This window comes from Protopterus annectens, chromosome 8.part0, assembly GCF_019279795.1.
Source record: "Protopterus annectens isolate FY-2018-M chromosome 8.part0, PAN1.0, whole genome shotgun sequence".
Classification (NCBI taxonomy): Eukaryota; Metazoa; Chordata; order Ceratodontiformes; family Protopteridae; genus Protopterus; species Protopterus annectens.
Window position 1 is genome coordinate 1,943,239,669 of NC_056741.1, and position 72,089 is coordinate 1,943,311,757.

A 72,089-nucleotide genomic window follows, 5' to 3' on the forward strand; every position below is an offset into this window, starting at 1 on the left:
TCCCACTGTACTCATCCCTCATTAGACCCATTATAGAGTACAACGCCCCATTTGGTATGTACCTCACAAGACATCTGCTGCAACTGGAAAGGCCACAGAAATACCTCACTAAAATAATCACAGACTTAAAGCAGATGCCCAATGCTGACCGTCTAAAAAACTCCAGCTATACTCTGTCACATATCGCCTACTCAGAGGCGATCTCTGCTTAACATACAAGGCCATGTCAAACCCAGTGCTGTTGGACATGCTACACTTAAACAAATCCCAATCCCTCAGAGCCACATGCTCTAGGGATCTAAACCTGATCATCACAATGAACAAAACATGCTGGAGGGATAGGTTCCTGACCCAGAGACTCCCCATACTCTGGAATAGACTGCCCATACATGTCAAGCTGAGCACCTCTTTGGCCATCTTCAAAAGGAACCTTAACGATTGGATGGGAGATAGGAAATTCACTCCAGGGATCACGTCAGTCGCCCTGCTAGTCAAGGGACCAGGGAAGTAAATATTCTGGGAAGAAATAGCCAGGGAATTGTTATGGCTAGGCTTGTATAGGCCCTAGGGCCGATAGCCTAGTACCAACCTATGAAAATGGTTTGAAGTATTTCATGTACTTGAAATCATGTATGAAGCTACTATTAGTCATCTAAAAAGACTTTTCACTCTGCTTTTGATCTACTTGAAGATATTGTTATGGAAAGTGGAACCCAGTTTACATCAGAAGAATTTCATTGCTTTATTAATCACACTGAAGAATCCAGTCTGCTAGGATGCTATGGCATCCTACAACAAATGGATTAGCAGATAAATTTATGCATACCTTAAAGATAGGTGAGAAGAAATTGTCAAATACCATCTTGGAAAGTGAAGACACACATTCTTGTTTCCTGTTACAATATAGACACCTGTAGAATTGTTCTTAAGAAGATATATCTGAACCATATTACACTAGATATAGAACTGTCCTCAATAAACATCACTTGCAGAAGTCCTAGTATAATAAAGATGGAAGAGACAGTTGTTTCATTGAAGAAGTTGCAGGATTTCCCTGAGATACCACTAGGGCCTATGGATATCCAAGGTGTACTACATGTGGTGCTGCGGTAGCTTGTCGCCTCACAGTAAGACGTTGTCCCGTTCGATTCTCAGCTGGAGCATCTTCTGTGGAAACATGCGTGAATGGGCGTACCTTCATTGAAAGTTGTGCGTTAGGGCTGGCAACTCAGCACGTAAAAATCAACTGCCAATCATTAGTGGACCGGAGTTCCGCTGTGGCGACCCCTAACCGGGAAAAGCCGAAAGACACAACAACAACAACAACAACTACATGCATTGTAGATAACGCAGGTGCAGTATCTTGCAGAGTGCTAAGGACTAACTCAGCTATTTCCTGTAGGGGATATTGTGACCACTGTGAGTGACTCAGGCCTGTATAAATAGCCTTTATGGAAACTGTTATGTGATGCAATGTGAATCCCAGTTGTGTTGATTGGGGTACTGACTGTATTATGCTGGATGGTGATTGTAAGTCAGGTTTCAGTCCTGACTTGTTCCCTGATTCCACACAAGAGACTATTGTTCAGACTTGAATATAAAGACATACGTTTGGAACATTTCTCCCCAGGCCTCCGCTGTAAATTGGCTTATTCCAAGGCAGACTTTCCCAGTAAAGAAATAATAAATAAACAAATAAATAAATAATGACCTGATGTGCTAATGCAACAAGATCTACATAAGCTGACAGAACCACAGATGGTAAGAAAGGCAAAGGTTATGAGCTTTCACAGGAGTGTGATTAAAAGTGTTTCCATACAATTTTCTTATATAAGGTCACTGCAGTACCATTTTATTTAATGGACTGAAGCTAAAAGTGCAGATGGTAAAGTGTACTTACGAGTTTACATAGGTCTGTAACAGTGTCCCCACTCACACCTACATAAAGGGACTACACATGCCCAGCAGTTCAGTCATTGATTGGTCTGAGCTGCTAATAAAGTGACTTCAACACTGTTATAGTCTTTGTTCAAGTTTCTTCAGTGAATTTAACAGTGGGGCATCCTAGCTTTTAGGAAATTAGTTGGTAGTGAAGTATTTGTTTAACTTCTTTCATGTACTGAATTAAATTGTCACAGCACTATTTTTAGCAAGTTCAGTTTTTAGTAGGGGCACCATCTTTGTGGAGTATTAATTGCGTTCTTATGTGTTTTCACCATCTGCTTTGTGTTTTTTTCCCACTTCACTAACACGATAGTAGATTATAGTAGACAGATTTTGGCAGCCCTCTACCTTTGTGATTTAGAACACTGGCCTGTGCTACAACCTCAATACAAATGAAGTTTATGCTAGCAATGTAATTGCTGCTTCATTTCTTGGTAGAGTGACAGCAGCTTTATTTAGAGGATGGGCAAACTGTACATTAAACCCTGAATGGAGAACGAACATTATCCATCAGTGTGTTAATGTACAGGTAATGCCCACTGAAAAACAAGTCCAACACTTCACTGAAGCATATTAATCTGCCATGGAGCTTGGACTTTAAGGAAGCTAACAGCTGCCATTATTTTGTGCTGCTAAGCAGCACTTTTGCTGTAAAATGAAAACAAACATAAAATAAAAAAAAATAGATGTGTGTGTGTGTGTGTGTGTGTGTGTGTGTGTGTGCGTGTGCGCGCGCGCGTGTGTGTGCGCGCATGTGTGTGTGCGTGCATGTGTGTGTGTGCGTGCGTGCATGTGTGTGTGTGTGTGTGCACGTGCGCGCGCGTGTGTGTGTGCGCGTGCATGCGTGTGTGTGTGTGTGTGTGTGTGTGTGCATGCATATGTGTGTGTGTGTGTGTGTGTGTGTGTGCGCGCGAGTGTAACATGCATGAAAGTGAAAGCGAGATTGATCGAGCCATTATTTTACTCTCACTAAGCAGCACTTTTGCTATTTAGTGAGTACAAAATTAAAAGAAACATTAAAAAAAAAGAAAGAAAAGTGGGTGTATGTGTGATTACATTTCTGTCTGTGTGTGAGTGATTGCATTCTTGTGTATATGAGAGAGGGACAGAGAGGGAGATCAAGCATTGGTGGCAGCAGCTGTTAAAATAAAGCTTTATGCATACCTCTCAACCTGTTAGCTCAAGAAATATGGATAAAGCCTAAAATAAAGGGGAGAAAAGCTCAAAATAGGAACAGATTTTAAACACTGCTGTTATAAAATTAGAACCTATAAAATTAGAAAGTCACTAGACTAAAAGGATTTGTTTTAATATGCATTGAAGGAAATAAAGTTAAACTCAAATGTGTGTCATTATTTAATGACTTCAGTCCCCAATGATTTGACAGCAAGCCCTAAATTTTCTTTGTAACAGACCAAAAAATAAGGTAAAAATCTGGACATTCTTTGAAAATCTTATATTTAGATGTAAAATACTTTCAAAACTATTTACATATACCACTGCAACTTTGAAACATTAGGTGGATGAATTATTTTACATCAAAAATACAAAAAAATATAATATAGTAATAAAAAATAAGTAAACCAAAAGACGTTTACAAACAGACCATTCTCTAAGCACAATAATGCTCTCCAGGATGTGTGTTACTGTGTACATAATGCCCTTCTGGGGGGGGTGCTCAGAATACCCCTGGGCGTGCATTATTTACACAGTAACATACCCTGTTAGGCATTATTGCTTGCATAACATTCTACTAATTCCAGGCAAGAAAAAAAATAATAGCCAACAAAGAAAGCAGAACTCACTTGTACCAAGCTGCTACAGTTGAAAAAAAAACTACTGACTATAACTGAGATTTGAAAATGATACAGATTTAGAAAATGGCATTGTTATCATCATTTTCTGACCAGAGAGTTTACATGTTAACTATGATTAAACTACCAATAGGAGATTGGCTATTAAATGGTCAAAAGTTTAAGGCTACAAACCACCAATAGACTTCCTGCTGTAATTCTGTGTTTGATTCGTATATTTTTTTCTTGCATATTCTGCAGCAGTAAGCACGTCACTAAACCAGACCTGTGCTCCTGGGGCACTTCTGAAAAGAGGAACTGGTTAACAAATTAGTAACATATATGGTGCTATCATAGCTTCCTTTTATTGTTCTTTGAAGCTGTCACTTAAAGAAGTTTTCGTAATTATCTGGGTTACACGTGAAAGGGAGTCCATGGGACCTGACAGGCTTATCTAGTCAGTAAAGTTAAACAAATGAATGTGCATCAGAAGTTAACAGGAGTGAAATATGCAACATTGAAAATATGGAAAAAGAAAAAAAATGATAAAACTAAGATGTCTTCAGCATAGTTGTGAAAAGGTACAACTTTTTTCTCTAATTTACAAAAAAACATACTGTAGCAGTTTTATTTATGCATACTACTTAGCCTCCATTAACCAAATGAGATCCACCAGATTCAAATGCTTGCTTATGTGGTATTTCTCTAAGGACATTTGTCTGGCCAGCTAATTTCCAATGGGTCGTGCTGTATGAGTGTGGAGAAATATAAACCTGAAAGCATTGTTTAATCCATGTTTACAATCAAGCCCTGGATAAAAGTAGCTTTATATTTTCCCTAAACTTTATGCATTCTTGCTGCTGTTGTCAGAAGTTTTTTTTTTCTGCATAATCTGTTCTTTTTGTTAACTAGTCCCATCTAAGGGTCCCCAGTAATCTTGAAATATGAGGCCATTTTTATTGTGTAGAGACAGCCTAAAGAACAAACAAAAATGAACCAATGTTTCAAGGTTACTGGGGGCTTCAGATGGGGTGGGATAACAAAAAGAACAGATTATATAAAAAAAGCCCTCTGAAAACAGCAGTATGCATAAAGCTAAGAGAAAATCTGAATCCACTTTTATCCAAGGGGTGTTAATAACACAGATTAAACATTATGTCCAAGGTTATATTTCATTCCCATGATCTTCACATGCATATATGACCCACTGGAAATTAATTGGTCAGACAAATGTCCCTGGCCTAATGAATGCTGCATAAGCAAGCCTTTGAATCTGGTGGGTCTCATCTGGTTAATGAAAGCTGCAACAAATAGTGAGAACTAATGCTTAACAAAATTTTCTTTCTTAAGCATTGTGTAACTTAGCTTCTTATTGCATAGTTATATAAATCAAGTTCATACATTGCCAAGATGAATAAGAGGAAATAGAATTGAGATGTTTTCAACAAACTGACTCTGATGGCAAGATCACATGATTCATAATGCATTGCAACTTTAGATTCTGTAAAAAGTACATGCACTATTTTTACATAACTGTATATGTGACATCCTCTTTAATTTAAAGAAGTATATAATGTGTGTTAAAATTTATTTACAGTAATTCAAAGGACACTATCACTGTACTATGAAAGTCATGTGAAATATAGAGTTGTCATCGTCATCTTCTTCATCATTATCATCAGTTTCCTTTTTCCCATTTTTATATGATCAGGGTGTCAATGTGACTAGATCACCTAGACCCAATGTTTACACTGTCGAGTGGTTACAACCATTTCATATTTCAAGACTCATTAGTGTGAGTTCTGGAATAGCGAGACTGAATGACTGAAAATACAGACCTTTATATAACCAACAAAAAGGACACACTGAAAATGTAAAAAGGAAAATGTAAACGTTCAGTGTGCAAGGCTTCAATAAAGGCTGTCCCTCCTCGAATACTAATAATTCCAATAAGCCGACAGAGTCGCTCAATAGTCTATAATATTCAGTTTAATAGTTAAAACTCAGCCACATGTAAAACGCTGGTACAAAAGGTTAAAAACAAAGGTTGTGAAGATTAAGCGCTTTCGTCTCCTTACAGGAGACTTCATCAGAATCCAAGTTAATTATCCATAATCCAATTTAAATACATGCTCCTTTTACCCTATTGGTTAAGCCTAAATAGGATTATGGATAATTAACTTGGATTCTGATGAAGTCTCCTATAAGGAGATGAAAGCGCTTAATCTGCACAACCTTTGTTTTTAACCTTTTGTACCAGCATTTTACATGTGGCTGAGTTTTAACTATTAAACTGAACATTATCGACTATTGAGCGACTCTGTGGGCTTACTGGAATTATTAGTGTTCGAGGAGGGACAGCCTTTATTGGAGCCTTGCACACTGAACAGACCTACATATGCTAAGTCGGAGACTGATATTTGTCAGAATACTCCTTTTTTCTCCAAGGTTTGTTGATCACAGAGTTGGTATATATAAGTTCATGGGGGTGTAGGGGCTTGCCCCTAGCATTAAAAAGAGCAGAGGGCTTACCCTTTACAGAAAACAACTTTGAAGAAAAATGATGGTGTTCAACATTCACTGTTCTCCTGTATTTTCAGTCTTTCTTTCTTAAGGCTTACATTTATGAGTCTCTGAATCACAATGGGGAACCTGTATATACAGCAGAAGTATTTCACATAAAAAGGGAAATTTGCTATCATTCCAATACCTATACATTCACTTATGCACTGTATCTGACTGGTTTCTTTACCGGTCTTCCAAACACAGAATATTTACAAATGGCAGTTCGGCAAAAATTGTCGCTTTTCTGACAAAACATGCCACAGTTAGCAAGGCTGGATTCAAAAGGAAAGATGAGTTTTATCAGGATGAATGTTAGACTCACTAGCAGAGTTTAATCGGAATTACTCTTAGTAGAATGAACTAACTTTCTCTCTCACTAATAACCATTTGAATGTCCAAGACTTATAACTGCAAGTCCCTTAGCATAACTGAATGTGTGAAACTGGAGAAAGTATTACCAATTCCAAGACCACTGTGTTTCTGAATTTGCCTTTTGTCCAAGGTGCAGCAATCTTGAAATTACTATATATAAGTACTGGGAAGGGATGCTGCACCCCTTCCCAGTACTTATATATACTATTATATAGTATACATGTAACAGTATATGTAATTTTCCCATTACAATAATTTAAAACAAGGAGTTTTTATATTCACTCTTCTCCTTTTAAGTCCCTGTTTTTTTTCTCAGTGCTTGGACTTGAATTTATGGGTGCTTGAATTCACAATGCAGAGATTACTTCACCTTGGGTTTTGAAATTATAGTGCAGAGCCTACTTCAGCTTCTCACACTTTGGATTAAGCAACAAATCCTCCTTTTTGCTATCCAGTCACAGTCTGATCTCAAGTCACCTAAGTTGATCTTGAATCTGGTAGTTTCACAAATGCTTTCTCTTCCTTCTATAGATTTCCACATTAGGCCTTTGCACCAAACAAGATTCTTCTATTTCTGTGTTTATTACACGTTTAAACTTACAAACGTAGACATTTAAACTTGCCTAGAGTGATAAATTGCATTGCTTTTTATGCTATGTTATTAATTTTATCATTGTATTCCATGGAGGCTTTCTCACCACGCCTACAATGAAAATGTGTTTTATGCCTAGTTCAGCTACCACTGTAAACAAATGCAAAAAAAAAAAAAAAGACTTTAGAAACACTGTAGATTTGATCACCCTTCCTTGGACTTGACTCTTAATTCTAAAAGTATCATGACTCATACGTTCATAGGTTCATACTAGGCTATCTGCCCTAGGGCATTTATAAGCCTAGCCAGAGTGTGTTTGGCTTTCGCCACCCATTTTAAATTAATTTTGCTATGCCCTTTTTCGAGGTTAGTATACTGTGCCTCTGTCTAACAGTGACACAGAAGTGATACCCGGGGTAAACCTACTATCTCCCATCCACTCATCAAGATTCCTCTTGAAGAGAGTCAATGAGGAACTCTGCCTAACCTGGACTGGGATTTTATTCCAGAGTGAAGGGAGCCTCTGGGTTATGAATCTGTCCCTCCAGCATGTCCTATTTATTTCAGTGCTGAGGTTCAAGTCTCCCAAGCGTGTAGCTTGATGGGATTTGGATTTTCTGAGGTGCAGCATGTCCATTAATTCCGGGTTGGACATGGCTTTATACGTCAGTCACAGATCGCCTCTGAGCAGGTGGAGTTACTTTAACCGGGCAGTATATGGTATCTGTTTGAGCCCTATGATCCTCTTGGTGAGGTACTTTTGGGGTCTTTCCAGTTGCTGCAGGTGTCTGGTAAGGTACATCCCGAAAGGGGCATTGTACTCAATTATGGGCCTGATGAGGGATGAGTAAAGAGGCATGATGACCTCCCCAATCTAGATGTGAATCCCTTCATGATTAGGTGGGCTATATAAAATGTTTTTCTAACCACTTTGGCCACGTGGTTGTCAAATGAGAGATTGCTATCAACTTGGGTCCCCAGGTCCCTAATTACTTCTTCTGTACTTAATGGATTACCACCTATGTGGTAATTTGTGGGCACTTTGGTTTTGCCAAAGGGGATGACTATACACTTTTTGGCGTTTAGCTTGAGGCCATGGCTCTGGCACCAGTTGTCTGTTTCTATGAGGCCCTTTTGGAGGATGCTTGTGTCAGCTGGAGAGTCGATTATGGCGCCCAGTTTGCAGTCATCTGCGAACTTAGTCAGCCACAGTCCTTCTGTGTTGGCCTGTACCTCCGAGAAATATATACCGAACAAGAGAGGTCCCAGGACTGAGCCTTGTGGGATGCCACTTGTAACTGGTTTGGAGTCTGACATGGCTCCAGCAATTCTAACCATGTGGGTTCTATCCTTGAGCCAGTTTGCAACCCATCTAGTGACATAGGGGTTTATATTTAAGCTGGTGAGCTTATCTATAATGCCCGAGTGGGGTATTGTATCGAAGGCTTTTGCAAGGTCCAGGTAGGCTGTGTGGACCACCTTCCCCTCGTCAATGGCCTTGGTGACTGTTTCAAAGAAATCAACCAGGTTTAAGAGGCAGGATCTGCCCTTAACAAAGCCAAACTGGGTAGGATCCAGTGTCTGTAGGTCCCCAATATCTTTATTTATGAGGTCCATGATGATCCTTTCCATAGCTTTGCAGACCAAGCTAGTCAGGCTTATGGGGCGATAGTTTCCAGGATCCATTGAGGCACCACCTTTGTGGAGAGGGACCACTGTTGCTGTACGCCACTCTTTGGGTACATATCCTGTAGTAAGGCTGAGATTGAACAGTAGTTTTATGTTTGGGTTTAGCTCTTCTTGGAGTTCATGTAGGATGCAGCCCGGGATACCGTCTGGTCCCATTGATGCTGTGTTTTTTGCTTTGGAGAGGGCAGCTCTTACCTGAGCATCTGAGATGTCAGGGGGGCAGCACTCTGCTGGGATAAATATTTGCCCTTTTGGTGGGGAGGGGAGAAGTTTGCGCTGAACCTGTCAGCTAGGATGTTGGCAATGTCTGTGGGTTCGGTGTATTTTTTGTCATTTTGGACTAATTCTGAGCATATCTGGGAATTCCCACCCAGGTTCCTAACATAACTAAAGAAAGCCTTGTGATTATCCTTAGTGTCCTGTGCAATTTTTCTCTCGAAGCTGGCCTTAGACGATTTTATGAGTGCCCGTAGTTTTTTGCTAATACTGATCAGAGATGTCTTCCTTTTTTGGGATTTTGCTCTATCATGTAGTAGCTTCCTCCTTCTATTGTATAGTTTGTTTATGGCTGGGGTCTACCAGACAGGACGTCTGCCTTTGGAGGATTGGGTCTTGGTTTTATTTGGGATTGCATGATCCATGCATTCCTGAAGGTGTTCGTAGAATGCGTTTATAAAGGATTCTGCGGTCTGGGACGTATTTTTCACAGGCCCAAGGGTTTTGAAGGATTCCACCTTGGTTTTGAGGAGTGTGAAATTTGCTCTAGAGAAGTTTTTCACTGTGGTTTTCAGGGCAGGGGGTGGAGTCGGGATGTGAATATCCAGTGAGATTAGTTTATGGTCTGATCTTACCAGTGAGGGATACACTTCTGGTCTGGAGCATAGAGTCCCCATGTTGGTGATGATCAGGTCCAGTATGTTTTCCCCTCTTGTGGGAGTGGTAACAAGTTGTTCCATAGCATTTGAGTTTATAAATTCTAGGAACCTTTGGGCTAGGGTGTTGGAGCTAGAGTAATGCTTCCAGTCTATGTTTGGGTAGTTGAAGTCGCCCAATATAATGGTGTTTGGAGAGACCATCAAATTTTCCAGTGTTCTCAGGAAGGTCAAGTGGGGCTCCTGAGTTTGGGAGGGTGGTCTGTAGCAGGCTATAAACTGGAAGGCAGTTTTACCCACTGTTAGTTGCACATGGATAGTCTCTGATGCTTCGTGCTTTGCCACCAACCTGGAGGTGTGGGTATCTTTGACGAATATTGATACTCCCCCTCCTTTTGTAGTACGGTCCAAGTTTTGGGGCCAAAAAGCATGGTATGAGGTATAACCTGGTAGTGCTGGGGTGCTCTCGGGAGCCTTGAACCAGGTTTCTGTTACTGCACAGATATCGATGTTCTCCATGCTAAGGAGAGTTTCGAGTGCATGCATCTTGAGGTTTAGACTTCTGGCATTGAGTAGCATTACTCTTAGTTTCTTATCCCTTGTGATACTTATGGAGGTGGGTTTGTCTTTTGAGCCTTGCCTAAAAAGGCACTATGGGAGTAGCAAGAGCCTTTGCCAATATCCGAAAGCCCAGGGGTGACAGGTGCAAGCCGTCCCTAGCGAAGCATCGTGGCTTGTCAAGCATGTCATCCCAGGCTGACAGGCATTGGATCCCCTTTGAATGACACCAATACTTAAGCCAATTGTTGAAATTGATCATCTTGTCTTCATATTGTGGCATCATTCTTGGTGAGGGTAAGATGCTACTCAAGGTCAGGGTCATACCGGCCTGGGCCACATGCTCAGAGATCTCCTCTATGTCTCTTTTCATGTAGTCCAGGGAGGTACGTCTCAAGTCATTCACACCAGCATGGACAATGACTGAGTCATATTTGTACTTGCCTTGGAGTGACCTGAGTGCTTGTGTTATGTGGCGGATCCTAGCACCCGACAGGCAGCTCACCATGACCTTCTCCTTGTTCAGCCTGGTGAGCGGGACGTCAGTGTGCCTGACGATAGAGTCACCTATTACAAGTGTATCAGGTGTGTTGTTTAGTCTTAAGGGCTGTGACTGTTTGGCACACTGGCTTTGTGAGCTATGTGTTGCACGTGTTTTGTTTTGGGGTAGCAGCTGCTTGGGTGTCTGCTTTGGAGGTCTCTGCTGCTTAGGCAGATTTTTATTTAGAGCCTCCGAGTATGTTTTTGTGTGTTTATGTGTTTGGTTTGCTGTCGTGGTAGGTCTATGTGAGACTGGAATTGTAGTGAGTGTGGTTTCCTTCTCCTCCTGACTGGTTTCACCAGTACTGAGTTGAGAGAGCTTAGCCTCCAGTATAGCTATATGGTTGCATCTCTCACATGTGTTGGAATTTGTTGGGAGGAGGAGAGGGTTGTCTGTGTACATGAGGCAGTTGTAACATTGCCTCAAGATTCCCAGAAACACCAGCTGGACCGGAGAGGAGATTGACAACTGACCTTTGGACATGCTAGAATAGTACTGGGAATTCCTTTATAATTGAAAAAAAAGGGCCAATGGGGAACGAGGTACTCAAGGGGAGTTTGTGAGGGTGTAGTGCTTTTAATACTTTAGTGCTGACTTATATAATTGCTTTAGTGAGCAGGTGCCAGGTAACTTAAATGCAATGTGTTTCAGGTAACTTAAATGCAAAAATGACAAACAGTAACTTTCTTTCAAGTGAAACAAGGAAATAAGTACAGTAAGCAATGCAGATATCACTAGGGATCCACAGAAGCACTGAAAAGCCGCATTTTAGGTGGAATTAACGTTTCAGGGAAATAACAAGCAAACAAATAAGCAGCATACAAATAAAGCTAGATTCAGCAGGCCTGGATCTAGTCTATGCTACAGCAAACAAGGTGTACCAATTTCAGTAAGAAACAGTTCAAATATGCAGGCACTATAAGCCTTTAACCAGAAATTCCCAGCTCAGAAGGGCAGAGTCCAGCCTCTTCTCCCACAAGAGTGCAGACCACGAACCTTCTTAATGTAAAATAACTGGCCTGAAGCCCAAGTGCTTAAACCAGAACTAATACACTTTTAGAATAACAGACACTGAGCCCTCAGTCAGCAGTTCACAACTTAGAAGGATGTAAGCTACCTGTCCTGCCACCACAGTGCAGGCCACAAACCTTCCTAATGTAAAACAACTGGTTTGAAGCCCAAGTGCTTAATCCAAAAGACTTAGAATGATAGCTACACTTTAATCAAGTTACTACCAAGCAGTAATAAATACAATTGAATACTTTAAAGAATGCCTGGATTAGTGCTCAAGTTATACAACAAAGCTAGATTCAGCAGGCCTGGATCTAGTCTATGCTACAGCAAACAAGGTGTACCAATTTAATTCTCACATTTTCAATTGTTGTAAAATTGAAAGAGCCTTCACTGTTTTTCAGAGTAAGATTTCTGTTACAATGTCTGTCTTGCTATAATTCATTATCTGCCTATCATCAAATATTAGTTGAAAAGATGAGGTAAATAGCTTGGATTTGAGAAGATGACCCATCAGTAGCTGAAACTAAATTTTTGGCTGCAGCTGTATATTCCTGCACTCAAGAATAGATAAATAAGTCATATTACTCAGTGTTCACATTTCTGAAGAACATTTTTCACTATCTACACCATATGTTTCACTTGCCAATTACTCTGGGGATGTCTAGGACTCAATATAATGCACTTAAATTTTCATTGCTTCTCAAAATTATAAATTTTCTGTCCCACAGACCAAAGACAATTACCTGACACCACCTCTTCAAGGATTTCACGCCTGCAGAGACTAATTTTATTACAGTAACAACACACTGGTGTAAATTCAGTAAAGTCTACACAGTCTACTAATACCGTGTGTGTGTGTCATGGAGTGACTCACACATGGTAGCATACTTTTTTGTATTCAGTAAGAGGCTCCACATGCCATGTAGAGCCGTGTACACGCGGTAAACATTGTGGCATGCTAATTACAGCATAAGGGGCTGAAATGTATGCTAATCAACCAATTCAAAATGGAGGAGCTATTCAACAAGCTATAAAGCAATTGTGTAGACTCAGTGTAGGTTTTCCAGAACCTATTGGAATAAGCCATGGAAGATACTGTACACGGAAACAATGTTATGGCTGCAATTGCTCTTATACATGTGCATGTGCAATAGGCACAAATCTATGCTGCTGCTGCAGCTGCAAATAGACCTAAGCCAAGAAGGAGAAGGGTATTTAGACCCCTTTTAACTTACCATAGTCTGCATGATGTGGAAATTGTAGAGTGCAACCTCTGTCATCCACAACTGAGAGCAAGGAGAAACCAAGGGGAACCAATACCTGTGGAGACTAAGGTATATGTAGCACTTAGAATATTAGCTACGGGAACCTTTCAGAGTTCAACATGACATATGCTGGGAATATCACAGGCATCAGCATCCAGGATCCTACATCAATTCCTGAATGCTGTGCTGCAATATGCCACTGATTACATACAGCTTCCCCTTACACCCACAGAAATATCAGGATAACTACACAATTGCAAGAGCAAAACTCTTGAAACCCAACTTTTGATTTGGAAACACACAAATAGTACTTGGATCCCTGACCCCAAAATAACAGGAAAATGACAGTTTGTACAATCCAAGGAATAGCACATAATCCACTTGTTATAAATGCTTTTCATACAATTTATTTACAAAATGTGTACACATTGACAACACAAATGTCAATTGTATACGATTGCTAGGCACCTGCCACTGTACCCAGCACTCTCCTGATGGTGTCTATGGGCCATCTAAGAAGCATAACACCCCTGTTTCATTGGCAATATAATACTTTACATTGCCATGGAATAAGATAGAAAAGACTGTAAGGTAACCAGTTTTAACAGTAGCACTTGTAATGACAGTTATTAAGGCTGCCTATCTGTGAAAGTCAATGCATGGCAAAAATGCCTGTGCCAAGAGTGAAGTATAGGAAGTACGTACAGATAACAGTTTAATCTCTTAATGTGTGTGTATGTGTGTATATATATATATATATATATATATATATATATATATATATATATATATGTATATGTATAAATATATATATAAACAGTTTTCTTTGTAACGTGAAAAAATCTAGCATGTACCTGAAAAATACAAGTATACCTTAGCAACATCAGAAGTCTTCTGTGCAGATATATCTAAAAGAATCTCTATTCTCTCGGTTCTACAAATACACAAATCCTCACACCTTCAAGTTCCCTAGCTACATGATTACCTTGTTATGGTGTAAGCTCATATATCTAAGCATAGTGAAGATGTAAATGAGGCATGAACTCATTAGAATCGCTAAATCCCAAACTTTTGGATTTGTGTAGCGGATGCATAGTGTAGGCACTACTTCAGAGTTTGTTGCTAACTGATTGCAATTTTGAATGATTAGTGAGAGGGAGAAGGAAAACACAACAATCCAGACTCCCTACCTGCAGTGGATGTGTCAGCCAGGATACACTTACAAAGTGTAGAAGTAATTGTAGCAAGCTTTGAAATGGAAGTGAACAGCACACATTTCTCATTTTCAGTGCACTAATAGCCAAACTCTACTTCCTTTAATGAAAAATGTATTTCACTGTCATGTAACACTGTTATACATTTTAAGGACAATGATAGAAAATGCCCTACAGACTACATGTGAGAGTACAGCACACTTAAAAGAAGAATGAGCACAATATAAAGAGAAGACAGAGCTCCACTTGTGCAAACAATACTCATAAATAGTCATGTTATCATTCATTAACCTAAATATGTAAGCAACATGTGTACAAACAACTGAAAGTGTACAAGTACTATATGTCTTTATAATACAGTGGTGGAAATGGGACTTGCTTATATGCACAATGATTTTCATTCCTGCTGCAAAGCTGTTTCTGTGAAAAGGAAAAATAAGACATCCTTCCTGTGTTTTGTTTGTTCAGCATTCTGACTGTTTCAATCCAGAGTTGTGAAAAAATATGTAATGCATGTTAAAATGTATTTTTTTCTTTTACTTTTTTATAATATTAATATTTGAGCTGTGTGTGCTTAACACACAGAGTGAAAAGGATAACTATATTAAAATTTAATGTTAAGTTACTTGTATGATAAAGACTGCATAAATTACAGCTGTGACTCAAGTGTGTGTGTAAAGCATACGTGGTAAACACAATGAACCACAGAGTATATAGTATCTGTAGATCATGGTTCAAGTCCCACATTTATCTTTTAATGTTAAAACCTAATGAACACTTGTTACCAGAGTAATGCATCTGTAGCTCTGCTTGTCACATTTGCACATTGCTTACCTTCGCACAAACATGGTCTAATAGCCTACACAAGAAAAAGACATTCTCAGTTTCAAAAAGAATACATTGTTACAGCTTTTGTTTTCCATTGCATAGACCTAATAAACAGTGCTGTGCAGCGTTTAGCAACACCTGCAGGTCCAAAACACCTGCAAAGATGAAGCAAACAGTAGTCAATTTGATAATGGATATATTGTTGCATCTTTTGCTTACCATCACGCAAACCTGCTAAGCGGCATTGTACAACAGTCAGCAGGCTTCCACAATACCTGCAGGTCCAGAATACCTGCAGACAGGAAGCAGACAATAGACAATTGCAAAACAGATACATTGTATCCTGTGTGGTTTGCCACCACACAAACATGCTAAGCAATGTTGCATGGCAGTAAGCACACACATAGCAATTAATGTGAAAATATACAGCTGCTGCCTAGTTATTCCTGTTGCAGCTGTTCTTAGTAAAGGGTTATAGTACAGATGAGCCTAAGTTCTAATCCAACTTAGGCCAAACTTTTCTTACTGATGTTCCCCCTTCAGTTTATATAAAAATTAACAGAGAAACATACTTGGACATAGGAATAACTATCTGTAGCATGTGCATTGAGCATGCACAGGATATTAGAGCTATATTACATGCATAACTGTGGGTATTAGTACAATTATGGTTCCACAATTCCACATTTATTTTCTGAACTTTAATGTCACACACATACCTGGTTAAACACTCAACTCTTTGATGTATATGTATAACTAATGAGCAAGTCTGACAAACAAGATCTCAACTGCAATGAACACTCTGCACATTAATTACTGTAAAGTTATACTTGTATGCCAACCTTCTTTGTGGCAACTGGTATACGTTAATGCTCACAATACAGGCAAGCAAGGGTTCTAATCTAGCACACTCCCAATTTTATTAATGCTTTTCCACTCAATTTAAAAAAAATTAACAATATAAACATTTTTAAAAATAACAATAAGTATGTATAGCACTGGAGTCCATATGAATTATATGTGTGGCTAATGGTATACTGACAGTTATGTTTCTATAATTATAATTGTTTTTCCTGGCCTTGGATGGACTTCAAACTTCGATGATACTCATACACACATGAATGTATAAACCAGGAACTTGTCAGGTCATACACATACATGGTTTACCTTTCACTCTGTCATGTGTATTTATATAAAATTAATAAGCATGTCCAACAAGCACATCATCTGTGGAAAGGATAAAAAAAATCACCTATGTGGAAGATTATATTTGTCTGTTTTGTATAGGATTGAATCTCACATTGTGCAAATTAATTTTATCAGTATGTAAAACCACACAAAAATGTGTCAGGTCATAAAATTTATGCCCCCAATACATGTCTGCAAAGTTAAACCAAATAACAGTTACAGCAGCAACCAACCCATAAACTAATATCAACAGTTAGATTAACCATTTATTTCAAAAACTGTTTTCCTCTCTGTTTGGCACTGTTGATTTCCACTTAATGTTGTACAAACTTGTTTTAAAATAAAAAAAAACTATATTTAGTTGGTTGAATCTATCAGTATGTAATCCCATGTGTGTAATGTTGGCATAAATCACTTAAGTACTGTTTGTTTATATGCATTACTTCACTGTAGTCATTCCCTGCCCGTCACATTTCAAGTGATTATCACATGTAATTATTTAATTGCACCAAAAAATACATATTCAAAATTCTTATATACAGTTGGATTTGAGCTCTGTATCATCTGAGCTCAAAATAAAAATTCTGTGCTCTTACACCTGCTGCCACAGAGTCATCTAAGCAGCATATGTGTTTCTTACACTCAGTACTGTCCAAAATGTTGACTGGCATGCCTCTCCACGTAACGTGTTTGTGTAGAAGTAAAGCAAACCAATAGAACTCTCATCATTTGCTAAATGAAGCAGAGGCCTGCGTTTGCTTATGGCTTAACTACACATAAACTGGGAAGGCAGTATAAATATGTTTTTTAAGGTTAGACAATTTATGACACAACATTTCTGATATGAATTATTTATGAACCGCATAGTATGTGTTAGCAGTGTCTACTATAGCCAATATGGATAAGTACTTCTCAAGTTCAAAGAGGAATCCTTATATGTGCATCTCATGTGCACAAATACTTTGCCATTGATCACGCAAACCAGCTGCTTGGTGGTGCACTATGAAAACTGCTCATTAACATGTATTACTTACATTTACTGGCCACTTAGTCTTCATCCCATTAAAGTCCATGTAAAAACACAACCAAAAGGAAGGCACTTTCAATGACTGAACACATATTTATACTGTAATCATGTTTTACCTGCACCCATGCACTTGAAACTTGTTATCTCAGTACTTGTTCCAAAATATCAACAACACTACAGAAATAACTACCAAAAAAGTTTTGTTATATACCATGTGCATCTCTATACTGACAAACACATTCAGATTGTCTAATACTTGTACTAATTCGGACAGCAATTATTCATAAATATGAACACAAAAGATGTGTGTGTCCATATGTGACAATTTAAGTGTGTAATGTACACAATATACTGGGAAGAATTCTCATTTCTGCTGCATGCATTCCTGACAGTTGTTTGCATATAATTTGTAAAGCTGTCTATTAATGTATACCTGCACATTGGAAACACATCAGGAAATACTACATCCACATTTTGCATACCACTTTCATAACAGGATATGTCAACCAGATCATATAATGATGATGGCATCATCTATAAAGCCAGCTCTGATAAGGCAAATACATATTTTAGTAGTGTTGCAGTCATTGCACACTGTGTTTTGCAGATGGGAACAAAATAATTACATGTGTGACAGATTAGCACAGCAGCCACATTCTGTGTGTCTCTCTATGTATGTGTAAGTGTGTGTGCATAGTCAGAGGAACATCAGTCTGTATCCTACAATCATCAGTCCAGTACCATGCAGAACTGTAATATACTGACAGTCGTACATGTCCATTTCAATCAGACCTCACAACATCTTCTCTCAAACATCCAGTGATCATTTCATCTACTATAAATTATCCATTAGCGTTGTAAATGTCAGCCTTGTGCTATGGGTTGCTTGCATTAAATACCAAGCTCTCTAGTCAGTGTACTTAGGTAGGGGTTCTAATCTCACTGTGGTTAACTTGTGTGTGTCTATTCAGCAATTCAGTCTAGTACCATGCAGAACTGTAATATACTGACAGTCGTACATGTCCATTTCAATCAGACCTCACAACATCTTCTCTCAAACATCCAGTGATCATTTCATCTACTATAAATTATCCATTAGCATTGTAAATGTCAGCCTTGTGCTATGGGTTGCTTGCATTAAATACCAAGCTCTCTAGTCAGTGTACTTAGGTAGGGGTTCTAATCTCACTGTGGTTAACTTGTGTGTGTCTATTCAGCAATTCAGTCTCATTAAGTACAAATATTTTGACAGTTGTACATGACTATGCATCCTTTTCATTCAGGTCTCCCAACATCGTCTCTCAAACATCCAGTGATGATGTCATTCACTATAAATTGTACAGCAGCATTGTAAAAGTCAGACTTGTGCCATGGCATTTGCATTATATACTGAGTTCTCCAGCCAGTGTACTTAGGTAGGGGTGCTAATCTCACTGTGGTCAACACGCTCTAGGTGTCTGTGTTCACTTGGTTGACATTCAAGACACCATTTTACACAAGCAAGTGGGACACTGCTATTACCATCTTCTTCTCACCAGACACTGCTGACGTTATCAGCTATAAAGTGTTGTTGGACACTATAAAGGCCAGAATTGCACTGTGGTGCTTGCGTTACGTACTGTGCTTTGTAGTTAGGTAAGGGTTCTATTCTCACTGCAGTCAACTGTGTGTGCATTTAACAATCACTATGATGATGATTTTAGAATGATATGCGAGTCCACAGCCATGTCAGACCCTCCTTTGAACATCTTGTAGCATGCACTGATTATGTCATCCTGTGTAACATGCACTCTGACAGAATTCAAGGCAAACCTGTGTTTTGGCAGTAACATTAACTACTGTGTTTGCAAGCTATTTTACCTACACATAAGGGGCTCTAATCTGATAGCAGACAACTTGCATGCCTATACATACAACTTTCACATTTGAGACAATTTTACAGAGGGATGTGACTCCACATTCATGTCCTAAACTCCTCCCAACATGTACTCCTCAGCATAGAAATGATGCTATCATACTCCATAAAGTGCAATGTGACAGTGTTACAGTCAGACATATGTGGTGTTGCTGCTGTGACACTGCATGGCATTCATCTTCTATCCTTACACAGGTGTAATGTTCAAATCTGGCCCAGTCTACTGCTCCATGTGTGTGTGTGTTTGGTGGTACATTGTTGTCGCCTCACAGCAAGAGGTACTCTGGTTCAATTCTCGGCTGGGGTGCCTTCTGTGTGGAGTTTGCATGTTCTCCCTGTGTTCGCGTGGGTTTCCTCCGGGTACTCCGGTTTCCTCCCACATTCCAAAGACATGCATCTGGAGCATTTCTCCCCGGGCCTCCGCTGAAAACAGGCTCTGTGGAACCTAGTCGGACATTCCCGGTCAACAAATGTTAAATAAAATAAAAAATAGAAATAAAACATTATGGCCACTGTATGATCTTTGGAATTGTTTTTCATTTCACTAACAATTGGGTAATCTTTCACATAGCCCCATGCATCCACCATCCTCCTTTTTCCTCTGGCCACATGACATCCTTCCTGCAGAGGAGTAGAGGATGTCCTCATATCAGATATGCATAAATACATCATAAAGCAGAGTCCTTCCATGAGCCTCTGCAAACCATATCCAGACCACTGCATGTGTGATTGCTAATTCTGTCATGGTGTGGTGCACGTCCCATATGGACAGTGGCAGGATGTAATGCAATCCAACAAATATACACATAAGCACAATAGTCTTACAGCTTCCATAATATAGATATAGGGATTTTTTTACATGGTATGATAATGGCTAGGAATTCAAGTGATGTTGGCATTAGCCTAATAATGGCCTATGATACTATGACCAGTTGACATGTCAATGTTGCTGTCATTGACATGTGCTATATTGAGGTATGGATGTACAGTATGGCTACAGGTGGGTATTATAGTCTGTGATGTGAGCTAATGTATTGATGGCCATTGCTGCCATTGCATCACATGCTTTTTCTATAACAGCTGTAGTAATATGCCCCCTAAGAACTGTTGACATGGTATGATACATTTGTATGTATATTGTTAGTATATGTTGTAGTGGAGCAGATCAACCTTCTACACAGTTCACATTCTGCCATCACAGTGACTCTTGCAGCATGGCCCAGGTGTGCATGTGTGTACATGTCATCATTAAATGTACTGTGACAGCCATCAATATAAAATCATATTGATTACATGGTCTCATAAGTCTTGCCTCATACACATGTTGTTATGCTGTAATATACACAACCAACATATCACGTTTTAATTAAATTGCAACCTTGTGGAATTCATTGTACGTGCAGTTGTGTTGCTATACTCAAGGATTATTGAGGTGGTCAGTAGCACCACTGTGTGACTATTAGCATTTGTGTCAGAAAATGTTCTGCATGAGCCACAAACAACTGCTGTCTAATGTGTCCTGATACAGCATCAGTCTGACCAAACACAGCATCCCCATGAAACACATATAGGCATATGTTGTACAGTTGATGGAAGTACATGACATTGGCACAGTTGTATGACTGTGTACATAGTACCAGGGTGTGGAATGTGATGAATAACCAAGATTGTATTTGAAGGTCTTTTCATAAATCATTTATTCCAATAAATGTGAAATGTTAAGGGCAATACACAACTAAGCACAGATCTGTATGTGGATGCCAGCAGACGTACCCAACTGGAGGAGATAGACAATTCGCTAGCTGATAGATTGTCTCCATCAGCCAAAGTATACATGCAAACATTACTAGTTTTTATTCTAAGAAGGGCAACTCATCTGTGTGCTCTCTAAAGCTAATAACACAGAATCAAAGGGCCCTGACAACATCACAGGTTGGTCATAGCTTGACTCAAAACATAACCTACCAAAGCTGGATCCATACTTCAGCACAGCATCTAGACAGCTTATGCTCTCACAGAAGGGTGTACATCAACATGCATCCTTCTGACTGGGGGTGACCATCACCTGATGCATGGAGTTATTGACCCATCCTGACTCTCCTCGTCTGTGAGGTAGACCAATGAGTCATCATGGACCTTCTCTAAAAGGACAAATGTAGTATCTCAACTGTGTATCAAACCCATGTATGATTTATTCAGGCAACATATTGTCTGTTACATCTCTTAAATATCCTCAAGAAGGTCAACAAGGGCATGCATGATGACCACAATATCATCCTGTGTAACTTGACCTGGCCAAGGCATTTGACACAAATCCACACTCAGATATTGCTGAGGAACTATTACAAGTGGCCATAACCACCTACATCACCAAGTGAGTAGACCACTGGATCACATACTTGACAGATAAATATGCTGAAGTGTGTGAAGTGACCTATATCTAGAGTCCAGTGAGCAGGTCCATACATCAGGGCTCTATGCTAGGCCCTTTCCTGTTCATTATTTAAGTCTCAGATGTCAAGACTAATACATCCTTTGACCAACAAGCTTTGTGGAGGACTGCATGTTGTGGACAGTCATTGAATCCAAGTGTGGTATTGGTATAAATCAGACAGTATTAACAGACACAAAAGATTGCTGCCACAGCCATGGTGACACATTAGATAAAAAAATCATGGTGGGATTAGTTCCATTATAAAAGCAAATACACAAGCTAATTATAATATAGACAACACACCCCTATGAGCAGACCAAGTGGTATGAGACCTGTGCATTCAGGTAGATGGTATGTGGAACATCCACCAGCATGTGCCGACAGTGGTGACTATTCCCTAGTATGTAGCACAACTCCTGAGTATATGTGGGCATCAAAGACATTATAGTTCCATAGTTCTCAGCCCCCATCACACCAGTAACTGAGTACAATGCACCCTTTTTCATGTACCTCCCAACACATCTTCCAGGGATGAGTTATTAAAGTGTACCACATTTGCCACAGTGATCTCCCACACATCTTATCGGCCATACCTAAGTATTCTTTTTGTTGCATAACCATTAGTGGATGATGGCGCAGAACTCCCTTCAAGATGTTATACAAGATGTGTGTGAGATACGTCTTCCTGTGATGCACACAGTAAATACATAGCTGATTGACAACATTGATGACGTGGGTTACATTCATGACAGTGTGGACTGTGCCAGATATATGCCATGCACACCTGACAATTAGCCAGGATTGCTTGTAATTTCAAATACAGGCATAACAGTGTCCCTCCTAATGCCTCTGTAAGATGTTAATTTTTGAGGAAGTTGAGCTTGATTCCCCTCATAGATTGCTGACAAATCATGACTGTTGTACACGTATGTTCTTGCAGAACTATCTATAATCACTTGCAATCACATGTTATGTCAAAGACATGGATTAATGGTGGTATTATGCTGATATTGTCCATGATTGTGCATGCTTCTGTCTACTGTTGTCCAGCAGATGTAGATTATGTTCCTGTTTTGTAGCACCCCAAACTACAATATTATCGGTTATGGTACCAACTCCATTTAATGCATTAACTTTACATCATACCTCTCAACTGTCCATATTTTTGCCTAGTATTTTTGTTGCTCCCTTATACAAATTTGTGGTTTTCTGACAAATCATTGAGAATTGAAATTACTAAATACTGACAAACATTTGGTTTACAGACTTTATATACTTCAGAAAATGCAGGCTGAAGCAAGACCTGTTATTGTAGCCATTTGTATACGTTTAGGTAGATGTTGGGACACATACACGCACACGTGCACAAGCGCACGCACACACACACACACACACATACATACCTTTTTGGTTTTGTGTGCTAAGAGGTTGAGAGATATTAGCTACAGTTCTCGGAAGCATTCCGGAGATTTTGAAATTCCAAAAATAACATTAGAAATATATACTAAACAATAAGTGTATTAAATGTACACACACACACACACACACACACACACACCTTTTTGGTTTTGTGTGCTAAGAGGTTGAAAGGTATTAGCTACAGTTCTCTGAAGCATTCTGGAGATTTTGAAATTCCAAAAATAACATCGGAAATATATACTTACCAATAAGTGTATTAAATGTACACAACTTAGAAGTAGCTTCATTTTGCTTAATCAGACATAATTCTTAGTTAAGATCCAATACAGTGAAGACTATATTGCTGTTTATCCAGACTACCCCCAGGATAGTTAGCAACAGCTTGCAGTAACCTGCAAAAGTATTTCCAAAGAGGGAAAGTATATGGCATTTTACCCCACAAAATATGGTAATGCTTAATCCCATCTAATACCTTTAGGCTGATGTGATAAGTTGGTCATCTTCATTCATTCTTAGTGAATTTATCCAAATGAGGTTGGTTCTGTCATTTGCAGAGGTGCACAGCTCAATGTACAGTTTGAGACTATCTGCAGTGTGTCTTGAGAACAATTAGATTTTGTATCAAGTATATTCAGTCTTACATGGCGATCACAATGGTATGTTGAAGGTCAGCTGTCCTAGTTGGCAAGGTAGTCATTTATTTTGTCAGACAAATATTAGCAGAAACTCTACAACCTTCATCTTTATGACCCTACAATTACCATATATGTGCATATATATGTGCGGGTATAGATTCATAACTTCTCAAATCATTGATCCACAAATGATCGAACACTGTACATTGAGACACAAAAATATAAATCTAGAAATTATTGAAAAACTTGTAAATCAACTGTTTTTGTAGGGGGCAAGTCCTCCCTGCACCACCCATAGCCCCTGCTAAATATATATATATATATATATATATATATATATATATATATATATATATATATATATATATACGACCTCCAAGATCATATTATATTGGTGAAATGGCATTTTCCCTGATCCCCAATGTACCACCACGATGCCTTACTAAAAATTCCGGCATTTTTCTAACAGCTGATTTTCAATCAGTTGTACTGGCCTCCCCACTGATGAAAACACACATCAACAAACATTATGGTTTTATATATATGTGTGTACATGAATGTATTTATGTCTATGCACTCACACCTATGCACATTCTCACATAAATGTATATATATATATATATATATATATATATATATATATATATATATATATATATATGAGTGTGTGTGTATGTGCGTGTATACATGTGTGTTGCAAATAGGAAAATTAAATGACCTCACATCAGTCTTCTGTCAGGTGTTAAAGTAGCAAGCTTAACGCACACACATACAGTCAGACACACATTCAGTCTCACACACACACACACACACACACACACACACACACACACACACACACACACACACACACACACACATTCTCTCTCTCTCTGTGTTTTACCAGAGTAAATGTCATCTGTACTTTTTGCAGCTAAAATTGACATTTGCCAAATTATTAATGGGTATATGTGCATTCAGGAGCAGCCTTAGGTCAACTGGTGCCCTAGGCAAAAGGGCTCCACGGCGCCCCCCACCACACCACCCGGTGCCCCCATCCTGGTCTACCTACACCAAATAAACACTGAAAAAGTGCCCCTGCTAGAGCGGCGCCCTAGGCGGCTGCCTAGTTGGCGTATGCCTAAGGCCGGCTATCCGTGCATTAAAGCAGTGCTGAATAAGTCCGATATGCTGCAACTGAAGTTTTCCATTTCAGATGGACAATAAAACTCTAGTTAAAAAATAACTCTGAGCAGGTGGATTCTGATAGCATAACAACACATGCACTGAAAAGGGACCATGCATTTTGATCTAGGGAACATGCTTAACCTTAAGAGTTGGCTTTAAGTCATATGATTAATCAAATGTTATAAAATGCTGTCTTCTATATATATAGACGTTTAAATAGTACTGCAGTTTTTCAAACAAACTTGATATTCTTGTGAATACTAATATTGCACTATTAGAAACAATTGTTGCTGTAGGTAGCATGGTATAAAGGCATGTAAAGAAACATGCTTTTTTAAATGATCTTTCTAAGAACACTCATTATAAAGTAGAAGTGGGGGAAAGATTGTTGTTTTTAAAACTAAGTTCTTTTCAACTATACAATAGATGTTTTGATTGTTGGCAAGACATTCACATTTTAAGACTGAAAAGGATAAATAGAGTGGGATGAGGCCAAAAAGATGTCTGGATTGCATGCTAGAGACTGCCTTCCCTACCAGAGATTGATAACAGAGTACTGCCGAAAATAAAATTGCCAAAGATTCCAAAGACAACTGCAAGGCATTCTATAGCTATGTCAAGAATCTAAATGGCAATGCTCAGATCTGCTCTGAGCTACAACAGAATGGCATTAAATATACTGATCCCAAGGACATTGCCAATATCCTGGCAGATTGATTCAGTTCCAACTTCACCCCATCTCAATACAGAAAGATTGACAAATTCTGGTAATCACGGCCACACAGGTAAAAACCGCACTCTCCAAAGCTAACAATACAGCATCCATGGGGCCAGACGACATCACGGGCTGTGTGCTACATGAACTACAAAATGAACTGGCACCTCACTTAAGTGTCATGTTTAATCATAGCCTCACCTCAGGCTTCATGTCCACTGAGTGGCACACAGCTACAGTTATCCCACTCCACAAGGGGGGGAATCCACCTTGGATCCTGGGAACTACCATCCCATCAGTCTAACGAGCCTGATCTGCAAAGCCATGGAAAGTATTATCATGGAACTTATAAACAAAGACATTGGCAACCTTCAAACACTGGACCCCACCCAGTTTGGGTTCGTGAAGGGCCGATCATGTCTCCTGAACCTGACTGACTTCTTTGAATCAGTCTCCAGAGCCATGCATGAGGGTAAGGCAGTCCACACAGCCTATCTGGACCTCGCCAAGGCCTTCAACACCATCCCCACTCTGGAATCATAGATAAACTTACTAAGCTGGGCATAAATCCCTAAGTCACTCGATGGGTTGCCAACTGGCTTACTGACTGAACCCACACTGTAAAAGTAGCCGACTCCAAATCCAGTTCCAGACAAGTGGAGTACCTCAGGGTTTAGTCCTAGGACCACTCTTGTTTGGAATCTACTTCTCTGAAGTACAGGCCAACACTGAGGGACTCTGGCTAACAAAGTTCGCAGAGGACTGCAAACTGGGAGCCATTATTGAATCCCCAAATGATGTGGATATTCTACAAAAGGGCCTTACAGAAACAGATGATTGGTACCAGAGCCATGGGTTCAAGCTCAATGCCAAGAAGTGTATAGTTATCCCCTTAGGGAAAACATGTACCCATGAATTACCACATAGGTGGCAGTACACCAAACACCAAAAGTGTGATAAGAGACTTAGGAACACAGGTGGACAGTGGTCTCACCTTTGATAACCACATTGCTACAACAGTCAGGAAATCCTTCTTTGTGGCACACCTCATCACTAAGGGCTTTTCATCCAGAAAAAATGAGGTCATTGTCCCACTGTACTCATCCCTCATTAGACCCATCATAGAGTACAATGCCCCATTTGGTATGTACCTCACAAGACATCTGCAACAACTGGAAAGGCCGCAAAAACACCTCACTAAAAGAATCACAGGCCTAAAGCAGATGCCCTATGCTGACCAAATAAAATAACTCCAGCTATACTTTGTCGCACATCGTCTACTCAGAGGCGATCTCTGCTTAACATACAAGGCCATGTCAAACCCAGAGCCGTTGGACATGCTACACTTAAAGAAATCCCAATCTATCAGAGCCACATGCTCCAGGGACCTAAACCTTGTCATCACAATGAACAAAACATACTGGAGGAATAGGTTCCTGACCTAGAGACTCTCCATACTCTGGAATAGACTGCCCATACATGTCAAGCAGAGCACCTCCTTGGCCCTCTTCAAAAGGAACCTTGATGACTGGATGGGAGATAGGAAATTTATCCCAGGGATCACATCAGTCACCCTGCTAGACAGAGGTCCAGGGAAGTAAATATTGTGGGAAGAAATAGCCATGGAATTGTTATGGCTAGGCTTGTATAGGCCCTAGGGCCGATAGCCTAGTACCAACCTATGAACCTATGAACCAAAGAGAAACGGATGGAGGAATCTTATGAAACACCTGCTCTGGTGAAGTTTTTAGTTGAATCTAGAACAGAAGCCAATATTAAAAAGGGATAATTAGTTGGGCATATCAGATATAGCATGAGAACTATAAGAATCAGTCAGAGGAGGTTAGACAACATTGGAAAGACAGAATGGAAAAGCAATTTATAAGACAGCAACATGAAGACATATGTTTGTCTCCCAAGTATGCAACAAAGTCCAGAAGGCTTAGAATTTTTGCTTGGCTGTGTTTGCATAGATATTTTTATATTCCAAGCAGACTTTATCTATTTATTTTTTTTCTTCAGGTAAAAAGCAACTGTTGGAAGTGTGATGGGAACACATGTTTTGGAAGTGTAACGAGTTGGCAGATTTTAAAAATTCTGTAAAGAGTAGGCTGTCAGAAATATTTGGGGAGCAAATGGCTGTAGCTAAAGAAATTATTTTTTTTCAGCTGGGACACAAGTTCTGAATTGCCTAGACATATTAAGACCTTAGCAGGGGGACACAGAAGCCGTGATGGGAGCTGATCTGCCCCTTGGCAGCCGGGAGGAGTTCTGTGAGGCCAGCCGATTTTGTTGGCTGCCAAAAACAATTACTAGAAAATGGCAATCAAAATCTAAACCAACTGCATTTAAAGTACTGATTATTCTAAAAGAGATAAAAGAACTGGAAGATGGATCTTTAGAAAAGGGAAGGAGGAAATTACATAGAAATAAATGGGAATTGTGGGAACAATAAGTGCAGAATAATGTTCAGGAGAAGGAGTAGTAAGGTTTAAGGGAATGCAGGAATTCGGCAATTTATATAATGTTGGACTGATGATAGTTGCAAAGACGAAAAAATATGGGATGTATAATGCAAATAAAAGGAAAAAAATAATATGGTTTGATGTCTTTTCTGTTAATATATGTTTGCCTGCATCTTAAGTGATAATTGAATAAAGGTGTTAAAAAATGATAATCTGACATCCAAATGACAGAATGTTCATGTGTACGGCTGCTTTATGTAAGTGGAGTTAACTTTACTACTTAAAGCACAGTGCATTTATCGCCATGCTCACTGGCTCAGACATGTAACTGAAACAGTGTTTTATCCATAAGGCTGCTGATTTAATACACTGCTGGTGAAATTTATATAGCTGTGTTAGGTAGAATGGGGTCATTCTTCCACCATGACAAGATTAGTGCATCATGTGCCAGGAATAGACTAATTCTTCTGAGTATCAAGCCCATTCTATTTGTCACAACTCAGTATGCCTCTGCTGAATGCGAGAGTCACCTAAACAAAGTAAGTGGTATGCAAAATGGACTGCCTGGGACACTGAGATGGCCTAGAGGCAGATCAGATATTCATAGACATTTGTTTCCAACCACCTACTTATTAAATGCATTCTCATTAACTTGCCTATAACCTTATGCATATGGCTTAAGTTCAGTCCACACAGGCCTTATCTTATGATTAAGTTCTACATTTCTGATAGCAACATTTGGAAAGAAAATCAACAGTAACCTTACATGTTTTGATGACTGGTTGCTAAAGCATAATTTATTTAATAAAATAATTTAATGTTAATAAACAGAGCTGAGGAGGATACATTTTTGATATATAGATGGTGGTTCATCATGTGAGAACGGGTCAGACTGTAAGAACAGAGACAATGCAGGAAAGGATGATGACTGGGAGACTCAGAAGCAGACTTAGTACATGGAAAAAGAGAAGGAGGAGGACAGCCATAATCACGGGGGAGTCAATCAGGGAAGAGCCTACATCTAGGATTAGGATGCAGACGGGAATAAAAGCTTTGGTAGAAGCTGGTCTTGAGACAAGTGAATTCCTTCTAAGATGGAGAATATCCTGAACTAGTTCTAATCAATGTACAGTGGATAACAGTAGGTGATGTCAGAGAGGCATAGTATTTTTAGAACAGAGCAGTGAACTTTTTTACTTTCTATAAAGGAAAAGCCAACACATGGCAAGGGGAACACTTTCACACTGTCTGTATTTAAAAAAATGCCCGAGATTACTTAAATTCTTAAATTCAGAGAATAAAGGAGTTTTCCATCTTCAAACAAAGTTCTCCAATTTATTTTGCAAAACAGCCTTTTCTGAGGCTTTCAATAACTTTGTAATGATAGACACACAACAGCTTATTTAGAGGATAGTCCTAGTGTCATTCATTTTAATTTAACAACCGTGACTTGATAAAAACACATTTTCAGATACCTGACAATTAAATGATTTATGCACACATCCACACTTTGAATTTATTATAAAATAAAGTGATGCACAAAATAATGTGATATAGGAGGTTTATCTACCCCATCAGTAAAATATATATGATATGTTCTGAGATTACCTTCTAAGTAGTTTCCTTAAAAAAAATATTTTATATTTTGTGTGTGATATTTCTGGGGGTTGGTAAGAGACATACAGCTCCTTATACATTATCACCAGCTGAATTTTTGGGTCTTTATCATATTATCACAACCTTAATCCATCAAACCCTTCTTCATTGACCTGTTTTCATCAAAACCTTAATTCATCGAAAAAATCGTTCCATCAAACCTTTTCCCACAGTAAGTAATCAGTGGGCCATCTCTGGGAATTTGCCCTTTTCCCCACTGTAGTGCAATCTTGGAGTTGGTATATTTAGTTAGAAGGAGTTGGGGGTGCAGCCCCTCACACTGGGAGGTCTGGGGAGTGTATCCCCCCACCAGGGTGGGTTTTACATTTTTCTGTTTTTGAGTGGTTGTTAGGTTGGCCACTGGTTACTTACCATGGGAAAAAGTTTGATTGAACGATCATTCGACAAATTCAGGTTTCGATGAAAATAGGTCAATGAAGAGGTGTTCAATAGATTGAGGTTTTGATAATATGATATAGACCCGAATTGTTTGATGCTTTTGCATAAAAAATTGATAACAGATAAATTGTAAATAATTCAGAATTCCAGGATTGGAGCAGTTGAGACGTTTATTAGGTAGTTTAGCTAAGGATGAAGAAATATCACTGAAGGGAAAGAGGAGGCAGAAATTCATTAAATTGACTCAATAGTTTAGATATTTAGACAGCCTAGTTTATTAAATAATTAGGACAAGATTTCACTAAGGGGTGGCTTGCCCCTCAGTCTACATCTCTACTAAACACGGGGTTGGTAAACATTATTAGTTTTAGTGTTGGGAAGGGGGTTTAAATAATTAAGCAGAGCTCCTCTACAGATACAAAGATATAGGCTGGGTACCATTCAGGATTGGTGAAGATAGTAATCACAATTAATTGCGAGGAAGCAACAATGTATATATGTGAAGGTAGTTTAAGTGCTTGAAGGGAAGTCAAAGATGTAAGCTGTTTCATTTGTAGTAGGGATTTTGCAGTATTGGGTTGATCTGATACTATAACTTACTTTGGGACAGGATTCCTTACTGCTTAACGGTCTGCCAGGGTTCTTATTGTTTTTAAAATAGTTTACCCTTTTTTTTTTATTTTGTGTGCTACATTTTTAACATTTTTTTATGAAATAAGACTATATCTTTTTAACAGAGTTTTTTACAGAATAGGACTGAATAATATCTCATTTAAAAAAATATATGTTTTATTAAGTTTGTGGCCAGATATCACAGCAGAAAGAATATATATAATGCAGCTACTCCTGCCTTAATATCAGCTGGTAAATAATTATTTCTGAAATGGAGAGAGGGGGGCTACGATGGGTTAGCGTCCCATCCAGGATCATTTTCCTTGCCTTGTGGTCACTTATTTCCAGGACAGTCTCCACCCCTCCCCACAGCCCTAATCTGCATTAAGCAGGTAATCAGAAAATAAATGAATGAATGGCTGAAAAGAAGCAAGATACAAGATAACTGATGGCAGTTATTTTCTATTCATGCCATAAAATAATGAGTTAGGATAAACCTTTCCAAAACCATATTAAAACCACATATTCAAAGTTTTTTTTGTCCCCTCAGACATCATTTTCACCAACCCAGCTCCCAGTACCCAAATGTCCATGCCAGGTCTACCAGCTACTCTCCAACCCTCTTCTGCTTTTGCTGAGGCCAGTTGTGAATCCTAAGGGTGTCTGTGGGACTGGCTTGTGTGGGCTTCCATCCAGGGGGGGGTTATAACCTATGCACTCCCTTCCTCCACCCCCTACGCTTATTGATAACATCCAAGGGAAAGTGTTCTCTTTGGACCATGCCTCCCCTTAGGGAGAGTATCAACAAGCACCATCCCACCTTGGATGGGCACAGCCATCCCTTCCCTACCACTCCGTCAGTCTTCTGACTAACTCCTCGCTAAGTGAACTTGGGTCAGCTAGGCAGTAGTCAGGGCTTTATCCCTCTAGCAAACCAGAGCAGCTTCAAAGTTTCCAAAGTCTTATGCTCATTCAGGTGATGAAAATAACTATTCAACTATTCATTCCAGTATAAACAGCTATTTCTTTAGCATGGCACACATTAGTCATATGAAACAGTACCATTCTGTATGCAGTCTATTCACATGGTTACTTTTATCCTTTATTTTATTATTGTTTTATTTATTTTGTTTGATGATCTAGAAGTTAGGCATTACTACTTCTTACCATTTTTCATGTATAATCTGGGGAGGTGCAGTACAAAACATAACAGTACAATCAACTGCTAATTTAGGTCAGAAAAATTATTAAGATTACAAATAATGAAACAGAATGGTTACAACTGAGGTATATCATACTTGGATGGTATTACACACCTTTTCTATGTTATACACCAAGCTGAAATACATTGTATGTAAAGCTTTTTTTTTTTTTTGCATTGTTGTATATAATGGCAGACAGCAGTGTTTGATATAGGTCTAAGACTGTATAACATTTTATTCCTTTAATACGGCACTTTGAAGATTGGATGTAAAGATGGCAAGAAATGATAACAGTGGGGAGCCATGCGACTGCCTCAAAAAAGTCAAGAGGTGTAGAATGAAACTCACAAATATTATAACAGAAAAAAGAAACAGAAAAAATATTTAATACACACACACACACACACACACAGAGTTAATAGGCATATAATTACAAAAGACAATGCGAGTCGCCACAATATCACAATGTAATGACTTAAAATATATAAACCACAAATAGCTAAGATACAGCAAAGACATTAAGAGTCTTTAGCTATTGTCTGTTCTACCATAATTTTCCTGAAAAGCATCTGAAGACGTGAAATGATATTGAACCTTTACCTGCAATTGTAGAAAAGCAACAACTTCAGCATAAGTAATATTTTACACTAGTAATGTAGTATAGTTACTGCTCACCTGCCATTTACTTTACAGACATATGAAATTAGTCAGGTTTATGGATGAGTCAAAATGGTATTAATATTATGCACAATGCATTCAGAATTTAATAGTACTGAATGCTATGCTTTCTGTATTGTATTGTATTAAGTAATGATAATACTGTATAAAATGGCCTGGCCACCTCTACCCCCAAAATAATTAGCAGATCATTAAGTGGGTGATGACAGTAAAAATAGTGGGCCATACTGCAAACGTGATGTAAATAAGACACTATGGCAGTAACCTGATTGTTGCTCACTAAGTAAGCTACCACTTGGCAGTCTCTGAGTAGTTCATGAAATTATAACATTTTGCAGCAATAGCGATGGTTACATTGAGTAATATATGCTATATTTATTTCAATCAAACAGATTCATAAACATCATAGGCAACTGTGTAGGTCTAGTACACGGTACTATCCCCATACCAGAGCATTATGCAATTCATAAAAGCAAGCAAAATCCCAATAAATACACTACTGCATACGTGGAATGCAGCAGTACATTCTGAGATTTGGAAGCTTATGAATCCCTCTTAAAAAATACACTAGCCTGAATTTTACGGAGGTACAATGGCAGACCTAAGTCAACAAAATTAGCAACCAATCATCCAAAGTCCCAGTATCAGTACTGTTCTAGTCAGCATAGCATAGTGATCTGTAATATCATTGTTAATACAGTGAAAACAGTTTGAGTTTCTGCTTGCATATCCTAATAATTTATAGCTTTGTCTCAACATACATACGGTAGTGTAAAAGCTAGATGTAGTTATTTTGGTGATCTAATACCAGTTTTGTCCTTGTTTTTTTTTTTCCAGCTGTAATATCTGCCACTAAGAGTGGTACCATGATCATGGACAGTAGGAACATATGCTGTGGTGTTGCACCTAGCTTCTGCTTAGCTACTAAACAACTGAGTGCCTATTATGTCAGTGTCACTGTATTTATTGATTCTTGAATATATGTGATTCAGGGCTGAGCTTTCTTTGATGTGATTATACATGTGATACTGATGTTCTTACTACTTATGTTTATGTACATTTATTACCAAAATCTTAATTAATTAAAAGTAAAGTCAGTTTTAGGAGGATTTGCTAGTGATGCCAGCAAGGAATTTGTCCTAGTGAGATGTGAAGAATTATTTTATCCCAGTAAGCAGTCCCCTACAGTGCAAGCTGCTTGTGCAGAATACCCCAGGTTATGCCACACTATGCTCCCCAGTGTAATATGCATTACTGAAGGTTTAAGTATGGGATTGCAACAAAGCTTTGATGCAAGCTGCCGCAGTGTTAACGTACATGTAGCTTTGCAACTGTGACAGGCTTAGCTGGAATATGACTGTAGTGTGTGTGTGTGTGTGTGTGTGTGTGTGTGTGTGTGTGTGTGTGTGTGTGTGTGTGTGTGTGTGTGTGTGTGTGTGTGTGTGCGGTTGTAAAAGAACACTGATCTGATTTATTAGATACTGTGGCTGATATAGATTGTGATACAAGTGCTTTTGCAAACCTCACATCATTCATTTCATATGCATAAATGACAGGAGTTCACTTTTGCTCAGATTGAAAAAAATAACTCAAAATGGAATTCAAATTAAGATTTTACCAGGAGGAAGCCATGCGACAATCATCTCCAAGGTCACTGCACTTCAAAGGAAGAATTTCCCCGGTATTGTTTAATTCAAAAATGGTGCATTTTCACATTCATCATTGCATTGCATTACTGATCACTGGATGTAGTGTATATTGCCACATTCCTCGTGTATTCCCAGCAAGCATAATCACAAATTAAGTAGAGAAACTAATGCATTAGTTACACAAATATTTCTGCTAATCTGAAATGATCAACTCCTTACCAGAACTAATATTTTCCTAGAAATTCTAGTTTGTTTGACACTACTAAAAGGTTACAAGGCCTAAACTATATGTTCAGCATGGACCGACTCAAAGCCCTGTCACTACAGTCGGTATCCTACAGACTGCTAATAAGTGGTCAGTGTCTGTCATACAAGGCATCCTCTGACTCAATACTGATGGATTTATTGCACATCAGCAAGTCAGATGTCACCAGAAATACTCATTCTAGAGATCTAAACTTCTTTTGCATCAACAGAATGGTTTGGAGGTAACATTATATGTTGCAGAAGATACTGCTGCTGGAACAGACTCCCCACCCATGTAAAACAAAGCTCACCCATAAACAAATTTAAGCACAACTTGGATCTAAGAATGTGAAATGGAAAATTTATCCTAGGACTGACCCTTGTACTACTAATGGACAGAGGCAGCTCCTAGATGCTTTATGCCTTGCATGGGTCCCATCAAATTATCTATGGATTGATCAAAGTTATTCTCATTAGGAGGTAATATATAATTATCGACCATGAGATGGGTAAGGCCAGTCTTTAACCAAATGGCATAGGTTAATTCAAGCACCAAAAGGGAAATTAGCTAGAATAAGATGGCCTACAAGGGCAGCTTGTGTAGAACTAACCTATGAGCCTATTAAATCTAGTTTTTGCTTGGCTGTATAAGTATTATTGTTTATGAAGTATTAGTGCAAAGCAGTTACTCAGATGTTAACAACTATAAAACTGCTGACAGTAAGGCTGTTAAAATAACTCACAGCAACAAGTTGTGCACCATCTTTATATTAACTGAATGCACTTTACTGTAGATTTTCTGGAGTTATTTTTCTTCAGGTTGTCCAACTTGGCCCTGTAAAGAGCCTCCCAACTTACTAAGTGTTATGTATTTAGCAGAATTTTAATAAAAAAAATATATTTAAAATAACAAACTGATAGATCTTACTCTGGATGCTTCAGTGATCAAATGCAGTTGTTTTTTTTTTTTTTTTCAGAAACCTGCCAGTGGTGTAAGCATTATATTGTACAGAGTGATATGTTTCCTTACAGATGCATAAACTTAATGACAGTGTCTGCAAAATAGTGAGATGGCCCCTATTTAAACTGTGGAGTCATCCTCAAGTAATAAATAGTTAAAGAAATTGCTTCTTGAGGACAGACAGAACAGCCATTATCTTAAATGCTATAAAAATGTAAACATAGTAGTATATCCCTTATCTTAAACACACTTGGATTAAATAGAAAACCTTCAGGTCTATAACTATACACATTAACCAAGGAAGCATTCATTTTGGAAGGAATCATAAAGTATTTCCATAAAGGCTACTACAACATAACTCTTCTCTGTACATCTATGTGTGTAATCTGTGTAAGTGTACATGCACAAATGTACTTGAGACTGTGTGTATATGGAGTATGTACGTGTGTGTGTGTGTCTTCATATGTGCCTTCATATGTGACATACAAGTGTGTGTGTCTTCATATGTCTCCATATGTGACATACAAGTGTGTGTGTTTGTGTGTGTATCTTCATATGTGCCTCTTTATGTGACATACAAGAGTATGTGTGTCTCCATATGTGACATATGTGTGTGTGTGTGTGTGTGTGTGTGTGTGTGTGTGTGTGTGTGTGTGTGTGTGTGTGTGTGTGTGTGTGTGTGCCCATGTTGTCTGCATGTGTGAGTGCCTGCATGTGAGTATGCACATTTTTTTTGTGGGTGTGTGCCTGCATGTATGTATGTTTTTTTGTGTGTAAGTGTGTATGTGTGTGTCTTCATTTGTGTACATACATGTATGTGTGCTTGCATATGTGACATACACGTGTTTGTGGATGTTAGTGTGTATCTGCCATTGTGTGCCCATGTTAGCCGTGTGTGTGTGTGTGTGTGTGTGTGTGTGTGTGTGTGTGTGTACATGTGCTTATGATCCTGTACCATTTACAATGCTGGGATACAGTCAGTTGGATGAAAACAAGACAATACAGCATAGCAAAGACTATTGTCTCGACCCCATCAGTGGCACCTTACTTCACGCTCAGTTTCAGAGTTAGGTAAGCCTTTCCTCAGATAAACTAAATTGTCATCTTGTTCTCTCTTGTCTGAAAATGTACTGTTAATATGCTTCCCTAACAACTTACCAACATCACCTCCTTCTGTTTTTCTGGTTCAAGACTCAGCTGTGGCAAAATAATGGTCCCGAAACAAGGTGAGGCAACCGTAACTGCTGTCTTTATTTTCAGAAATTACATCAAGAACTTTTCTGTGGCAGATGTTTGTCCTAAAAGTTAAACCAGCTCACATAATGTCATGCAAAAACAATTCTGTCTCTAAGAATGACGAGATGTTGTTAAAACTATTTATAGACACTATTAACTACTTACCCCTCCCTAAGTACATGTACAGAACTGCACACTTTCATTTTGACACCCATAATCAGAATGCTCTCAGCTCCCTCAAACTAAACATTAACTTCACCAATGAAGTAGCCACTCATTCTGCATTACTTGCAACCGATGTTTTCTGACATTCTCTCTCTCTCTTTCTCTTTCTCTGTTATATATTGGTATATATGTGGGTCTTAATAACATAGTGTTGTAGCTAATAGCATGTGATAATACATCTGTGCAGTAAGTACATTACAAAGCTTAGTTATAAGGTGCCTTTTACAAAAAAAAAAATATTCTAACAAAACCCCCTCACAGATTGTCACTTAACATAAAATTTAATAATAGCATCTGGTATAAAAACACAATCTGCCTTTTCAGGGGTTTCTCTAATATTCATTAGGTTTGTCTCTTTATTCTTGCTGAGGTAGATGGTTGGAAACATTCCACTGCATCTTTGAAAGAGCAAGCATGAGCTATTTATAAATAAACTATTCAGACATCTCAAAGACAAAGTATCAGAAAGACTACAGGTCTTTCAGATTTTACCCGACTGTCTGTGTAAGGCTCAGCTTGTTAAAACACCTGACTTAAAGGAGAAATAATTAATATGCAGTCAGTACAGACCTCATAAAAATAAGTATAACAAACCCTAGAGAACACATAATCAAAAAACAAAATGCTGTCTTTGTTTTGAATCAGCTGAAAGATGTGCAGTTATTTTTTCAAGAAGTCATGGTCTGCTCTGACATAAGCTGGATCACTGCTATGAATGCTGAGAATGAATTAGGTTTAAATGACAGCTATATTCTTAAACCTGTGTTGAAAACTAGAGATTTGAGGTACTGATGTTACTTTAAACATTTGAATACGTCATGTGATGGAACTTTTAAATGGCCTGCATGTTTTAACTTACTTGAGAAGACATCTTGTGTATGAAAGTTAAAAAAAATATATATATATATATATATATATATATATATATATATATATATAGTTAATAAAGTTTCTTCTCGTTTTCTGTTTTTATTTAAACTTACAGATCCAAGGTTGGTTGTTGTGGGTGATGATATGTTTTTGTGTACTACAGATGGCAGCTTCTGTGTCATGACACAGTGATGTTTTGTTGGACCACATACAGGAAAGTAACCCTGGGACATATTGGGTACCATTTCATGCTTCTGCATCATTGCAAATTGGTGTGTTTAGGAAAGTTGTGTCTGCTTCATTGCAGCTAACAGCATTACTGTGGTTGACTGTGTTCATTAGGAAATAATTAATGTAGACTGCTGTCCTGCAAGGTGGAAATTTAACTGCTTGGTGCCTCTTTGCACATGCACATCCTACAATAATTGTTTGTTGGGCTGTAGGAATCATTTTAGTCTTCTTCATGCTTGCATGTGTCAAGAATGATTATTTCACTGCCATTTGTGTAGCTCCACACCCATATGTATTATATGATTGCTTGCTTGGCTATCCCTTTTGTCCTTTAGCACAGGAAGAGCATACAGAGAATGTTAACAGCTGCAGCAAGGGGCAGCAGAGAAGGTACTCTGGGGTAGTGACATATATATCCTTTCCTGGTTTATATCTTCTGTATCATCTCTTATCCTTCCTCGCTAATGTCAAGTCTACCAACTTTGTTTCCCTTTTGCAGGTCTCAATGGTCCACCTGAGGTTCAAACATGTCTGTTACAGCCAGCTGCTACCCTGACCAAAGCTTTGACTAAGATTGGTGAGTGAGATGGGAATGCCTTGTGTAAAATTTGAAAATACTGTCTTCTTCTTCTTCTTTGGCTTTTCCCGGTTAGGGGTCACCACAGCAGATCATCTGTCCGCTCATGACTGGCAGTGGAGTTTTACAGTGTCGAGTTGCCAGCCTGGTGCCCAACCTTCCACAGAAGGCACACACATGCACACACTCACACCTAGGGCCAATTTAGTGCGTCCAGTCCACCTACTGCATGCCTTTGGGATGTGGGAGGAAACCGGAGCTCCCGGAGGAAACCCATGCGACCACAAGGAGGACATGCAAACTCCGCACAGAAGGCACCCCAGCCGAGAATCAAACCGGAGAACCTCTTGCTGTGAGGTGACAACGCTAACCGCTGCACCACAGTGGCCACCCTAAAATTTGAAAATACTGTACTGTACCGTAATTAGCTGGAAACCCTGTATACAATAAGACTGATAAACGAAAGTCTTAATTACCCAAGCTTGTGCTGAATAGGTGTCAGTCTGTCCCTTATGGACCAAGTCTTGTGCATTCAGAATGAATTTTCCAAACACTATAGTTCATTTAATGCGGTTTTATTAAATGTTCACAATATCTGAATACTGCCTCCATTAACAATACTGATAAACAATTCAAGTTGCTGCACATTATTCTGATTGTCCTAAACAATGTAAACTGACATATTCACTAGATGACCTGTTTCCTGTACTCAGGCTTGAGTGTTTGTCATTTTCTCTGAAGTAACAGGTCAAGCAAACTTACTAACCTTAACTGCCCTGCTTATTATGAACACCACATATTATATTGCTTCAGTCCAGTAAATTATTTACTTTTTCTAACCTTGGTCTCAGCCTTTGTCTTGCATGTGCAAAGAACATTCTGTAAGGTTTTATCTTTCCCTTGAGAAAGGAACATAACAAGAACTGTCTGTAATCTTTCCTTGAAAAACTGTTATTTCAGCAAGGTTAACGTTCAATGGAAGATTCTTTGTTTCTACTTTTTTTTTAAATGTATGCATAAATAAAACACAATTTCCTAGCCAGCAAGGTCAACATTCAGTGAAATATTCTTTGTTTCTGCTTTTCTAAAATGTATGCATAAATAAAACACAATTTATTTTACCTTTAGCCTGTCTAATGTTTAATAACTATTTTAAAATGGAAATCCCTAATCTAACACCTTGTCTGGGATGGGTTGTGGATCAGGTTGAAAGCTGGCTACAGTTGACAATTTTGCCTGCACTTGAGCTAGAGAGAGAAGTGGTTATTGCAGGTGACTTTGCAATGACCCACTGGATCCAGCATCTCCTCCTGCAATGAGTAGCAGACTCACTGGACCTACTGGCTGATGTCATCAGGTTGCCAAAGATGCATGTGATCATTGCATCCAGCCTCCTGGACACAGGACCACAGCCTACTGCAGCATTAGCACTGAACTTAATTAACACACTGGTCTATAACTCCAGCCCATATTTGCCATCAGGAGTTTCTGTGCTTGGAACTACACAAATACAATTCACAGTAGAAATATGGCTCAACTACATCCTTCTGGAATACTTTTGCCATAGGCAGGAAAGTTGGCTGAAAACTGGAAGCTTTGGAGAAAGACATTTGTTTTGTACCTGATTACAAGTAGACTAGCTGAAACATCTGAAGAGATTCAGTGTGTTGCATTTCTGCTTGTTCCTAGGGAAAAATCAATAAAGGTATTGCTTTCCTTGATGAAAAGAAAGATGGATCAGCAACATTTACAGAAAAAATCAGTAATTCTTGCCGACCCAGAAAGAATTTGTCATTTATTATACATTTGTTTTTTATAAGCATAGGTTACTGAGCTGAAGACCTTTGAGTCCAAGACTGCAAGTTTGGCGAGCTTCACGATTCTCTAATGAGATAAAATAATCTGTGGTATAATTAATAATTTTATTTATTATTCATTTGCAGTTTGTTTGCCAGGATAGTCCAATTGGGCCACAAGGAGCATGTTTTCAATGGAGTCCTGGGGAGAAAAGCTCCAGGAAAAATACAAATACATAGTACACATTGCACATTTACATTACAGATTATCTCATAGGAATACAAAGTAAATATAATAAGAAAAGGTTAATAATGATAGACTGGAACAAGGGGTAGCGTACTGAGAGGAACAAACATGAATGTATCCAAAGCAGTGAATGTGAGCAAAGCTAATGAAATTATTAGTGCACACTTATGAATATAATTTGTATAAAATAGCAAATCAAATAAGACATACATGAGAAAGTCAGAAATTATTATAAAAATTATTTATATAAAATGGAAAGCAGAGAGCGCAAAATGGAGGCCAGAAATAATACTTTATTGATGTAATTTAGGCTTGCAGTAGGCATGGTTAAAACATCAAAACTTGTCTTGCTTTTAATCCATTCAGCAGGATCTGTACTAGAAAAGAACATTTCTTTAAAATGTGTAGAGGCAAAAACAAGCCAATTCAAAAACTGTGCATGTTGAACAGAAACATGAAAATGAATTGTTTGTGGGTACTATTGGAAAGAAAGTATTAATGTGAAGTTTTAAAATACCCTAGAAACAATGAAACAGGCATGCAAGGAGGACTATTGGAAAGAAATACAGAGAATTAATGGGCTGAATGTGAAATTTAAATTAGATGCAGGGGCAGAGTGCAACATTTTATCATAAGATACCTTTAAAGCTCTTGGTCTATTTGGTACTTGAAAGAGAGAGAGAGAGAGAGACAGAGAGTTGTGTTTGCTTTATTGAACTACTCTGGTCACCAGATGTCACTAGTAGGTGCCAGTATGAGAATAAAAAAGTACAGTCTTATTTTTCAAACAGTTGCACTTAGACGTAAGTTATAATATTTAGGATGTGTGACTTGTGAAGATGTTGAAATGGTAGGGAATTCACAATAATGAAGGCAAAGACTGAATGCAAACAAAATCAATCACACAGTAACAAATGTATTCATGCACTGTATAGAAACATAAGAAATATATACAGCATGCTACACTGTTTTATTTATAGTCTTAGGAAGTTTACTAGCAGAATATTGTATACAAATAAAACCTGATGTTGTTCTAGTGATTTATGGTCTAGTGATTTATGCTCCTAAAATACCTGTAGCATTCATGAGTGTGGTAATACAGAAACTTAAGAGAAAATTTAGGTGATATTTTGAAGAATTAAAACCAAAAGAATCTGTGAACATTGTAATTTATAGCACCAATAGGTGAAAATCAAGCTGCCACTGGAGGGGGATTCAGATCCCACCACTGCCAACCAGTGTACCACCCGGTTACGTAAGGGGAAGGAACTTTGGGCCCTAGATCTGTTACACTGTCCAACATAGGTCTGATGGTTACTAGAAGGATGGTCTCTTGAATCACACTACTGCTAGCCAACTTAAGGTAAAAAAAAAAATAGAAAAAGTGTACACAAATCTGATTCAATAACCAACAATAACAAATTCACCAGATGAATGCCCCCATGATCATAAAGGGAATATACTTTGCCTCCTGGGTATGGGGTTCCAACATCCACACTCAGACTAGGACTATACACTGATCACTATTAGAGTGTCTGAGTCTTTGGCCTAGCAACCCACAACCCTTTCTCACCACTCTCTGTGTGAACCACAGTGTTTTCCAGTGGTCCATATCCTTGACAACTGCTTTTCTGGCAGTGTTAGTTACAACACATACACACACACCTGCAATAGCCAGGGAAGGCTGGTAGAATTTTCCAGTTCCCCACAGCTTTTTTTCTTGATACCATAGTACTGCTATCACCCTAGATATGGTTAGGGACCCAAACACACTAGTTAAATACTACTCTTTTTTTAGTCAAATATAAAGTATAAAATTTAATATCTCACTAGTAATCTTTTCAAGCAATCTGCCTTCTGAGAGGACACAACTTTGTCAACCTCCAGTGATAAATAATACCAACTTCTCAGATAATAAATAATAATCCAAAAATCAATAATAAGTACCAGTCACAAGATCTTAGAAATTAATAAAGAAAATGTTACTTAATACAGAAGGCAAAATAGGGTTGATAAATATTAAACATGCAGAGGCCACAGGAATGCATAGAAAACATATAAATAGTCATTTATACAGACAGAACATTTTTATTTATTTATCCTCTATTGTTTAAAGAAGAAATTGAACTGATTTATTATTAAACACTCTAGCAGTCTGTTAGTGAACAAATGGTGTTATTACAGGTTAATAAACATACACTAGGCAGAATTCAAACAAGTCTTCATAGAAATAGTCAGCAACATTTCTCAAGAAAGTTATACTGACTGTGCTTTTAACTGTAAATATAAACATCTCAGCTCATCATTTGTTCCCACATTCCCACTGAAAAACAGAAGGTTACATCAGAGTAAGTCACTTCCTTTCCAAAGAAAACAAGTTCATCCACCTTTTACTCGGTAATGAATCTGCATGCTGACTGATTTTCAGTTCTGCATATCTGAAGCACATTGTATGGACATTTTTTCCTGACTCCAAATTCTTGTTTGACTTACAAGCAATTAGTTCCTTCCTGAGAAACTACAGAAAGTTACACTTACATTATAATTATGAGTTACATTCTTATTTTTCCATTTATCTCTCTTTTATTTTTTATTTATTTATTTATTTACAGATAAAAGGTCACACATTCTCAGGCTACAGAAAACACGCATTGCAGATTGCAGAGTTTAAAAATACCTTTACATTCTGAAGTAAGAAAGAAGAAAATTTGCCAGATTTTAAATATTTTTTTCCATATTGGCACTGCAGATAGTATGGTCACTGTTATGAAAAAAGACAAAGTTTGCATTTGTACTAATCTACAAGATCTGAATAGGGTGATTAAGAAAAAGTATTACTTACAGCTAAGGAAGTGGTCTCAAAACTGCCAATTTATGTTTTTCTTAGTCCTAGATGCAAAATGGTGTTCTTGCAAATAAAGTTAGAGGATCAAGGCTCTAAACTGTGTGCATTTAACATGCCACTTAGAAGGTATTGACTGATTAGACTCCTGCTGGTATTTCTTCAGCACCAGAGATGTTTCAAAGAGTGCTTAACTAGAAAATTGAGGGTTTGAGAGGTACTATAAACATAATCCATGATCTATTAGTGTGGTATCAGGCACAAGAAATGCATGACAAAAGACTGATACAGATGTTGAATAGATTAAGACAACATACATCCAAATTAAATATGAAAATCCATGTATGTTTTAAAATAAATAAGACATATTACAATACATTACAAGAGCATAAGAACAACAAGGCAAGCGATCAATGGGACTATAACATGCCTAGTCATATGCACCTTTAAGAAGACCATTTTCACTCACTTAATAGTGCTCATCTTCCAAACTGAGCAGGATTGTACATTATAACTTTGCTGTAAATTTGAGTCTACACATCCGATCATCAGGATTAGTCTTAAAGGTAGCCAAAGTAGTACTTTGTTTGACCTGTAGTGGTTATTCCATAGGCTTGGAATACATTGAGTTAGGAACCTATCTAACCTCTAGTGAGTCTTTTTTATTTATTGGTATAGATTTAGGTCCTTAGTGCAGATGTTTGTAGACCCACTGGTTTTGCAAAGAAATAAGCTACTGAGAATACGGGGAGTCAAGCTAATCTGTGGGGATAGTTGAAAGATTTAAGACCTTTGATTTTCTTGGTTAGAAATATTTGAGGCCTTTCCAATTGCTTGGTGGCAGAAAGAGAAAATAAGCTATATATCCTGTCGTTTAAGTTCTTTAACATTCTGCCTTTCCTGCACACCTGCCTCCCCCCTTACTCTTTTCCATCTGTCTCATGCCCTTTTTAATTCATCTGTAGATTTCTTCTCCCACACCCATTTTAGAAGTCAGTTCCACAGGTCACAACCCTTTCCATGAGAAGGTACTTTCAGTTATAATCTGAGAGAAGGATTGAAACTTAATACAGAAAAAATATATGCACTATCATGCAAATTCCAAGACCAAAAAACAAGCTGGCATTACTGAGTTTTCTAGGAATTATACAACATCTTGCAAATGTTTATACCTACTATGTCTGAAATAAGTTTACCTCTAAAAAGATGTAGCCAGGGCATGGTCCTATGAAGAGGCAAGTATTTTGAAATGATGAAGACTCTAATTACAGGTAATTCAAAATTAAGATACTGTATTCTGAATCAGCCAGCTGTGTTACATGTACATGTACATGCCAGTCAGAATGGTATAGAAGCTGTGAGCCTACAAAATAGAAGACCAGTAGTCTATGGTTCAACAGCATTTACAGATGATTGGAAGAAATATGCTCAGATAGCAAAATTTGCTAGCAAGAGTATGCAGATCTGAGAAATTCTATAAATATGTCTATGGTAAAAAAGTGTAGGTAGAAACAGGCTGTAAAGCCCTGCATAACATATGAATAAACATCTTTGCACTAAACACTTCTGAAATTGCAGGGGATGTTACTTAGCATACGGATGAACTGAAAGAGGACTAGAAGGAGCTAGGGAACTATACACAGCAGATATAGTGAGTAAAGCATATTTACTAGAGAAATATGAATAACTTCTAGAAGAACTAGAGACTGAGTAATATCACAGTTACCAACGACAGAAGAAAAAATAAAATACCTTCAGAGGTGCACCAACAGTGACTCAAAGATGTGACTCCTGAAAAGTATTATTTTAGAAGGTTAGCCTAAGTAACAACCATCAGTAAGGAAAAATGTCAGACTGATTTTTCTTTCAAGGAAGAAGCTCATTCCAGTGCTCATTGTCCAAAGCTAACAAATCAACAGTTCTTAATCAAATAAGTGTTTGAGAGGATATAGGACTCACATCCCAGACTAATAAACTGCAAAGAAATAGCAGGAGTTATTACATTTTGACCTGAATTATCTATTCATATAGAAAAAGAAGTAGAGAGCTGTGCCATTTACAATAATATGCCATAACAAAAATCCAAGTGAAAAGATGCTAGCGTACCCAGTGATCATCTGTGGAGCAGAGTGTGTACTGATTTGGGTTCATAGAAGACCTGTATCTGATATATGTGAATTATTATTCCAAGGTCACTGAAATAATCAAACTGACAAATACAAAAAAGTGCAAGCATGATTAATACATTGTCTTTATTTTTAAGACAAGGAATACTTGATATTGTCATATCTGACAATGGCCTGCAGTGCATAAGTCAAGAATTTAGATTTGTACATGAACTGAATTTCATACGTGTGACATCCAGTCCACACTAACCAGAACTATTCAGACAGAAAAGAATCTAAGAATAGCTGTAGCAAAAACTTTGAAGATCATTGTCTCACCATTCTGGAATATACAAATATTCCTTTACAAGGACTCAATTTACCATCAGCTCAAGTGTTAATTTGCAGCAGGTTGATAAGCAGATAAACCAATTAAACTTTATTACTGATGCCAAAAGATTAACATGAAGTAAAAGAAATACTGCAAAAAAATCAACAGAGACAAAGTACTACTATAGGAGAAACTGCAGAAAACTATCAGCCTTATCCTGACTGTGGTGCAGAAGAATGAAGCCCTGATTGTGACCCAGCCAGAGTTGATTACCTTCCCTGGCACTAGAGGAGCCAGGCAGAGAGGGAGCAGAGTGAATGGGCATGGCCTGCTTGCCCCTCATGGGGAGAGGAATGAGGGGCAGGTGCTCAGTGAGCACACCATTGGACATGACGTCCCTGATGGAGACTGGAGGAACCACCACCCAGTGCTTGAGGACAGGAGGATGTGACTGTGGAACAGAAAGATAATCAGCGCAGACAGCCCATTGCATGCCCACTTCTCTCATAAAACCAAGTGTGGGTAGGGAATATAGGCCCAAGAATCAGAAAAATCTTTAAACTGCCCCTGTTGGCTACCCAATGATAGCTCCTCGGTGCTGACACTCACCAAACTGATGTGGAATAAATGGACTTATAGGTTGGAAGGGCGCTGGCAACTATTGCGGCATACAAAAAGTTGCAAAAATAATCTATCTAACTTCTTTCTACAGTCTACACCTTATGTGGCATTCTGAGACTCTGTACATGGAAGTCACCCAAAGACTGCCCCAAGTCAGACTACACAGACTCTCCACCCTGCCCTCTGCTGCTGCTACAACTGCAATAAAAGACCCTGCCAAGATGTCCACCTGCTGCTCCATCTGTTTGTGGAATGTCATGTTATGCAGCATGACATACACAAAAAAAAATCATGATGCAGATGTCTGAAGCATACTGCAGTGCTCCTCCTGACATGTCTAGATAATGGAAGTTTCCCCTCAGTAAGGCAAACACATACTCCACTATATTTCATATTTCTGCATTATAAGTCACATCTTACTTGTTCTGGGGATTGTGGATAGGGTCATCAGTCATGGATCTGTGACATATCTGGCATTAACTGAAACACACAGCAGGCAACATATTGTATGAGGCCTGCTCCCTGCTTGCATGGTACCTGAAGCATGTGTGTACACCTGCTTACCAGATGATAGTTTGGGAAATCTTCTTGCAGTGACCTTTGGCATAGGTTAGACAAATGTCAAATGTGTGAATTATGGAAACTGCCTGGGTGCCAGACAGACCCTATATATAATTCCGTGGGCATTACAGATGACTTGACAGTTCAGGGATTGGAGACCCTACCTATTGATGTATCTCAGTCCCTTAGAACCATGTAGGGCGTTGTAGGTAATGTGTGTGCAATCTACGGCTCCCAGAACTTCAAGAAAAACAGCCATTTCATAAGTTGGTGATTTCCTTTGTTGTCCTTGAAAAACAGATATACTCCTTCAAATACTGTAGCACAATTTTGAGGAACTAGTTTAAGATTTGTAAGGTTGATGTCTGTGCTATCCCTAATATGTCCTAAGTAGATCACTGAAAAGCCCCTGTGGCTAAAATAGTTAAATCTTACACAAATATCAATATCCACAGGAAATGGCATACCACCACATCTCCTTCATTTCCATTTGTGGGCAACACAGTCCCTTAACGTCTCCCTGTCCCCATGGAACCATTTGACAATCTGTTGGTTTGTGAGCTGGCGATATGTCATATGCTTTCTGTACCTCCTCCATTAGCATGAATGGCCAAAATATACAATATTGCAGGCACTGGCACTGATGGTGGCTGATAACACATACCATTGAGATACTACTGCTGTTAATCCAAGCCTCACTGCCTTTACATATTGCATTATCCTTGGTGTAAAAAAACATGCAATTGTCACAGTGCAGTGCTCCTGTTTTTAGACTTGGAATCAGTCGACCATTTTGGGTGTCATCCTTTACATACTACAGTCATAGGTTCAGAGGTTCATAGGATGCTACTAGGCTACTGACCCGAGGGTCTTTACAAGCCTAGCTGTTAAATCCCAATATAATACTGTATGAGAGATTCTGTATATGCCAACGTTTTTTCTAGCAAGGACTACCAATGTCCAGGAGAGAAGCCGGGGCAATCCCCAGCAGAAATTTATGGTTTTCCATCCAGTTGTCCAGGTTGCACTTAAACAGGATCATGGAGGTGCTCTGTTTGATATGGATTGGAACCCTATTCCAGAGGAGTGGCAACCTCTGAGAGATGTATCTGTTTCCTCAGCATGTCCTGTTTATGTCGCAGGCTAGATTGAGGTCCCTGGAGTGGGTGACTCTAGTCCCATCTGATTTACGGATGTGCAGCATTTCCATTAGATTTAGGTCAGAGATAGCCCTGTAAACCAAACATAAGTCACCTGTAAGTAGTCTATATGCAACTGAGTACAGTGACAGTGAATTCAGTCTGTCCGTATAAGACTTGTGCTGAAGACCCTGAATTTTCTTAAAAATCTCTGAGGTCTCTCAAGTTACTGTTGGTGTCTGGTACAGTACATACCAATGTGGGCATTATATTCAATAATAGGCCTGATGAGGGATGAGCACAGAGGAGTTATAACCTCTTTTGCTCTTGAGGAGATGCCTTTGCTAATCAGGTGAGTGATGTATAATGCCTTCCACAACACAGTAGACACATGGTGGTCAAAGCTGAGGTCACAGCCAACTTGTGTTCCCAGGTCTCTCACTACTAAATTGGTACTGATGATATTATTGTTTATTTTATAATCAGCAGGGACACTGTTTTTATTGAAAGGAATGTGTGATGCATTTTTTAGCATTTAGTTTAAGACTATGGTTTTGGCACCAATCATTGGTCTGTGTAAGCCCTTTTGAAGTATGCTGACATCACTACAGGATTCAATGATAGCACCTAATTTGCAGTCATCCACAAACTTGGTTAGCCACAGCCCCTCCATTTTGGCCTGGACTTCTGAGAACTATATGCTAAATAAGAGGGGGTCCAGGACTTACCCTTGTAGGTCCCCACTGGTGACAGGTATGCTGGTAAAGGTAAAGTCTCACACTTTGACTGAGTGTTTTAGTTATTTATTTATTTAACATTTGTTCACCAGGAAAGTCTGACTTGGAACAAAGCCAATTTTCAGTGGAGGCCCAAGGAGATATGCTCCAGAAGCATGTCTTTGAAATGTGGGAGGAAACCATAGCACCCAGAGGAAACCCACACAAATACAGGGAGGGCATGCAGACTCTACACAGAAGGCACTCCAGCCAAGAATTGAAATAGAGAACCTCTTGCTGTGAGATAACAACGCTACCGCTGCACCACTATGCCATCCATGCTGTCAATCTGTGAGCCAGTTTGCAACCCACCTGACAACATAAGGGTTGATATTCAGCTAGGTTAGTTTGTCAATGATGCCTGAATGTGGGATAGTGTCAAAGGCCTTGGCCAAGTCAAGATAGGCTGTGTGCATGGCTTTGCCCTCATCTATGGCTCTGGTCATGTTCTTGAAGAAGTCCACCAGGTTTAGCAGGCATGACTTGTCCTTGACAAAACCAAACTGGGACAGATGGTTTAGAGGTCACCTATATCCTTATTTATGAGGTGCATGATGATTTATTCCATTGCCTTACAGATGAGGCTGTTTAAACTTATGGGTCTATAGTTACCTGAGTCTGTTGCCGAGCCACCCTTGTGGAGGGAGATATCAGTCGCTGTTTTCCATTCAGTGGGGACAAAGCCTGTACTCAGGCTGTGGTTGAATAGCGTGCCTAATGGAGTAGCTAGCTCTTGTTTTAGAACATTGAGAATGCAGCCCAGAATGCCATATGATCCCATGGAGTCTGTGTTCTTAATCTTGAGGAGAGTATTGATGACTTGCTCTTTGGAGATGCAGGGAGGAGGAGATGATGAAGACATAGTTTGTGGTATGCTTGGGGGGGGTGCTAAATTTTTCACCAAACCTGTCTGCTAGCAGGCTTGCAATTTCTGCAGGGTCAGTGTGTGTGTGATGCCATCCACAATCAGTTCAACGCACATCTGAGTCCTACCTTTTAGGTTGCTGATGTAGCTGAAGGAAGCCTTATGGTTATCCTCGGCTATGGTTGCTAAATTTTTCTCATAGTTGCTCTTTGCAGATTTTACAAGTTGTCTTATTTGCTTGTTTAGGCTGAGGAGGGTGCTCTTCCAGTTCTGGGAATCTCACTTTTGTATTTTTAGACAGCAGCTTCTTTCACTTATTGTATAATTTATTAATGCTAGATGTTCACCAGGATGATTTGTTTTTTCTTGAGGATCTTGCTTTAATTCTATCTGGCAGTGTCTATACATTTGTGCAGATATTTATACAGGGCATCTTTGTGTATCTTAGTATAGCCGTCAATGCCATCTGTGGAAACTGGAGCTTGGAAGTCGATTATACCTTCCCTTAGGAAGGTATAGTTAGCTTTGGTGAATTTTTCTTTTAGCCTGAATTCTCCTTTGGGGAGTTCTGGTGTTATTGCTACTTCAAAAATGATTTATGGTCAGATTTAACCAGTGCAGGCCCTAAACTTGAGGCATTGCATTGGTCACTCATATTGATGAGGACCAGGCCAGAATATTGGAGCCCCTTGTGGAGTGGTGCACTATTTGTTCCAGGGCATTTGAGTTAACAAAGTCCAAGAAATTTTCTGTGAGTTTGGGCTCATATAGGTTTCCCTATTAATGGAAGGATAGCTGAAGTTACCCATGACTAGGGTGTTAGGCTGTACCTTAATTGTCCAAAGTAGGTCTACAAGCTGTGTGGGCATCGTGATTCATGGAAGGGGACCTGTAATGGATGATGACCTGAAGGGGGGTCTTACCCACTGTAATTTGGACTTGGAGTAGCTCCATAGAGTTTTCTTGGACAACCAGTTTACAGGTGTAATTATCTTTAATGAAGATAGAGACTCCACCTCCTTTGGTTCTCACACCTTCAATGTGCAGTCTGAAAGTGTGGAAGGCATTGTAGCTTTGCAGGGCTGGGGTACTTTCTGCAGCCTTGAGACAGACTTCTATGACTGCACAGATGTCAACATCTTACAGGGAGAGGAGTGCTTCCAGAGAGTGCAATTTCTGATTTAAACGCCTAGTGTTTACCAACATGACCCTTATTTTCTTTGTGTTTGATATTTTCATGTCAGTAATTTTGTTGTTGTGACCTAGCCAAAAAAAGGCATTATGGGAGAGGCAAGTGCCTTGGCCAGCAACCAAAAGCCTAGAGGTGCCAGGTGAAGATCATCTCTGGTAAAGCACCATGGTCTATCCACCATTTTGTCCCAAGCTGACAGGAACAGGATCCCTTAGAATGACACCAGAAACTAAGCCAATTATTGAAGTCAATCATTTTCTGTTTATACTATGGTATCATCCCAGGTGAGGGTAAAATGCTGCTCAAAGCTAGGGACATACCTGCCTGGGACACATATTCAAAGAGCTCAATCATGTCTCTCTTCATATATTCCAAAGAGGCACATCTCAAGTCATTCACACCAACATGAACTATGACGGAATCATAACGGTATTTGTTGTTGAGACACTTGACTGCATGTGTGATCTGCCGAATCCTTGCACCAGACAGACAACTGACCGTAACCGTCTCCTTGTTCAACCTGGTGAGTGGGGTGCCTGTATGTCTCACTATAGAGTCACCTATAACTAAAACATTTTGAATAGCTGTACACTGCCTTAAGTGCTTAATTGGTGAGACATAGGTGCTAGTGTTTTTATGCGTATTGGGTGCTTTGGGTGTTGTGTTAGGTGTAGTATGTTTGTGTTTTGGAGGTCTCTAGTGTTTAGGTAGGTTTCTGGAGAGTACCACTACATATGAAGGTTTATGTGTTGGGTGCATATTAGAAATAGGAGTCATGGTATGTGAGCTGACAACCTGTTTAATGTTGCTGTTCTGGGTGCAAGAAAGCAGTGATTCCATATTCTTAGTGTAGGAGCATCTCTCGCAAATTGTACTTGAGTGATTTAAGAGTAAGGGGTTGTCAGTATACATGAGGAAGTTGCTACATTGAGTTGAATTATAATGCCACATTACATACGGACACCCAAAAGTATACGAGTTTCAGGATGAACAAGTAAACAGACACAGACATATATGTGAACATCAAAAAGCTTTTCCTTGAAACTGACTCAGATTGCAGAGTCACGTGTCACACCATCCCCCACTGCAATATTCCCCTTAAACAGATACCTTAATAACTTAATGCTTCATATATCTTTTAAGGAAAATATTGCAACAGAGAGTGATGTGTTATGTAACGTTGCAGTTTGAGTCAGTTTATTGGTCATTCTGCAACACCATCCTCATCTGTAGTCATAAACTTTGGATAGTGACTGAATGGATACCATCATGGGCACATACTGCAGAAACAGATAGCTGGGCTTACTCTCCATAACGCTTTGAAGATTGTGGCAAAACAAGAGAATCATAGAGCACAGCCACTGCTCCGCTGGATTGTGATGAGTCAGCTGTAAGGATGGCCCCATATGGCAGATGGGAAGGGGACAAGTAACTGGAAGGAGGCCCTGGGATAGACTTGGGAGATATAAAAGGTATTACAGCTCTCACCTTCGCTGGAAATGCCTAGGAATCACACAGGATGAGCTGAAGGCTGTCGCTGGTCATAGGGAAGTACCACTGCAACATTCACTGGGACAAGTTTAGAAAGAAAAATAAAAACAATTATTTTTAGAAACAAATAATGCTATTCATATGGATTTCTAAAGTTTTTAGAGGCTATATACTGCTTTGTTTGGACCTCACTTTCTTTTCTGGCAAGCACATATAATATTTGTGAATATAGAAACAAAGAGAGGGTGTTTGTTGATGTAGGACTTATACTACTGCAGTCATCAAACATTAATGTTCTTTCAAAACCTGTTCTGAGGTGCCTGCAATGGTTTACTTTATGGAATACTTCCCTAAGCAGTTGTGTTAGGCTTGTTGTCTAATGAACCTTGTAGTGAAATAAATCAAATCCCTGCAAAATGGCTTATTACCATCTTCAAGCTTAAACATGATTTCAAATTACTGTGTACTGATACTTTCTGGAAAAAAACATCTTCTGGTCTCTGTGGTGCCCTGCTGTTCTACTTCCCAATTCATTTTTCATCTGCTGTTTATATACTTTACTTGTGGAAGAAGCTATATTTTTAATGTTTCCTAAAACATGAAAATCGTGTTCTAGTATGTTGTACTTCTATACACATTCCTCATTCATTGCAGTGTGCCTTAAAATGTATGACAGTTTAGTTCATTTAGTTAAGGCTCTATGCTACTAGTGATTTTATTTTTATTAATTTGGTAACCAAGTAGGTGGGCTTGTCCATGGACCCATTTCAGCTTAGTAAACATACTATTACCTTACTGACTGGGACTGTGCTTATATCATATAATTCCCTTCTCTGCTGTGCCATTTGTTTTCCTTTTCTTTCTCTGCTGTGAGAATTCCAAGACCATCTAAAAGCCTTGGAAGAACGCAAAACAACTAAAACTGTAACTTTAAAAAATGCACCTCCACCATGTTAGACAAGATAACTAACCAAACTATGAAGGGCTGAATGTAGAAAATTTAATATTTTTATTAGGTGCAATTCATACCTTACTAAGAAAAGGTTTAAAATAGCTTGTTAACGGTTAAAGCACGCAATCAAGCAATCTAAGGTCAGCCATGAGAATAATTTATTTGGGTCTCGGGACAGTAAGAAAAAATTTTCCAATATGTCAGAAATGTTAAATGCTCCACCTCCTCTGCTAGTCTAATCATATCTGAAGGCAGGGTGTAATTTCTGGGAAGAAATTATTTGTTGCTTTCAGTACATACTTTTCAGATTCTAGTGAAACAATACGTGCTAATTGAGTGCAACACACTTTAACACAGATCATCCCCCTTGCCATGCATTACCGAATAAATGGTTAGTGCAGCACTGAAGAAGGTTAAAAGGAGGGTCTATATTATATCACTGAATGCTTAAAATAGTGAACGCTGTATAAGCAACCCTAATGTGTCGAAACACCAAAATGCTGAACACACATCAGCGATTTTTTTTCCCAGAGAAAAAAAATCGCTGATCCATTAAAAAAAAAATCACAAACACAAAATAAAGTGGGGGGCTTTGCCGCCACACCCCCATTGCGGGGGGCTGTGCCCCCACACCCCCCTACTTAAATATACCAACTCTGATATCACACCACAGTGGAGGAAATGGTAAAGTCCCAAAAACAGCCCAGTGATTTTTTCCCCTGGGAAAAAAAATCTTTGTTCCATGCTTTCGGGATTTCACCATTTCAATTAAACAGGATTCACTGATTTAATAGGAACCCTAAAAGGAGTGGTAGTCTGGATCCTTACTCTATTCCAGGTTGTTTCTTGGTCTATTCCATTTCCACTTAATAATCTATTTAAATCTGCTGTGTACCCAGCACTTGGAAGTTGGCAAACGTGATTTTTTAATAAAAAACAAACCACCCGTCTGACTGAACAATGAAAGAAACCACCAGAAATAGCAAAAAAAAAAAACACAGTTTAATATCACTTTCATCTCAAAAGACGTCTTCAGAATGAAATAAAATGCACACAGCAGCATCCCCTTATATGTTGTGTCTTTCGGCTTTTCCCGGTTAGGGGTCGCCACAGCGGAACTCCGGTCCGCTAATGATTGGCAGTTGATTTTTACGTGCTGAGTTGCCAGCCCTAACGAACAACCTTCAACGAAGGTATGCCCATTCACGCATGTCTCCATGCAGAAGACGCTCTAGCTGAGAGTCGAACCGATCAGCGTCTTACTGTGAGGCGACAACGCTACCACAGCACCACCACCGCGGATTAAGCATCCCCTTATATATCAAATCAAAATAATTACCTAATAAAACAATCAATTACTTAAAGTGCACTAGCAAAAGTATTGTATTCCTTTTGGTGGTTTGGTTTTTATTGGCCTTTGCTGCTGCTTCATCATTGGGACTGTTGTTTTTCCTTTTTAAATATGATTTTTGTTCATAAGGGCTCAGCCATGGATCTATTTAATAATTACAGACTTATCAGTATCAATTGCATATTTAGAAAGTTTTGAAAGGTGTCTCCCAGCTTTTTAAAATATGGATATGAAATTACGGAGCTACACTGATTCATCTCAGCATGGGTTTACAAAGAAGAGATCCTCACTAACTAATTTAATAAATTTTTGTGAACCAGTAAGTAAAGCTATTAATTTGTGGATGTAATATATCTATACTTATCTAAAGGGCTCAGTTCTATTCCTCATTATCTTACTGTTTGATCACTGATTCAAGCAACTTGGGGTCCAAGGGTTTAACTCCAAGTGGCCTAGCTTCTCACTAGGTGTACCTCAGGGCATAGTGTTGGGCCTAATATTATTTAATATGGTGTTCTCATTTATTCTATTGCACAAATCCTATTGGATGAGATATTATGAATATGACAATAAAACTGAAGCTGCCCTGTCTAGTTTATCTGACCATATTACTTTCAATACTTCTTTATTAGAACTGTCTAACTGGTTCAGTTATAATGTGCTATGTACTTATATGGGCAAGAGTGGTGTTATGTTTTTTTTTTTTGGTTCACCTACACTAGAGTTCATAATTTTGATGTGTAATACCTTTGTTAAGCAGGGTCATTGAGTACAAGGATTTAGGTACTAGAATTACATACATCTTTAGGTTTAAGGTCTGTCAAAAATAAAGCCTTACATCTTGCCAGGCTCATTTTGAAAACCATTTCAACACACACTGCTTATACCATTGTCAAACTATTCATACCATAACTTTAATTCTAAGTTGTATGTTTACAATAAATGCAGCTTTCCAACTTTAGTGACTGTTCAGAGAAGATACACAAAAATAATAACTTGAAAAAATCTAACATATCAAAACAGACATGAGCAACTTGGATTCTGTTCAAATCAATTACCATTTATTTAAGACAAATATTGTGTTAAGCATTTAGAGTTCAGAATATTACTAAATATGGAGTTGCTTGGATCTGAGAAGATTTCTAGGGTTAGAAAGGTTACCTTCAAAGTATTGTATGCACCACAGGATTGCAGAGTCACATGACACACCGCTTATAGTAGCAATATGTCTCTTAAACAGACACATTATTTCTCAATCATTAGCAAAGCACTGGGACAAGTTAGCTCTAAAAATTAGAAATACTAGTATGATAACACTATTTAAACATTATTAGACACTTGGATGGGATCTTTAGCCCAGAATCTCAAAGTATGACAACAAGAGATTTGTTATGTACTTACCTGTGGTGTCTGAAGGCATTCTGTTCAACTGTCCTTGATTTCAAAGAATATCCCTGATTTCACCTCATATTTTGATCCTGTCCCTCATACATTTTTTTGATTTTCAGGTAAATCCAAAGATTACAGTCACTCAATAATGACAGACATTATAGGCTCATACCTCTTATTATTCAAAAATGCAAGCTGATGCAAAACCTGTTATTCTGCAAACTTTTTAGGTCAAGTAGAGTAAAATTTTAAAAAAGCTGTCTTTGATTTTGTTTTGTCCTCCATTATTTTTGTTTTTATCCAGAATTTTTATTTTTATTAAACAAGAAACATCTTTATTGAATTATCACTTATAACAGAAAATCATACCCTTTTATAAATGAAAACAATCAATATTGTTGCAAACATTATAAATCATGTATAATTTTCTATACAGTCAGTGCCATTCAACCATTACATATCTCATTCAGGTTCTGCCTTAAATTAAACTTAATTCCTCCTTCAAAACGTTATTCTTCATTTATTGTTCCCACAATTCCCAATTTTTTCTATGTAATTTGTGCCTACCCCTTCCTAAAGATTTCACTTCCAGTTCTTTTATCTCTTGTTACTATATTTACTAATGCAGCTGGTTTAGACTTTGATTTCCATTTCTAGTCATTGCTTTTTTGATAGCCACCATAATTAAAGTCACCAGGGCCTTATTATGTCTAGGCAATTCAGATTCTGTATCACAGCTCAAAAATAATTTCCTTAGTTACACCAATTTCCTCACCCAATATTTTTGACAGAGTAGTCTGTAGGGAATGTTTAAAGTCTGTCAAATCATTATACTCCCCAAAAATATGTTCCCAATTACCTCTTTCTTCCCCATCACACCTCTAACATTATTTGGAGTCTGCTTGGGGTATCAAAAAAATATGCAAACACTTCCAAGCAAAAATCCAAAATCTTCTAGAGTTTGTTGAATATTTGAGAGTCATATATATATATATATATATATATATATATATACACACACACACATATATACATATATATATATATATATATATACATACATATATATATATATATATATATATATATATATATATATATATATATATATATATCCTCCCTTTGTTTGTTTGTGAATTGCTTAACTAGTCTATCTTTCCAATCCCTTCTAACCTCCTCTGATTGATTCCTACTTTGTCCATAATTCTTGAGAAAATAAGTTGAACAGCATGCCAGCAGGTTTTATAGGTTTGTTAGTAGTAGCCATATCATTTTTCTCTCTCTTCTTCCCAGAAGAGCTACTAGACAAAAGGCATGTAATATTTGCAGTTATTTTTCTGTGTTTTACATACAAATATGTATTGCTGAATGTTCAACTTGTTGCATCTTCTGTGTTTTGAAGACTATAAAAAAGCTCAGGATCATATATATGAACACATATGCCATGAAGAAGAGAAATCATTTGAATGTTCTGTACAGATATATCTTGTCCTGTCATAATTTTTAAAAGCTTGTTTTTACATAATGGAATTGCATAAATCCAAATAAACATTCAAAGGGATGATACTGTTGCTATTCTTAAAGTGAAGTAGTACCAGTGTATTATGATAGACATAGACATCCCAGGCTCAAGAAAACCTAGAATTTTAAGTGTGTCAATGATGAAGACACTAAAAAGTAGCTGAAAAAGTGAATATTTGTTCATTGTCTGTTGACCAAGTTCAGGGACTGCTGCAAGACTCTTTCCAGTCACTACCCTGGCCAAATAGCAACAAATAGGAAAATACAATACAATACACAAACACAGGCAGTTAGTAGAAAGCATTCAAGCAATATTAAAATCAGTAGATGGTAAAATACAATGTGAAAATATACAGACAACAGGATAAAAAATTATTGCAAGGCAGTAGAGAAACAGTACAAAATACAGAATTGCTCTGCATTAACTACAAACTTATAGAGATGATATGAACTCGCTATGTAAAATGCTCTGTCTAGAACATAAGGGGTGAACTGTGTAATAGTGAAAAGCTAAGCTTGCAAAATGTTGAGGAAACATGCAAAAAGGGATGTGGGGTGCTACAAATGCAGGATATGAACTGGATAGGAGGGAAATATATACTACTATTATTATGCATTACTAGTTTTATAACTGTGGTGCAGCGGTAGCGTTGTTGCCTCACAGAAAGAGGTTCTCCCGTTCGATTCTCGGCTGGAGTGTGGGGAGTGCCTTCTGTGTGGAGTCTGCATGTCCTCCCCGCAGTTGGATGGGCCTTCGAAAGACATGCGTAAATGGGCGTGCCTTGGTTGAACGTCGAGCTGGCACCTCTGCTTTTGTGAAAATCTACTGCCAATCATTAGCTGACCGGAGATCCGCTGTGGCAACCCCTAACCGGGAAAAGCCGAAAGACAAACAACAACAACTAGTTTTATAACCTACCTTACTTCAATTTCCCTATAAAGTAGCTAAACTTTGTCTGAATATTAAATCATTGCCAAATACGTTGTACCTATTCTCAACCAATGTTTTCACACAATGTCTAATCTGGTATAATTTTTTAAACTGTAAATGATTTTGTATTATTTTTTAAGACTAAAATTATTATTTTTTAATTTTTTTAATACTTTGGTGCTTTTCTCCCTGGGCCTTTGCTGAAAATAGGCACCTACCCAGTTGGACTTTGACAGTAATCAAATGACAATAAATAAATAATTAAATAGTAAATACAGCTATACAAAAGAATTATTAAAGGATACAGAGAAACACATGATAAGTAGGAGATAAGTGTAAAATTCTCAACCAGGATATTGAAACTAGAGGCTTTCACCTATGTCTCTGAAACATTTACATTGTATTGTTCTAGCAAATGTAACATAGTTTTTTTTTTTAAAGTTGTTATATCATTTGTGTTTGGTAATGAGCTAGATAAAATGTTCCAGGACGTAGGGAAAGTTTGAGGAAGGACTTTTCATTGGTGGAAATTGTAAAGTGTGGTATTTTCATTCAAATATCAATTTGAGGGCACATAAAACTATATATTGCCAATATTTATAATTATGGTGGCTATCAAAAAAGCAATTACTAGAAATGGAAATCAAAGTCTAAACCAGCTTCTTACCAGAAGCCAATGTACTACTGTTTTAAACAATTCTGCAACAAGAGAGAGAGAGAGATCATCATTTCTGGCAATCTAAATCTCAGCTGAACTTACCATGCAAGAAAAACCTAACATCCTTACAAAGCAACTTCAGTCTGTACGAGAGTGAAGAAAGAGATAATTGGGAATATATTTTCTGGGAGTGTAATGGTTGGTAGACTTTAAAGGTTCCCTGCAGACTACTCTATCAGAGATACTGGGTGAGCAATTTAGTGTATCTAGGTAAATGATTTTTCTGAGCTATGATACAACATTGTAATTGTCTAGACACAGTAAGTCTAATTATGTTGGCTGCCAAAAAAGCAGTTACTAGAAAATGGAAATCAAAGTCTAAACATATTGTGCTAGAAGTAGTGAATATAGTAATAGAGCTAAAACAACTAGAAGTGAGATCTTTAGAAAAGGATAGGAGCAAATTACATAGGAAAAATGAGAATTGTGGGAATAATACATACAGGGGAGGAATGAGGTTTAAAAGAAGACAGGATTTGAATGAGCTATGTAATGTTTGAATGACAATGATTGGGTAGATTATAAGTGATGTATATATAATGTTTGTAACTAAAATGATATCAGTATGGTTTGTGATGTATAATGCTTGCAGCTAAGATTATGTTAGTATGGTTTGTTTTCATTTATATAAATGTATGATTGCCTATGTTATAAATGATAAATTAATAAACATGTTTTTTGTTTAATAAAGCAACTTCATTTTTTCCCATTCAGTAAAACATTCCACAATACTCAACCTTACATCCAACAAAGGAACACGCTTTGATTTAGTAATCACCAACATTGCCATCAAATTTAAATACCTTCGAGCACTACTCAGTGACATTGGTGATCAATGCCCTGTCCCTTCTTAATGGACTTTCAAGACTCCAGATGTTTGACTAACCCTTCTAACCTGTCATTCAATTGCAAATAACTTTACTGTCTTACTGAAGGCCTATATATTGCAACCCCCGAATTGTTCACGGGTATATGAAAGTACTGATCCTTATCAGCCTTATACACATTTTACAGTCTACTGTCTCCTACTCAAAATAGTCTGATCTTGAGTACTAAATGTTCTGTTAGGGTCAGCCATGTGACCTGGAAATAAGCCAATCAGAGATCTTTAATTAATACCTGAAACAATGTTTATAAAGAATGAAAAATGAATCCCCAAACTCCTCAAGCCTGCATCAGTCACCTTACTATAGACATATTCAAGCTACTTAGCTAGCTATACCCCAAAAATTGAAATGCAACAAAATCCATCAGCTCCAATAAAATCTTCCCCAAATCCAAAGAAATTGAGGCATTACATTTGACACAGTTGAAACCTTGAACCTTAATTTATTTAATCCTTCCATGACCCAAAATGTACTTTTTCCCAACCACATTAGAAGCATTCTTTCATCTCCTCCGCTACATTCTTAACTACCCTCTATTCTGCTTTAAAGTTTTGTCCTACAAGAGAATTTAAGTACTTCTTGAGTTAATAAAGTACAAATTCAACTCTTACCACTACTTGCACATACAAATAAGTAAAGGAACACATCATCTCAATAAACCTTTAACTTATGTTTAACTATTGGTATTCTTCCTCTTATCTTAAATCATGCTGTAATTGTCCCAATGCTCTCAAAGTCCCACATCTCTCAGTGCCCATCTGACTTCAGACCAATCTCTAACATATCCCCACTGACCAAGATTCTAGAAAAAAATGATTTATGAACAACTTCTTCAATATATCCAAAAATATGATCTCTTATCTTGCAGACTACAAGGATCCATCCTAAATATAGTCCTCTTACAGACATTCCATTTTTAACAACTCAAATGTACTCAAACATGGAAAATGGACAACTAACATGAACTATGTTTTTATTATTAAATTGGGCAATGGATAGATTTGGGAAGTGGATTTATGCTTCCTTGACCTTTGCCTTAAGGTCTTTGAATTTCCAGACACATTTTGCCAGACTTCAAAGGGATCTGATCAAGGAGCTGTCAGATACCCTGGTGGAGCTGTTACAGAGGGAATCCAAGAAAAGGTTGCTTCCCAGTTGGCTACCCTGGAGTCTGTGTCAAACCCATCCATGAGGCTCATTGCATATGCAGCCAAGAGGACCACCAGAGTGGCGGCTTCAGGCATAGCCATAAGGAGACACACATGGATGCATCTATCTAATTTGTGGAGCCATTGAAGTCTTCATTCATCAATGTACCCTTTGATGGATCATCTCTGTGTGGTCCAAAAGTTAGAGAGACATTATCCAGGTGTGAGAAGGATGGTAAGACCCTTTCTGTTGTGGGCTTACATTTTTCCACTCCCCAAAGATCCTTTGCCAGGAATCAGAGGAGCTATAGAAATATGTGGTTCAAAGCATCCCAAGGGCCTTTCCAGGACACATGTGAAGCCAGTTCTTCCAGAGGCAGAGGGGGGAACTACAACCTAAGACACCATCCACAATGCAGAGGTGGTCTGCAGAACCAGGGCTTCAGGGATTATTCCCGGGTAAGCCCTTTCAGCGTTCCTGAAAGGAGGTTCAATTGTCATCCTCTGGAGGCAGTCAGGGGATGCTTACCCTTGCACCAAAATGCCTGGCTAAATATAACAACAGATTCTTGGGTGCAGAGGATTATTTCCAGAGGTTATACCATACCCTTTTCTTTTTATCCCCCATATGCAAAAAAAGTCCCAGCTGTTCCACCCAGTCCAAGGGAACCAGCAGTTCTAGAAATTCAAAAACTGCTAGCGAAAAGAGTCATCCAAGAAATCCCACCAGACCAGAAAGGATCCAGAACTTACTCAAGATTCTTTTTAGTGCCAAAAAAAGACAGGGGACTGGAGACCAGTTTTGGATCACAGTGTATTGAACAAATCAGTTTGGCAAACAAAATTCTGGATGGTCACGGTACAGTCCACTCTTCTGTTTTTGGAAAAGAACAACTGGATGTGCTTGATAGATCGTCAGGATTCATATTATGACATAAAAATGGACAAGAGCTCCAGAAAGTTCCTCCACTTCTGTCTGAGAGCCAGTCATTACCAATTCAGGATACTGCCCTTTGTTCTCACAGCCTTGAGACTGCAAGAATTCTGGGTGTTTCCATACTTGGATGACTGGCCCATTACCACTCCGACCAGCACTGATTGATAGAAGCAAGGGATTATGTTCTCCAGACCTGTGCATACTTAGGAATAACTATAAATTATGAAAAATCTTAACTGACTCCAACTCAGAGTTTAGAGTTTACAGGTGCAGTACTAAATAAGACTACAACAGTAGCATCCCTTCCTCCCTTGAGATTTCAGAAAATAAGAACACAGGTTCAAAAAATAATCAACAGCAAGAAAGTACCCACTCATCTAATTTTGCAGACTCTAGGTTCCATGGCAGCGGCAATAACTCTAGTTCCCCTAGCAAGATATCACATAAGAATTCTACAGTGGTTGCTTGCATCTCAGTGGAAAAATCTATATCAACCGACGTCAGACCAGATTTTAATATGCAATCATTGCAGAAATGATCTAGCTTGGTGGATACATTCCAAAGAAATTCTCCTGGGCTGCCCCTTCATCCTTCCAGAACCCAGGGCCATAGTGATCATGGATGCCTCCCAGATAGGGGGGGGGGTATTTTCTTGGAAAGACTGTCCAAGGCACTTGGTCCCCCTTAGAGGCCAACTTGCATATCAATGTTCTGGAGCTAAAAGCAGTGCTTTCAACACTGTAAGCCTTTCAAACTGCTCTTCCTGTGGGAACAATTGCAATTCAAACAGACAATATGTCAGTAGTTTATTACATCAGCAAACAAGGAGGAACCAAATCTTACCCCCTTTGTCAAGTAGCACTCAGAGTGTGGCAGTGGGCAATCTCTTCCAACCACTTTCTGATAGCAGCACACCTTCTGGGGAGTTCCAATGTGATAGCAGACAAACCGAGTAGAGGTATTCTCCTGCCTCCTGAGTGGTCTCTCAATCCAAAAGTGACGGAAAGGATTTTCCGTCAATGGGGCCAGCCTTGCTGTAACCTGTTTGAACTGTAGTAATGGCCGAGTTGGTTCCGATATTGGACCCGAACCCCATATGTTAGCAATAAATGAAAATGGACAACACAGATGGAACATTATGGTAAGTACATAACTTCTTTTTTATTAAACAGAACATTTAAGATTCTTAACAAAAATTATTTTCTACTAGCATGACTATTTACACTGGTGTACCCCAAGGTTTAATGCTAGTCCCTTATCTTCTTACTCTTCGTTAACATCTTACCTTGAGATCTACCAATTCTAAATTTTATTACATAGTAAAACAACACATAAAACTGCTAACTTGGGATTTATCAAATCCAAATAATATTATGTACTAATTACAGCACATTAAACTGCTACCCATCTCTACACCAAACGGCAAGAGGATTTCTCTTTGGTATGGAACTGAATAGCTAATAATTTTTTTATATTTATGTTTTATTTTTAATTATACTGCCATTCAGTGTTTCACTTATTGCATAGCTGGTCAGTAGATCTTTAACAGATTAATGTTATATATGTAATTTATTACGTATGGTTCTGCTGTATTAAGATTTTGCGTCTATATCATATTATCATACGATGTAAATAGCGAATGCTATTTCATCGTACTGATAAAATCGAAACAACAAAATATCAAACAAACGGAACAGCAAATTTTTTCCCAGGGAAAAAATTCGCTGCTCCGTAAAAAAAAAAAAAAAACTTAACCACAAATTTAATATTAGCATTAGCATTCGCTATTTAGCCCATTCAATACTGTCATATAGACACAATATTTTAAATGCTTGCTTTCTACACATATTTCTGTACACATTTTAGTAAAGCAGCTTTCAAGTAATATATTTTGTAGCAGAAGATGATGTTAAACTCCTTTAAAATATGTTCAGTTTAATTATTTATCTTAATTGATTGAATGTTTCTTGTGATCATGTCATTTATTCCGGAACTTGATTTTGAGGTATATTTTTATCTGAAGAAGTTATATAATAATTAGAACAAAAGAGCTAATTTGTTTGAATGAAGTGAAATTATTCCAAGTATACACTAGTATATACTTCATATATTTTTGTAAACAGTTCTGAATTATTAAACTAAACTCCAAACATAACTGAACTAAAAATATTAAAAAGTACTAATATAATCCACCTTAAATCTATTTTAAAATGCTGTATATTAACTTTACGACAGGGATAAGATCTCCTTTAAACAAATATAATTCAGCTTTAAAATCATCTAGTTTGCCAGATACTACAGTATGATTTGCACACCGAGAATTGTAAGCAGCTGACTTTCCAAGATGGCTCCACACCGAGCAGCAGGTTAATTTCAGCTCTCGCAGTAAAAAAAAGAAACTGATAGACAAGGGCCAGTAATCCTGCCTGTTTTAGTAAAATTCACTTACTGACTAATGAATAAACTGCCCTGGATGCCAGCAAAGAAGAAGAAACTTAAACAGCCTGAAGGAAAATCAACTAGAATAGGTGACGAGAAAACACTGACTGGGAAGAATCCTCCAGTGGTTCAACAAAAAGCAATTCAAGCTCCACTTATGGTACAAGAAATGACTTATAGTAATTTAGAGGAAAAAATAAGTCAAATGAACTCAGAGTTGATTAAAATAAATGAAACATTGAAGGAGTATTTCAACTAAAATAACAAAAGACTGGAAAAAATGGAAAAGGCTTTAAACAGCTATTCAGATGAACTGATAAAACTGTAAAAATCAAAGGTCGAAATGAAGAAAAGGCTGGCTGAGTATGACTTGTCAAGAAGAATTGGTTCAAAAATGGTAGAGTTAAGGACAAAGCATGCAAAGAAAACCTGAGATTTTCTGCTATACCAGAGAAACTTGAAGAAACAAACTGTATTGATTTTATGAAAGCACAAGTAAGTAAATGGACTGATATGCCACTGCAGGATTTTCTAATTAAAAGTATACGTCAAACCTGGCTATGAGAAAGCAGCCAACACCTGTATTAGTAAAGATGCAATCATACCAGCAGAAAGATTTAATCCAACCAAAACCGAGACAGAAGGGCAAAATATTAAAAATTGGAGACAGTAGTTTGTGAGAAATAATTATTCACTGTGCACCAGCCAGAAGATAAATTTATCCAAACACTCAGGGAATATCATGAGGTAGGTGTGAGATTCAATTTGCCTCACCCAGTTGTCTTCAGAATATTTTTTTTACTGCAGAATCAAAGTAATGTTTTGATGCAGAACAGGCTAAGAGGGAAATACAAAAGTTTGTCCATCAAAAAGTGAGCCATTAAACAGAAGGGGACTCGTCTTCTCATTCTTCTGATAATAAAGCTCATAGAGAGACTACACCAGTGAAAGCTTTTTCAGTGTTACAAAGGAAAATGCTTGAGAGACAGAAAAAAACATAGAACTTGACTAGAAGAATTGGGACTACCTTTGAATTGGAGTCTGGGTTTGGGAGATGGAGACAAATATGAATAAGACAAGCAACACTGAAATTAGTGACTAAATAGGTTCATACTAGGCTATTGACCTGGTCTTTATAAGCCTATCCATGTGTACCCAATATAATACTAAAGAAACCAAATATAAGGACCATACCTAAACTCAAGATCTTAGTTAGCAACGACTGCCCATATCTACAAGGGTCATACGTGAAATCCCTGAAAAGAATTTATGGTTCCCATCCAGTCATCCAGGCTAAGCATAAACAGGGTCATAAATGGGCTCTGTTTGATGTGAAATGGTAGCTTATTCCAGAGGAGTGGCAACCTCTGACAGACATATCTGTCTCTCCAGCAGGTATTATTTATGTCACAGGCTAGGTTAAGGTCCCTGGAGTGAGTTAACCTTGTCCCATTTGACTTGCAGATGTGCAGCATTTTCATTAGGTTTGGGTGTGAGATTGCTCTGCAGGGCAGGCACAATTCTTCTCTATGTAGTCTTCAGTCTGTCAATGCACGACATGCTGGAGGCCATGAATTTTCTTGGTTAGAAATCTCTGAGGTCACTCAAGTTGCAGCAGGTGCCTGGTATGGTACATACCAAAGGGAGCATTGTACTCAATTATTGGCCTGATGAGGGTTGAGTACAGGGGAGTTATGACCTCTTTTGTTCTTGAGCCAGTGCCTTTGATAATGAGGTGTGTAACGTAGAATGTCTTCCTTACCACAGTAGACACATGATGGTCAAAGTTAAGGCTTCAGTCAACTTGCGTTCCCAAGTCTGTCATTACTGAGTTGTTACTTAGGGTATTATTATTTATGTGATAGTCTGCAGGGATATAATTTTTACTGAAGGGGATGATAAGGCATTGTTTAGCACTGAGTTTGAGTCCATGGCTTTGGCACCAATCACTGGTTTGTGTATGACCCTCTTATATTGACATTGTTTGGGGTTTCAATGATTGGACCTAATTTGCAGTCTTCAGCAAACTTAGTCAGCCACAGCCCCTCTGGTTTATCCTGAACTTCTAAGAAGTATAATTCCAAACAATAGCGGGCTCAACACTGATTCTTGCAGAACCCCAGTGGTGACAGGTCTGCTGGTTGAGGAAAAGTCCCTAAATTTGACTGAGTGTGATCTGTCAGTGAGCCAGTTAGCAACCCACCTGACAACATAAGGGTTGATATTCAACTGGAAGAGTTTATCAATGATGCCTGGATGTGGGATTGTGTCAAATGCCTTGGCTAAGTTGGAGTAAGCTGTATGCACAGATCTGTTTTCATTTATGGCTCTGGTGATGCTTTTAAAGAAATCCACCAGGTTTAACAGGCATGACCTGTCTTTGACAAAACCAAACTGTGTCAGATCAAGGGTTTGGAGATCACCTATAGCCTTATTTATAAGGTCTATGATGATTTGTTCCATGGCCTTACAGATAAAGCTGGTTAAGCTTATGGGTCTGTAGTTCCCAGAGTATGTTGCTGTACCTCCTTTATGAAGGGGGATGATGGTTGCTGCTTTCCATTCAGCAGGAACAAAACCAGTACTCAGACTGTGGTTGAAGAGAGAACCAAATGGAGTTGCTAACTCATGTTTTAGACCATTTAAAATCCAACCTGGGATGCCATCTGATCCCATAGGGGCTGTGGTTTTGTCTTAGAGAGAGCATTAATGACTTGCTCTTTGGAGATTTGAGACTATAAAGCATCAATCACATTTATGAATGAAACATGGCTACTGACAGGCATATACCATACTTCATGTCATTAATGTTGGGGGGGAAGGTAACTGTAAGTAAAAAATGTGCTCTTAATAGTATTTGTATAAAACATTTCATGATATAAATTGCATGTTATATAGCACTGCATTTTCAGTAATTGCTGTATGTCATAAAGATAATAAAGAAAACAAGTATTTTTTATTTTTTAGTTTTAAGAAAGTATGACATTACAATATAAAATCGAAGAAAGGCTGGACCAAAACACTTTTAATTCAATAGGTTGTAATCTTGGGCTGTTGGGTTGGAGGATGATGTATAATGTGTACGGATTATAACATATGTAGAACTGAATTTTTTTCTTTTACTTTTGCATAGGTGAATGTCTGGATCCATGTCCTTCTCTTAAGTTTTAAAAAATAAGAGACCACAATGTAATGAATAGTTTTCTTTAAGCAAATAAATGCTCAGTTCTGGTTGAAAAGTCATCAGCTGAGGGCAGCTGTACATTTTGTTCTTATTTTTCCACAGAAACATGCTGATTAAAGGTGATGGCAATAAATGAAGAGATCTAGACATTGTTTACTGAGAGAAAAGTAAAACTAAAAGGTACAAGGGCAAGCAGTTCAGTAAAAAAATAAAGTTTGAAATTATTGGAAGTAAATAAGAAATGACAGTTTTTCTGGCAACTAAATACTTTAATGTATTTAATTGAACAGTGTATAATTTAGTTTTATTTAAAGATAGCAAGTGTACTTTTTCTTAAGGCTAGAAGTTATTGTTTTCTGAAAGCATACAAGTTGGTTTGCACATCTGGGAAGGGAATAAAGATAAGACAAGAACAAACAGCAATTAGTGTAAGTAGGAACACAGGCTGTAACATGCACCTAGCAGAGATAATGTTCATTTTGGGTTAATTAATGCCTGTGGGTACAGCTGTTGATTTGGGACAATTGAAATGCAGAATACAAATAGCAATTGCTACAGAAGACACATTTGGAAAAAAGTAAGCATGTGGATTTGAGAGAGAAAGAAAGGATTTCAGGATGGATATTCAACAGAATATCAGGGACAAATTAAAATGGAACTACTTACACTATTTGCCAGAGGATCTCCAGTAGTGATAGAAAACAGATAGTAAGGGTAGATCTGTGGTAGTAAGGGGCTACCTGCAAAGGAAAAGGATTATGTTGGCATGTATTTATATCCCACCTAAAACTGCTGTTATGGAGGTTAAAAAAATTGGGAGAAATAATCAGTTTTCAGCAAGGAATATTACTTACAGGTGGGGACTGGAACTTGATTTGCAGCAGTGATGATGTATCTGGGTGGCCTAGAAGGAAAAATATAACAAAAGTCTAGATTTCTGAAGAAATGTATGGCAGTATTTGGTATGGAAGAAATGAATTCATTATTAGAAAGTTGGAGAGAATTTCCATATTATTCCCCAAGGTACAATTGTTGGGCTGGACTAAACAGAAATTGTATTTCACAGGAACGTGCATTTTTTTAAATCTTTGACATACATAAAATAACTATTTCAGATCATTCACTAATAACAAATAAGATAAAAATGTAGGGTAATGAAATAAAAATGAAACACTGGTGCTTCTCCAACTACCTGCTAAAAAGAGAGAAATGTAAGAAATGTGTAGTCAGAATTATTCAAGAGTTATTAGGAAAGACAGAAATTTCTTCCGAAGTTATAGCTAGTGAGTGGGTTAACATAAAAATGGAGTTTAAAATATCATAGAAATAAAAGAAAAAAGAGGTATGGTTAAGAAGTAATAAGAATTATATAGAGGGATGACAAAGGTTAAAGTAGTGCATAATAAGGGGAATCTCACAGACAAAGAGAGGCATAACTGCAGACTACTAAAGAGAAAATAAGGGAGTATATAGATAATATGCATGACTGTGGAAAGATTGCTGTCAATCAACTGTTTTGTGATGGTAACTGCAGAACACATAAACTCTTAGCACAATGACTTAGGTAAAAGAAAGTAGAAAGGGTTGCCACCAAACTTAGGGAGCCTATAACAACAAAAATAACCAGGGATCATGTAGATTAGAGATATTAGAGAGATTTCAGAAATTTTATGAAAATCTATACAAAGCAGAGGAATGAGGAAATCAAAAAAGCATAAATGGAAATAGTTATGAGAGACTCAAGTATGCCAATGTTAGAAGTAGATGAGGCTCAACATTTAACAGTTAAAATAGGAAGAGATGAGATAAAAAGGTGAAGTATAATTAAGAGATAAAATGGTGAAGTAAAGTCAATCTGCAGGAAAGTATCCTAGAAGAGATGGTGTTCATGTGGAAGTTTGGGGGCTAGAAGGGAAGAAAGTGATAAAGATCTGGAAGGTTTTAGCCATATTTAAAAAAGAGGGGAAGCACAAACATTCTGGAAGAAAGCTGTGAAGGCTGTAATACTTAAAAATGGCAAAGACTCATGAGAACCAGCTTCGTATAGGCCCATTTCAATTTTAAACAATCAATAAAAAGTGTTTATGTCTATAATAACTAAAATAATGGCAAATGTGATGCCAAAATTGATAGATATGGATCAGTGTGGATTTGTGGAGGGGAGGCAAACATTTGACAGCATTAACAGAATATTGATGATCCAGAAGGAAGCAGAATATAAGAAAATACCACTGTTGTTGCTGAGTCTTGATGCAGAGAAAGCATTTCACAGAGTAAGCTGGGACTTTATGAGCAGGGCAAGGGAAGCATTTGCATTCTCTCATACTGTACAATAATAAGGTTAATTAGGAGGATATATGAGGGGCAGGCAAAAAATTAAAATGGGAGGGTTTCTATCTGATAAGTTGTGTCTGAACAAAGGAACCAGGAAGTTGTGTCTTCTTTCCATGATCTTGTGTTATATTTAGAGCTATTGGCAAAGAAAATAAGGGATTCTGAAATTCAAGGGTATGGTAATCAAGAAAAGTTGATTTTATTTGCAGACAATATTATTTTGTACTTGATAAAACCAGAAAAGGACATTGCAGTGTTGTGGTACATTCTGAGACAGTTTCACTTTTTTTTTTTGGATATAAAATTAATGAAGACAAAACAAAAGCTATAGCTGTAAATTATGTACCTACACATGAATTGGTTCATCAATACCCATATTTATGGGGCCACAATAAAATGAAGTATTTAGGATTATGGGCTAAAAGGATTCTGTTATGGCAGCTAAGGATATTTTGGATGAGATGAAACAAAAGATAATACAAGAACTGAGAAACTAGAATCTTGTGGGATATGGATAGCAATATACAAGCAGTGAAAATGATTTTAGTCCTTTTAGTTTTATACATCAGTCAGACATATTTTTATCATCAAGAAGAGAAGCTGTGGTCAGTAAGTAATAAAGAGTTGAAATATTTTATCTGGGAAGGGAATAGGCAAAATGTTAAATGGAATAAGTTGATCCTTCCAATAGAACAAGGTAATTTAAGATTACCTAATCTGAAGGGATATTTTAGAGCTACACAATTAAAGTTCATATACATAACACAAGCTAAAAGCTATAATTCAAACTGGAAATGGATGATGGTAAAGCAAGGAGGAAATTCACAAAATAAGGAGAAAGTGGGATTTTGGATGCAGATCCTTAAAGAGAATAGCAACAGCTATACAGAATATTGGAGTCTGAATGGAGAGATTGTAAGTCAGCAAGCAAAGGAGAGTAGTATTGCTGAAATTGAATTCATCCTTAAGTCTTAGTGAGTACCTTCATGAGGTGGACACTGTTTTTTCACAAAATCTCACCAAGATAACAGTGATATACAGACTGTATTTTATATAGCATATATCATGGACAGAAGTAGGTCAGAAATTAAAAATGATAGCTGGGTGCACAAGACCCAGGATAAAAAGTGCCCAATCCTGGTAGGCACACTGGTGCTAGGACTGGAAAAAAATGACAGTATAGAATCCTCAAAATATGGAAACAGTCCCACAATGGGGCTAGGCCAGGCCCAGGGAGAGGATGGCCCCCATGCTGCAGAAGGAAGTAGCAGTCCACAAAAATCACAAAAACTGATAGGCCAAAGAAGAGCCATAAAGATGATAGAGTAGAATATTGAGGATAAGAAATAAATTATGTATTGTTACTATTATGCAAAAAGCCCAGAATTTCTAGATACAAGATATACAAAACGATTAAGAGAGAAATCAGAGAAAAGAAAAATACTTCCACAAGAAAAACTGCCAGAAGCCTGAAATAAAAATCTGTGTTCATTAATACAACAGATTTGTGAAACACATTATACAGACCAAGAAACTTTGATCTGTTCGGAAAAAGAAGCATCTGAGAAAATATAAACA